At 46.1% G+C, this 69,406-nt stretch overlaps 6 protein-coding genes across 18 annotated transcripts in view; 1 reads left to right on the top strand and 5 right to left on the bottom strand.

The window, feature by feature from the left end:
- RCC1 (regulator of chromosome condensation 1) overlaps positions 1-1,621 on the bottom strand; it is a 3,858-nt gene extending 2,237 nt beyond the window's left edge. Inside the window, exons 1-5 of one of the 2 annotated variants that reach the window (XM_080632399.1) lie at positions 1,597-1,621; positions 1,153-1,236; positions 863-1,050; positions 439-618; positions 256-352 (exon numbers count right to left, since the gene is read on the bottom strand). In XM_080632399.1, the coding sequence (XP_080488525.1) occupies positions 256-352; positions 439-618; positions 863-1,050; positions 1,153-1,225 (538 nt within the window). In that variant the 5' untranslated portion in view covers positions 1,226-1,236; positions 1,597-1,621. Of the gene's footprint in view, positions 1-255; positions 353-438; positions 619-862; positions 1,051-1,152; positions 1,237-1,346; positions 1,418-1,596 lie in introns of those variants that run through there. The other variant, XM_080632398.1, reaches the window with a different exon arrangement.
- An 8,107-nt stretch (positions 1,622-9,728) lies between these two features.
- Positions 9,729-13,192, top strand: PNRC2 (proline rich nuclear receptor coactivator 2). Of its 3 annotated transcripts, XM_080632440.1 has the most exons (4): positions 9,729-9,907; positions 10,786-10,990; positions 11,275-11,568; positions 11,714-13,192. In XM_080632440.1, the coding sequence occupies exon 4, from the start codon at positions 11,732-11,734 to the stop codon at positions 12,152-12,154; it is 423 nt and encodes a 140-aa protein (XP_080488566.1). In that variant the 5' UTR covers positions 9,729-9,907; positions 10,786-10,990; positions 11,275-11,568; positions 11,714-11,731; the 3' UTR covers positions 12,155-13,192. The 3 variants fall into 3 exon arrangements, with proteins under 3 accessions (XP_080488566.1, XP_080488565.1, XP_080488567.1); XM_080632439.1 differs by lacking the exon at positions 11,275-11,568 and having other exon boundaries at positions 9,731-9,907; XM_080632441.1 differs by lacking the exons at positions 9,729-9,907; positions 11,275-11,568 and adding an exon at positions 10,071-10,279.
- SRSF10 (serine and arginine rich splicing factor 10) lies at positions 13,162-24,589 on the bottom strand (the record flags this gene model as incomplete). 10 transcript variants are annotated; one of them, XM_080632433.1, is made up of 7 exons in its annotated part: positions 24,378-24,589; positions 22,331-22,435; positions 20,498-20,601; positions 19,135-19,297; positions 18,789-18,842; positions 18,516-18,617; positions 13,162-16,551 (listed from the first exon to the last, which is right to left on the bottom strand). In XM_080632433.1, exons 1-7 carry the CDS (start codon positions 24,440-24,442, stop codon positions 16,503-16,505), a joined length of 642 nt encoding a protein of 213 aa, XP_080488559.1. In that variant the 5' UTR covers positions 24,443-24,589. The 10 variants fall into 10 exon arrangements, with proteins under 10 accessions (XP_080488559.1, XP_080488560.1, XP_080488555.1 ...); XM_080632434.1 differs by having other exon boundaries at positions 13,162-15,497; XM_080632429.1 differs by having other exon boundaries at positions 13,162-18,617.
- A 2,786-nt stretch (positions 24,590-27,375) lies between these two features.
- Positions 27,376-30,175, bottom strand: LOC308228932 (fatty acid-binding protein, liver-like; the record flags this gene model as incomplete). Its single annotated transcript, XM_080632562.1, is given in 5 exon segments — positions 27,376-27,426; positions 28,489-28,578; positions 28,856-29,028; positions 30,044-30,121; positions 30,124-30,175. Coding segments are annotated over 5 exon segments (444 nt in total).
- A 2,165-nt stretch (positions 30,176-32,340) lies between these two features.
- Positions 32,341-56,594, bottom strand: MYOM3 (myomesin 3; the record flags this gene model as incomplete). The annotated part of the gene is made up of 36 exons (XM_080632340.1): positions 32,341-32,640; positions 33,286-33,341; positions 33,432-33,454; positions 33,569-33,605; positions 34,230-34,393; positions 35,157-35,262; positions 35,775-35,813; positions 36,864-36,951; positions 37,819-37,929; positions 38,188-38,255; positions 39,086-39,145; positions 40,264-40,408; positions 41,983-42,119; positions 42,237-42,281; positions 42,761-42,870; positions 43,244-43,400; positions 43,645-43,759; positions 43,836-44,014; positions 44,328-44,454; positions 44,619-44,806; positions 45,460-45,581; positions 46,196-46,370; positions 47,034-47,217; positions 47,803-47,930; positions 48,262-48,315; positions 48,625-48,824; positions 48,917-49,058; positions 49,339-49,500; positions 49,807-49,947; positions 50,168-50,212; positions 53,118-53,206; positions 53,825-53,920; positions 55,047-55,204; positions 55,432-55,591; positions 56,264-56,338; positions 56,488-56,594. The coding sequence occupies 36 exons, from the start codon at positions 56,592-56,594 to the stop codon at positions 32,341-32,343; spliced, it is 4,293 nt and encodes a 1,430-aa protein (XP_080488466.1).
- Positions 56,595-64,098: 7,504 nt separating this feature from the next.
- Positions 64,099-69,406, bottom strand: part of IL22RA1 (interleukin 22 receptor subunit alpha 1) — a gene marked incomplete at both ends in the record, with an annotated part of 6,539 nt that continues 1,231 nt past the window's right edge. The window contains 6 exons of the mRNA XM_080632339.1: positions 64,099-65,214; positions 65,498-65,619; positions 66,425-66,560; positions 67,014-67,198; positions 67,441-67,622; positions 68,336-68,468. Of these exons, the coding sequence (XP_080488465.1) occupies positions 64,099-65,214; positions 65,498-65,619; positions 66,425-66,560; positions 67,014-67,198; positions 67,441-67,622; positions 68,336-68,468 (1,874 nt within the window). The remainder of the gene's footprint in view (positions 65,215-65,497; positions 65,620-66,424; positions 66,561-67,013; positions 67,199-67,440; positions 67,623-68,335; positions 68,469-69,406) is intronic.

Here is a 69,406-nt window from a genome sequence, read left to right as displayed (position 1 = left end):
GGTGAGCGCTTTGATCCTGGAGGGTCACAAGTCAGGGCACTCTTGTAAGGCAGTCTGCATCAGATTGGGTCAAATATTAACAATACCCTCAGGGGTGGAGGAGACACAATGTCCGTTCTCTCTCAAGAGCCAGAGAAGACAAACAGCCAAGAGGGAGGAAAAGGACATGGAACTTCTGGATCTTCACCTTCTCCTAAGGGTTGGAAAGGCGTCGTGCACCAGCCTGACCCACGCGCACCCCAGGACCTTGCTCACCTGAGACAATTTTAATGACGGGTGCATTGAGCTGCAGCAGCACAGGGATGGAGCTGGTCTTCATGGGCTCCAGCAAGCCGATCACCCCATTGTTATCCTGGGTGGAGACACAGATTGCAGGGACCTGAGCCACGGAAGCAGCGACCATCGGCAGAGCTTCCAGCGTGCGAGGAATCAACGTACCCGGAAAGAGCCCCACACAAAAACCCTGCCGTCCTCTGTCAGCGCAGCCGTGTGACTGTCCCCTGCGGACACCTGCACCACCTTTTCCTGCAGCTCCACCAGCCCCGGCGTGGTCTCAGACCCTTCTGCCGAGGTGTCGCGCCCAAGGGCACCCTCATCATTGCAGCCAAAGGTGTAGATCTGCAGATAGAGAGCGAGCGGGTCAGAACAGCTCGCAGAGGGGCAGGAGGGGATAGAGACCCACCAGGCTGAGTTATCCTTTGGAGTCCCTAAAACACTGTGGTCCACAGCGTGGAAACCACGTTCATCCTGAGAGCTGGAGTGAGCAACGCATCCGGGCAGAGCAGGATGTTCCCTGCTCCAGAACACATCCCAGAGCTCGCAGGGAAGCGCGGCTCAGCCCCCAAGCCCACGCTGCTCTCACCTTCCCTGTCTGGCTGAGGCACACCGTGTGCATCCCTCCAGCTTCCGCCTGCACGATCATCTCCGGCAGGGACACCAGGGCTGGTCTCTTCCTCTCCATCACATCCTCTCCCAGGCCCAGCTGGCCAACATCGCCCTGCCCCAGCGTCAGCACCAGCCCGGGCTGCGTGCGGTGGGACGGGTGGCACACTGAAGGGACAGAAACGCTACAAATAGCACATGGAGGGGGGGAAAACAACCCCAAATCACAGCTGGGCGCGGGCAGGGAGAACGCTCAGGGCTTTTCCTCACCTTTAATCCTCTTCCTCCCAGGAGACTCCTCTTCTGACGCCAGGCCCTTCTTGCTGCTGCGCTTCCCCGGCATAGTGCTGGGATCTGAACACAGAGACGCGCTGCTGGGGGGCACCACGGGGCGGCCACGTGTGTGGGGGCACCCCCGTCATCCACCCCACCCTGGGGCCCGGGGCAGGGTTCTCAGCACCGACCTCTGCTCCCCATTGGGATAAGGGAGAACGGAGCCGTTCCCCGGCCAGCGGGGCCGCCGCAGCCGTTTGAATCGCCCGCGCCACCACACGTGCGGCCGCGCAGGCCTGCGCTGGGCCTCCCGTCTCGCCCGCCCTGCCCGCAGCACCGAGAGCAGCCCCAGGCCTCGGCGGGACCCCCCCGCTCCCACCGCCGCCTCCTCTCCGCCGCTTCCCCCCCTTGCTCCAGCCCCGGGCCCCGCCGCAGTCTCACCTCCGCTCCGCCGCCACCGGGGCCAACCGAGCCCGCACTGCGCATGGGCGGAACGGCCCGGAGCGGGGCACAGCGCGCTCTGCCGGCAGGAGGACTCGGCACCGGGAGCGGCCGCGCCGAGGCGGCGCGGGAAGGGACGGAGCGGGACGGGGCGGGGACAGGCAGTGAGGGATGGGGACAAGCAGTGAGGGATGGGGACAAGCAGTGAGGGATGGGGACAGGCAGTGAGGGATGGGGACAGGCAGTGCGGGATGGGGACAGGCAGTGCGGGATGGGGACAGGCAGTGCGGGATGGGAACATGCAGTGCGGGATGGGAACATGCAGTGCGGGATGGGGACAGGCAGTGAGGGATGGGGACAGGCAGTGAGGGATGGGGACATGCAGTGCGGGATGGGGACATGCAGTGCGGGATGGGGACAGGCAGTGCGGGATGGGGACAGGCAGTGCGGGATGGGGACATGCAGTGAGGGATGGGGACATGCAGTGAGGGATGGGAACATGCAGTGAGGGATGGGGACAAGCAGTGAGGGATGGGGACAGGCAGTGAGGGATGGGGACAGGCAGTGCGGGATGGGGACAGGCAGTGAGGGATGGGGACAGGCAGTGAGGGATGGGGACAGGCAGTGCGGGATGGGGACAGGCAGTGAGGGATGGGGACATGCAGTGAGGGATGGGGACAAGCAGTGAGGGATGGGGACAGGCAGTGAGGGATGGGGACAGGCAGTGCGGGATGGGAACATGCAGTGCGGGATGGGGACAGGCAGTGAGGGATGGGGACATGCAGTGAGGGATGGGGACAAGCAGTGAGGGATGGGGACAAGCAGTGAGGGATGGGGACAGGCAGTGAGGGATGGGGACAGGCAGTGCGGGATGGGGACAGGCAGTGCGGGATGGGGACAGGCAGTGAGGGATGGGGACAGGCAGCGAGGGATGGGGACAAGCAGCGAGGGATGGGGACATGCAGTGAGGGATGGGGACATGCAGTGAGGGATGGGGACAGGCAGTGCGGGATGGGGACAGGCAGCGAGGGATGGGGACAGGCAGCGAGGGATGGGGACAAGCAGCGAGGGATGGGGACATGCAGTGAGGGATGGGGACATGCAGTGAGGGATGGGGACAAGCAGTGAGGGATGGGGACAGGCAGCGAGGGATGGGGACAAGCAGCGAGGGATGGGGACAGGCAGCGAGGGATGGGGACAAGCAGCGAGGGATGGGGACAGGCAGCGAGGGATGGGGACAGGCAGCGAGGGATGGGGACAGGCAGCGAGGGATGGGGACAAGCAGTGAGGGATGGGGACAGGCAGCGAGGGATGGGGACAAGCAGCGAGTGATGGGGACAAGCAGCGAGGGATGGGGGCACCAGCGGGGAAAGGTGAAGGCTTTAATGCACAGATTAACTTCCCGGTGCCCGCTCCCGGCCGTCCCGTCGCACGGCGTGCAGAGCGCGAACGTCCGGCCCCGGCTCCCACAGCCGAAGAGCCAGGAGGGAGAGGTGTTGCCGGGTATATTCTGCAACCTGTGAGCTCCGCAGAGGTGCCACCACCATTGCTGGCGCTCCTCCCTTTCCCACCTAAGCCTGAAACCCCATCTGCGCACTGCCTCTCTGGTGCCCGCTCCCGGGCGTCCTGGAGCACGGCTCACAGAGTGCGAACGTCCGACCCCTGCTCCCACGGCCGAAGAGCCAGGACAGAAAGCTGGTGCTGGGCATCTTCTACACGCAGTGAGCTTCGCAGTGACGCCGCCAGCATTGCTGTCACTCCTCCTTTACCCACCTAAAACTAAACCTCCATCTCTGTGCTGCCTTTCCTCTCTCGTGCCCGCTGTCGGGTGTCGTGGAGCACACCTCACAGAGTTTAATGTCCACCCTCTGCTCCCTCAGCCAAAACCCCAGGACATAAAGCTGGTGCTTAGCGCTACCTACACAGAGTGAGCTCCAGAACAGTGCCACCAACGTGGCAATCCACCCTTGCTTTGCCATCCTTCTGCTGTCTCTATAGTGCCTGCTTTTGAGCTACCTGGAATATGGCTGTAGCTCTGGGGAAAATGCTGCTGGTCTTGCTGTATTGAAGAATCATTTTCTCTCTTTGACCCTTTCTGCATTACAGGCATCAGACCAACAAGAATACCTCGCTCATCCTGCCCCTTTTATCCCAGCTGGTGGTTCCAGCACCCCTGCCTCAGGGCATGGAGGGAGGGGTTGTGGATGTTGACCGAGGTATGTAAGGCACAGTGTTTCCCTGTGAGCTCATTCAGGTCTATGGGGCTCAGCCAGGTCACTTATCTGGTGTGTGCTTTGTAATTTTTTGACTCGTGTGATGTTTTGTGCTTTGTTATTTGCCGCAATGGAATCGGCTGACTGAATAGCTTCGGGACATGTCAAACTTTACCAATGTATGTATTAATAAGTATTTCTCCAAGTTTTTCTTTTCTAAGGTATTATATTTATAGGAGCTCTTTAGGTTTCTTAATATGGTTTATTAGTACGTTCCCTTATATTTATTATCAGGTGCTGAATGTATTTTTTCACTGAAAACAGAGTTTTGAGGTGATTTTCTACTGTTCTGTATTGGAGTATTTATTTACCGTTCTTAGAACCAGAGTAGAGCAGTGACAAAAAGGTGGAACCAGGAGTCAGTTGTCAGGTGTTGGTAGTTTGGTGAAGGGAGAAGCATGCCTGGTGTGCTCATCACCTACACACAGGGATCCCATGAACAGCCCCACCAAGCTGGCAATTGATCTGTGTTTTGTCCCTAAAACTCTCTCTGTACTTCTTCCCCGTAAGCCACAGGCAGGTGTCCTGGAGCACAGCTCACAGAGTGCAAACGCCCAGGCCCTGCTCCTAAGCCCGAGGTGCCAGTACAGGATAGCTGTGGATAGTACAGGGTTAGCCCTTACAACTGAACACCTCCAGAACAGAGCCATCGACAAGGCAGCTCACCCCAGCTTAAACCACGACAGCTCCTAAAGCCCCATTTCTACACTGCACTTGTGTTGAGCGCTCTCAAGTGTCCTGGAGCACACAGCGCAGATTGCTCCCAGAGCCGAGGAGCCAGGGCAGGAAGCTGGTGTTGGGCATCACCTGCACATGGAGACCTCCGCAGCGGTGCCACCAACACGGCAATGAAACCTGTGCAGGTGATGCCCAGCGGCAGGCCCTGCCCTGGCTCCTCGGCTCTGGGAGCAGGGGCCGCACGCCCGCGCTCCGTGCGCCGTGCCCCAGGACGCCCGCGAGGGGGCAGCAGCCAGCAGGCAGTGCGCACAGGGAGCCTCCGGAGGGACAGGGAGGGCGCATTGCCATGCTGCGCGTGACGTCACGCGGCCGCCGCCATGGCTAGCGGAGCAAGGTCGGCGCCGTTGCTCCCGTGGCAATGTCGTGACGTTTTTTCCGTCGCAACGACGGCGCCACTGTTACCGAGGCAACGTCACCGGCACTGCTAACGAGGCGATGCCGCCGCCATTGTTACCGAGGCAACGTCACCGGCACTGCTAACGAGGCGATGCCGCCGCCATTGTTACCGAGGCAACGTCACCGGCACTGCTAACGAGGCGATGCCGCCGCCATTGTTACCGAGGCAACGTCACCGGCACTGCTAACGAGGCGATGCCGCCGCCATTGTTACCGAGGCATGTCACCGCTATTGCTACTGAGGGAACATCCCCGTTCTAATTACAATGGCAACGTCGCCGCCATTGTTATCGAGGCAACGTCACCGCTGTTGTTAAAGAGACAGCGTCGCCAATGTAGTTACCGTGGCAACGTCGACGCCAGTATTCCCGGGGCATGTCGCTGCCATTGCTAACGAAGCAACGTCGCCTGCGTTCCGCCGTTGTTACCGTGGCAATATCGCCGCCACTGTTAGCGAGGCAACGCTGCGGACGTAATCAGCGGGGCACGTCGCCGCCATTGTTATCGAGGCAATGGTGCCGACAGCAGCTGCCGAGGCAGCTTGGCCGCCATAATTAGCGAGGCAACGTCGCCGCCATTGCTACGAGGCAGGGGGTTGCTTTTTCGCAGGTATCGGTGAGGCCGAAATGATCGGGGCAATGTGGAGGCATGGTTAGCAAGCAAAGGTCATGTTCCCATGTCTGAGCTTAATTAAGCACAGATTCTGTGAAAGTGAGAAAAAACACCAGTTGTGTACAGTTGCCAGCAGTGGAAAAACCCTGGAAGTTAACCAATAGAGATAGAAGAGCAGCTGGCCTACCTTGTAGCTAAAAATTGTCTGTGAACTAGGAGCAGAGACCTTGAGAGGAGGATGTGTGTATGAGCAGGGGAAATCACCGAAAATGCACCTGGAATGTACCCAATACTGTGTATATCAACCAATCACTACGGGAGGCTGTGTGTACGTGGCAGTTTGACACTATATATACCCATTATTTGAGCACAATAAACGGATCACTTTTATCAATCATATCGATTGTGCATGTGTTCCCTCCGTGCCCGACGACAGGGCAACGCCGCAAGTCGCCGCCATGGGAACCGAGCAACATCCCCGCCGTGGTTAACGAGGCGGCGGCGGCTCCGCGCGTCCTGTGGAGCTCCGCTCCCTGAGCGCAGCGGCGCTGCTGTGCTTGCCCCTGTCCCGGTGGGGCCGTGCCCTGGGAGCTGTCGTGCGGGAGAAGCGCCTCTGTTCGCCCCTGCGTGGTGAGGGAGAGGGAGGGAGGAAACGTTTCCCTGCTGATCAGGTTTGAACCAGGCGTGTTGGTTTTACACGGGCTGAAGGTTCCTGCAGGCTTTGTGACTCAGCGCTGGTGTGGGTTTCAACAGGGAGCTGTGAGACAGAGAAGGGACAGGGCGTGACTCGGCAGGCATGCCTAGATGTGTTTTATTGACACAAGGTTTGGCCATCAGCTGCTTCAGCACAAGCCCTTTAAACTCCCCTGGGCCATAAGGTTCAGCGCTTTGGTAGCTGCTCCTCAGTCAGCTCTGTGTCCGTCCATGTGTCTTTACTCTTGGTGCTGAGTCTGTTGTGTTCTGTGTGCACACACATACACAAAGGTGCGTGCTGTGGTCATGCACAGCAGATACGTGCTCAGAGACACTCCCGAGCGTGGGACTGGCTGCAGCAGTGCAGAGGAGCAAAATGTCATTCTGGAGATGATCCGGCTCAGATCCTGTTGGGCACTCACCTGTCTACATATACATCCCTACAGCTTATATAGAAAGTATCTTCATGTCCTGACTCTGCTTTGTTTAACAACAAACTTGTAAGGAGCTTTAAGCAGTTACAGTCCATAGTTGTACTGGACTGCTGGGGTGCGTGCTTTGTACCTCTTCTTTAATTACTCAGGAGAGAGTCAACTATCCCCTTGGTAGATCACTGCTGGGGATTTCCTGAGCTTTATTTGATTGAGAAAATGGAGTCCTCTGCCAGACAGAATAAAGGATATTGCAAATGTTACTGTATACTTACTACTTCTGTGCAGAATTGTAACAAAACACAACCTCAACACATTTCCGACATAAGGAAAACCCAGGCAGACTGTTACCCCAGTTAATGTTTGGCTCAGATGGAAACATCTGACTAGTTTTAGGTGTGTCATGGGACTCTTAGTAACCCCAAGGTGTTTACTTTTTATGGCTCAAAGTTATGTACCAGTGGAAGCGTGTCACCTGTGGAATAAAACTGGGGCAATGGTTCACTATTGACATAATGAACAATTCATCTGTGCTGCTCACTTCCTGCAGCACCCACCAGTGGGTAGTTCCACTAAAATGCTCTGGCATGGAGATGTGCATGGATAGAGCTACCTCAATCACAGCTGGAAGCATTTCACTAATGAAGCTCTGGGGACTTTGTCTTTACTGGAATGCCTGTGGAAATTGGTAGTTGCTGCAGTGCCAGCACAGATGGAGCTAATTCCCCAGGTTGGTGCTAACACTTGCTTTAGGAGAGAATGGAGATGTTGTGTGAAAAACAGTAGTGGCTTAGGAAAGCCTGGAGTTGTTGGCACTGTGGCAGCACAAGGTGGGGGGCTGAGAGGAGGATTTCAGCAATGTAGATCCTAGTGATGAAACTGGCTCCCTGAGAATGTGAGGAAACTGCAGTTACTGCAGTCAGCTGCGGATTACCTGGAGGAAGCAGAATAACCCAGCCTGAGCAGACACTTGCACAACAGAAAACACATACACTAGGTTATAGGAGCACGTAGCAAAGGTGTAGGGGAGCTGAGGTCACTAAGGCTGTGTCGCCACGTGGCAGTGCCCAGCACAGTCAGGGTGAAGATGCTCCCCTGTTCAAGCACGTGTTTGAGGGGCACAGCCTCTTGGATCTTGCCTTCAGCAGATGAAGGACTGCACGGCATGAAGGCTGGGATGAGCTGCTCCTTGGAGGCATCTTGCTGCAGCCCAGACAGCGCCCATCAGTGCCTTAGATGGATATAGGGCCATATGCTCTGGGTCAAGAAGTCTTGTGTTGAGGCCATTGAAAAGAAAGAGGGCTTAAAAATCATATTTGAGCGACTGAAGTGGCTTCTATGAAAGGGGTCTCAGATCTTGATGAGAAGGGGTCAAGACTGAACACTGGGACTAAGTCTGTGCTGTGGCTTCAGGACATGGCAGCCACCTGAGTGCTGCTGTGCATGCCAGTTACTGCAGCTCTGGGAAGATCCATCTCCTTTTCCTCCAGAAGAGGAAACCTGCCCAAGGTTTTAGCTGCTGATGCATGGAGCATGGGTAACTTTCTCTTTGCTCCCAAGACAGGCATTGTGGAGCTTGGATTTTGTGAACCGCCTGCCCCTTGGTTTAAAACGCACCCCCTGCGTTCCTGGATTTGAACTCCAAATGACACAATTTATTGTAGCATTCAGCTGTTTTCCTGGTGTCCCATTGGAACAGTCTGCACAGATACAGGATTGGTTTATCACCGACATCTTTGGCTCCCCTCTGGCTAAATGTGTCACCCTGAGCCTAAAACCATCTGTGAAAGGCAAGATGTCTTGTGAAACAGCTAAGATAGGAAAACCCACAAAGCCTTGCGTCATCCTTAATTTGAATTGCCAGTACAGGGCTGTTCCGCTCCCCAGATGTGAGAGCACATTGGCAGCCAGTGAAATGCTGTTTTGAAGCCTCAGTGACATGTCCTGATTTAAAAACATCTGCACACTGAGCTGGTCTTTAAGGTCCCTTCCAACCCAAACCCTTCTATAAGATGATGTTTCAGCAGATATAAATACGCCAAGAAAAGAACCAAAGCAAAACAATCTGGTTTGTGTGGACTAGTGCAATTTCAAGGCTAAAATGCTTACAGCAGATACTGTTGTCTTCTATCTGAATGAAAGCTACCCTAAGGATCTTAGCCATAACACTGTACCGAGAAACACCGAGCAAAGGGAGGAAAACACATTAATCTCAGCGTGCTTTGTACAAACACATAATAAAGAACACGAACAAAGGCCTGGACTCGGTTATGTCAACACACCCTGTGTATTAAAACATACCCGGTCTTTTTGAGTAACACTGCATCACGAAATAAACCTTTTAAAGATGCAGCTTCTCTCGAGAGCCCTTCCCTTTGCCCTGGTGGTGCCTGAAGACCTGGGGATGGGGCAGAGCCATTACGGCCATGTGCTGGTCAGTCGTTAATTTAAGTGAGCACAGGTCTGGGGTAACGAATTAACTTCAATAGCGCAGGGGCGGGGTACGGGCCCGACACGTTCCATCTGGCAATGCGAGAGCTGCGGGGGATCTCCGCGGGGCTGAGTTTGCTTTGTCCGGTGTCTCCCCGCTCCCGGGGACGCTCTTTCAGACCGGAGGGGCTGGGGTTGGTTGTTAATTCTTTCTCCCCTGTGAAGCCGCAAGCAGCAGCTGTCGCGGCCTTCCCCCTACCCCTACCTTTTGTTGTGTTAATTCCCCAGCTGGGTGGGTGGGAGCCGACCGGCGGGGGCGCTGCCCGGGAACCCTCGAGCGGTGACTCCGTCCAGAGCCGGTACCGGGGCTCTTTGTCCGCCACGGCCGCCCTCCGCTGAGGAGATTCAAACGGCGGCCCCGCCCGCCCAGTCTGCCCTGGCCCTTCCCAGCAACAGGCGGGACCCCGCTGGGATTGGCGGAGGGAGCAGGCAGAGCGCTGCTATTGGCTGAGCGAGCCGGTCCGCGACGCGGGGGTGGACCAGGGTGTTATAGGGCGTAGGGGGGCGGCCGCCATTTTGTGTAGGAGAGCGAGGGGTAGCGGTGGGTCCTAGCGGAGCGGTTTGGGCTGTGCTTTTCTGGGGGGTGCCGGAGAGTGACGGTGGAGGAGCTGCGGGGCCGGTTTCTACAGCAACGCCAGTGTGTCTGTGCTTGTGGGCGAACGAAACAGACAGAAGTCGGTAAGGGAGGAGCGGGCTGGGCCGGGCGCTGTCGCCGCCATGTTGTGCTCGCTGGGCGGCCTCATTGTTGGGGAAGCGGGGCCGGGGGTCCGGCTCCCCGGGGGACCGGGCGGGACGAGGGCCCGGGGGCCGAAGGGGGTAGAGGAAGGGAGGGAATCTGGAGACGAACAGATGGGAGCGGTGAGGGCCGCTCCGGTGCGGTAACGACGTTACCGCGGGCCTTGGCTTGAGTCGCAACAAGGCGAAGGGTTTCGGAGAGCCGGGGGTGCGGTGGCTGAAGTGACAGCGGTTGGAGGAGGCGGAAACATCGGAGTGGCTTAAGTTCTCCAAAGAGAAAGCGAGGATGAGCCCTGGGCTGACCAGGAAATCACTGTAAGAGCTGCTGAGGAATTACTGTGCTAAGGAAGGTGAAAAGGCAGCTGGGGGTCAGGAGGGGAGCGCTGCGCAGTGCCTGGAGAGGGCGCGGGGCGCGGTCGGATCGTGGGGGCAGGCGGGAGGGATCTCGGGGTGCTTCGTGCTCGGGGCGGTGCCCTCGAGAGTTCATCCCAAAGCGTTTTCCATTGCGTTTGGTCGTTTCCTCCCCCCAAACAAGTTGAGGTTCTTGCTCGTCCATTAAAATTCTTCAGATGTCTACAGAGAGCATGAAAAAAGGGCTTATTTTTGTGGCATGCTAAGTATGATGGTGAAGTTTATGTAAGTAGAAGAAGATAAATACTGCCGTGTGTCTTTAGCTTGAAGTGTTTTGTCAGCTTTCACAAGTAAGAGACACAGCTGACTGTAAATTCTCTGAATTATTTTAGCTTTCTGTTTCCCCTTTGGATTTGAAAGGGAAAGAGTTTTCGTTAACCTGAACTCGAACGTCATTCTCGTTTATGCAGTGGGACTTCTCCCTTGGAGCGTCTGTGCCGAGAATCCGATGTTGGGCTCGGCTCCCTGGCTGAATACAGCGGATCAGCCCATGAACACTTCTGTCCCGAGCCAAAGGAAGGAGTCCAGCAAAAGGCAGCACCTCCGCTTTCAGGCTTGGAAGCAAGAAAGGGGGCAAGGCTTGGAGAGTGGGGAATCGGAGAAGACAACTGAAAGGTAAAGAGGGGAGAGGAGCGGTGCAGTAGGAGAGTCAGGAGGTGCCAAATACCCTGTGATGGTATCTAGCTGTCTGCTTTGTAAGATCAGTTGCAAAGCTGCTTTCCATTTGAGGTTGTTTTCAGTTCACTTTGGGTTTATCTCAGTAATTCTTGTGCTTACTGGAAAGACTGGGAGTGACTTTATCAGTGCGAACTCTGCCCAGTTCTTTAGGTGTAAAGATCTTTGTTAAATGTCTTCAGAATTTAACACCAACACCTTGAATTTGGCACTCTATTTTGCAGGCACTGCACCTTCCACATTTTTCCAGTAACTCCTTTACCTGAGAACAGAGGTGGTGTGTTCAGGAGTTGGACTGCCTGCAGGAGTAGCACTTTGCCAGCCAGGCAGACAAAGCTCTGGTTGCTGGTGGGGGGACAGGGATGTAGCTCCTGAGGGATGGATGGTCTGGTGTGTGATGTGCTGGCCAGCCCTCTGCACGAGGAGTGTTAAGCCACTGCAGAGTCAGAAATCTCCCACTTGGAAGGTGACACAGCATCGTAATCCTGTTCCCCCGAGTGTGGCCGCTGCGTTCTTAGGTATCCAGTAATGGAGAAAAACCCCACTGCTTCTGACTGACAGAAGTCTTGGTTAGATTGATTTCAACCCCCTTGCTTAGAATCTAAACATTCTCCAACACTTAAAAATATAATGCAAACTCCACTGACTTTCTCCTCTGTACAGGTGACATTTAAGTTGAAGATGGGTGGTGGAGAAAGATTCAACATTCCAGTTCCCCAATCTAGAAATCCCACCAAGAACCATCAACAACTTAAAAACAGGCAAAAGAATAAAGACCAGAATTCACAGATGAAGACCTGTATGAAGAAAGAAAGGGGACACGGATGCAACTCCTCAGCTGGTGCATGGCAGGCCATGCAGAAAGGGGGAAAGAACAATGTTCATTTCCCCAAGAATCAGAATTGGAGCCCGACTTTATCGAATCACAACCTGTTCTTCACACCTCAACCCAATCAGAACTACGCCGGAGCAAAATTCAGCGAGCCGCCCTCGCCCAGTGTCCTTCCCAAGCCACCCAGCCACTGGGTACCTGTTGCTTTTAAACCTTCAGATAAAGAAATGATGACATTTCAGCTTAAAACATTACTTAAGGTCCAGGCTTGAGATGTAATTTTCACATTTGTAAAGTTATTTAAATTTATAGGATTTAAAAGTTGGGAATTGTTAGTCCTCATTCTAGGTGTGCAGGTGTACAGAACCAAATGTTCCTGCTGCATATAGTTAGTCACTTGGACAAAAGGGGTTGAAGTTTACATTCCCCTCACGCTTTACCTCAAGTTGTGTGCTGTGTTCACTGTGAAATGGGAATTTTCTCTATAGTCAATCGAATCAAATCTGCACAGTCACTATTGCTTGTATTTATTGTAAGAGTACCAGGGACTGTCTCCCCCAATTGGCATTGTGACTACTTTTTAGTATGATAGAAAACCAGCTTTTGCCTAACTTAATGCAGCATTAAATGGTAAAAAAAAATTGCACTGAAAGCTTTAGTCAGGTAGTTTGCTGCTTTTCAAACTTGCATAGAACTTGCTAGTGAAATAAAACCTCTGCCAACGCACCAGGACAAACGCAGACCAGGCTCTTGTTTGCACTGGTGAGCCTTGTTTGGCATTCTGGAATTAGCAAAGAAGTGTTTCAAGCCTGTGACTAAAACCGAGGGGGCTCTGGTGTGAGCTGGTGAAGAGACAAGCAGAACACATCAACAACATGGAATTGCCTCCCTTGCTGAGCAGAAGAGGAATGTGCACTGGAACCCCAGCAAATAACCCTGCAGTGCTGGGTGACTGCCTGAAACCTAAACCCTGTTGTGTTCCCACTGCACCGAGGGGTTCCCAAATACCTGTTGGATCAGTTTTTACATCTGAGAAGAGTGGAGTAGTTACTTAGACCGGTCTTAAATGTGTGACCCTGTAACAAGGCAGTTGCAGCAGCTCCTGGCAGCATTGACATGTGCCATAGGGAAGACAGAGCCATGTAAATACATGTAAAACTTTGTAGCATATGTAAATTCCTGCTGGGCTTTCCTGCACAGAATATTTTTAGTACAAAGCTGCTGAATGTAAGATGGCCACGGGGTGTACGTGGCCTGAGGTAAGATATTTTGTTTAAAAAAGAAAAAAAAAAAAAGAAAAAAAAAATAAATCCAAAACCTTTGTGGCTGTGCCCTTGCACTTGACATGCAGTGAAAATGCATGAGCTCATTTTTAAAGTAAATCAGTGCAAAAAAGGCTTATTTAGATTTTTTTAAATAAAAACCAAAACCTGAACCTAAAAATCAAACCTGAACCCCTTAAAGCTGCTGCAGTTGAGGATCCTGGTGTTCTGTAGCACGTGTGTTAAGGGATGGAAAACGCATCCTGTGGGATTGCAACAGTCTGCCATTTTTAAACCACACCACTGCTTGGCACCAGTATTTGATGCTGCCTGTAATAACCAATCCCACTGCAGCAGCAGAACCCAAAGGTGGTTCATAGTCATTAACATGCTTTAACATGGCAGGGAGCGTTGTGGATCATGAAATGTGATTTCTCTGTTCGCTCAGAACAGACTTTACAAATCTATTGCTCCAAATAAGAGGGAATTGGCAGTTGCTAAACTTGTGTTAAACTCTGTGACCTCCACCAGCAGATGAGCTGTGTCCCAGTTACAGTCATGCATACTTGGCCTCAAATTGTCAGTTACTAATGGCGTATGTACAAATTGGAAATAAATTCAAATAAAGTAATATTTTCACCCCCTAAAAGACTCTTATTTTACTTCAAGGCTGTACTGGAAAAGCAGGGTCACATAGGTTTGGTAGCTCAAGAAGTTCTGTAGAGCTCTGACGCTTCAGAATGCAGATTAACATAGTTCAGTGCCCCCTTTTATATCTTCAACTGTCACAGTGTAAGACTGTCTTATCTTTGGTGAGGAACAGCAGCCTGAGGCCCCTGGCAAGTGTTCCACACACACAAAATGGGCTGGATATGGGAAGAGATTTCTTCACCACAGTCTTCTCCTTTGCACCTCGCAGTGCTGGCTGAGCACTGGGCTCAATAATGAACATTGACCTTACCCCCAAGCCCCCATGGAGCCTGCTAGAGCCAGCAGCTCTGCTCAGGAAGGCCAGGCATGGAAGCCCAGAGAAGGACCCAGGGCTGGGGCAGCATCCCTGGGTGATCCGGCCCCAACAGCCCTTGCTGTGTTAATTAAGTCAGAAGTTGCTCTCAAGGTATAGTCAAAACGTGTACATTTTATTCCCAGTTCACAGGGTTGTTTGCACAGATGGAACACAAAACTCAAGAAGAAAAGATGTGTAGGAATAAAAACATCAGCATCTTTTGATCAAACACCACAGGGTACACAGTCTCCCTACTCTCGCCAGTAAGAGCATCTTTAGACACATACTATAGCAATGGACTACAGACTCTTTAAGCAAGTTACAAGATAAATGGAGAAAACCAGCAGTTATTAATGGGTGATTAAGTCCTAAAAATGTGTGAATTCATCCCTTTGTACTTCCAAATGTTACATCCCTGCCAGAACCCCGGTGGCGGTGCTGTAAGGCATCGACCCAACTGCCCTTCTCTGAACATTCTCCAAGCTGTTACCCCAGACAAAACAGCAAGAGAAAAAAGAAGCAGGTGCTCTTTCCCAGAGCTCAAACCAACATTTAAATCGAGTTTCCACTTTGAGTAAAGCCGTTATACTGTACATTGAACATCTTCAAAAGACACAGGAAGGATAACATTGAGCTGTCAGAGACCGGTCTATCGCAGTCCCTAGTTTATAAACACCCAGCTACTCAACCACTACATGTAGGATTTGTGATTAACCACTTGGGCACATGGACTTTAGGTGAAAAAGAAGTTCCAAACGAGCCTTCTATTACTGCCGAAGTAAATCGACAACGCTGCAGACGCTTTGAGCACAGCCATGGCTGGCAGCAGAATTTTTACAGACTACTTCAATTCTACAGTTGTTTTTTTGCAGGAATGACAAAAATAAAATAAAAAAAAAAATCTATAGTTTACCACAGGAAAAAAACCCCATGCCCAGAATCCCCACCATTCTTGAGACTCCAAAAGAAAGATGCCTACACACCATCTTTTGTAGCCTGCGTTTGTTCTTGCATTCCAGCTGTGCATAACCTGCGGGTAGCTTGCACGAGACAGGCTACTGCTTTCTTAGAGCAGGACTAGACCCCTGTGCCAAGGGAGGAGGTGTTTTATCTAGCGGGGCTGTGGCTGGACTGGCGCCAATGCGTGAACATTCCCTGCCCTTTGGCCACATCCTGCTAACTCGTCCCCAACTGAAAGGCCCACAGAACAGCTTCTTCACAATTTTTCCATGGGAGCAAGAACTAGGACAACATCTTTATTCATGCACTCTTGAAACATCGTGGGTTTGTGTTCGGCTTTTCTGGCTTGTTCATATACACAAGTCAAGTCAAAGTTTAGTCCTACCTCTGGGAGAGAAAGAAAGAACCATCAGAACTGGCAGATACTGCAATATACTTGCAATGAACTGGATTTGCAAAACAAAAATAATTCAAACTGTGCTATACATCACTGTTGAGGCACACGACATAAGGACATGCTGACAAAACAGTCACGGTACAGTTAGTGTTACTCTGCAGTCTGGAATCAGCAGCTCAGCCTGGACACCGATGCTGTCCTCCCTCCGCCCCACTGGCCCAGCTCTAGCTCCTGGAGTGTTCATTACAGCAATCCCCTGCAGGGTGCTGACAGAACCAGACCCATGCTTGCCCATCACAGCCAGGTGCATGACTTCTATGTGGGATTTTAGTCTTGAAGACAATATTAATGTAAGAGCACTGAAAAAGGGCAGGCTTTTCTGCTGTTACAAGCAGAAAGCTACACAATAATCACAGCTCGACTTAAGAAGCCCAAGAGTGGGTTTATCAATGCAATTAAGTGCTTTTCAGAGTTGTTTTCCCTAAGAACCACCAGTCGCACAAATGCCAGGAGGCAGCCCGAGTTCCAAGCATCCTCAACAAAGCTTTACCACCTTCTAGAGTGGTGCCAGTTTTAATACAGCAAATATAAATCAGGAAGAGATTTGGTTCTATACGAATCCTAACTGCTGGTAGTTCATCACCTGGCTAATAGTATCTGCATTGTAATCACCGGGCAGTCCAGCCAGCAATAATGAAAGTCAATGGAAAAGAAAGTTCAATACGTTAGACTAGAACATCTGCTTTCTTAGTTTGGCTAGTACCCCTCCAGAAAAAGTGAAGCCATCTTAGTTCAGACACCAAATGATAAATTCCTGACCCTACTGAAATACCATAGTAAGGAATTTACTCCGTAAGGGATGCACAGCTCTGCTCCTAACCATGCTCTGGAGTCAATTCTAAAGCTACAATAATTCCAGTGGATCAGTATTTCCTTCATTTTTTTATTACAGCATGTTTGCTCAATTTACAGCAAGCAGAAAATAAGCTGGGTCTTTAGTTATTTTGATCAAAACATCGATGTTTTAAAGGTAGTACACAGTATCTGTTAAAAAGAACATATAAAAATACCTTTTTAGAAGCCTCTATAAGAAAGGAAATACAAAGTTTAATCCCACAACTTTCCTCTGCTAGAGCTGCACACTACTGCTACAGTTTTAAATAGACTTTTTGCTGTTTTTAAACTATACATCCAGGAAAGTCTACAAAATTAAAGGAACGTGCATATAAATGATTGCATAGCAGAACATGAACATTAACTGCAAACAGTAAAGGAAGAGTTAGAAATACTATCAAATGTACAAAGATTCTAGGATCAGCCCCTATGCACGTTCCGCTGCCAGTATTTCAAAGCTGTCTGCATTTCTGGGAAGGCCCCGCTGAAAACGCTAAACCCAAACCTACAACATTTCTCTACAAAGGAACTTGTTGAAACCAACATCTTTATATGCTACTAGGTAGGACAGCAAGGAACACTGGGTGTCTGGTGCTGGCTTTTGAAGGTGAATAGAAAAAACAATGCCAAAAGCCATTTTCATACCAAAGTATCTTGCCTTCTAGAGAAATACTGGTAAGATTACACATGGGTTTTGTTATTTTTTCACATTCAATTTACTAATATACTGTATTAGTGATAAACTAAATAGCTAGAGATGCAGCTCTTGTTCATATCCAACTGCAAACATTTGTTCTTAAGGAAATATTGGAACCAAACCACTATCCATTCTGAGGAAGAAGTGACCCAGACTCGCTTGACCAAGTACTTTTTGATGTGTACAAGCCTGCCTGTGTTACTCAGGAAGAGATGGCTATGGATTATACCTAGGAATACACCAACTAACCACAGGAGTCATTGGCAGAAAAGTTTAGTTCTTATATACTGTACACACACAACTCGAAACAATCTACTGGTATCTAACAGCAGGAAAACTAAGCAATTTCGTGGTTAACTGCTCACTAAAATTTAGGATACAAAAACTGCATAAAATGTACACACAACCTAATATTTAGTTGCTCTGCTGTTTGCTGAAATCTGAATTGCATTTTCCAATGCAAGGTGGTTTTTTCCCCCCCTCACACATTTTGTACTAGCTGCCAGGCCAAAGCAGCGATGCCTCTATCCTGACAAGTCACAGCACTGCGCAAACTCTGAAGGAGCTTCCGAGACCCACTCTCTCCCCACATAGTCCACGCAATGTTAGTACCATCTCCCCAGACAGCAGGGTTAAGGAGGAATCTCAAACCGCTCCATTCACTGACTCGCTCAAGCCAGCGGGCATGGAGAACACAGAAACCTGCCTCTGAGCAATGGAAACATGAACCTGCCAGTCTGCGTGTCACAGCGGTCAGTGTTGTGCTACAGCTGTCCAGTTTTCCGTGTTATCACAAGGTTTAGCATTAAAGAACAAGTTAAACAGTTAGTTTAACTGTTCAGCACAAGCTGGTACCAAATTTCTCTATGGGTATGACATTTTTAATAGGACAGTGTTGCAAGTTACGATCAATCAAGTCATCACCAATATCTAAGCACTAAAAATGCAAATCTTTACAAAAATATACATAGAGACACCACAACCAAATCAGTAGCTGCCCGTGACATTTAACCAAGTGGATACTCTCTCTCCCTCTCTCTTTTTCTCGCTCTCTCAGTGGCTTCTCAACATTGTCTTAATTTTAACCATTTTCGGCTACAGGGAAAACTGACAAAGAAAATACTTTTTAGCACTGTTGCAACATCATATTCCTGATAATTTAAGTAAACTGAACTGTGTGTAAATGAATCTTACATGCCTAAACCCAACATGGATACACTGTTAGTGGCCACTGGACTTGGGACTAGTCCATGACCTTGATCTGGATTTTGACCTAGATCTAGAATGTGATCTTGACTGTGATTTGGATCTAGCGGGTTCTTTTTTTCTCGATTCCTTTTCATATCTTGAGCTGGACTTATAGTGTGTTTTAGAATCTGTTTTAGAAGTGCCTCTAGATTTGGTGTGAGATGCAGACCTAGACCGTGATTTAGCCTTCATTTCTTTCTTGGGCTGTGACTTGGATCGTGATCTTGAATTGGACTTAGATCTTGAAAAAGATCGATTGCGGTGTTTGAACCTATCAGAATAAAGGGGAGAGAGGAGATTTGAATGTAAAAACACTATTCTTAGACATCTAGTACATTAAAAATTGTTTACCATTTTGCAGGAGAAACTTTTTTTTTAACCCTATAGTTAAAGGAATACAGTGATCTAGTCTGCAATTTAAAGGATGTAAAAAGTACTTTACCTATCATTGTCCGAATGGCTTCTGCTACGACGAGGTCTTCCAGTAGGTCTACTGCTAAAAAGGTACATCAGAAAAAGTAAATGCTGACAAATACCTATGTATATGTACAAATGCTTAATAAATTCTATCTCAAGCCGTGCATTTGCTGTTACTTATTCTGCACTGAAGCACAGAATCGTTTCATTCACTATTTCTGACTTATGTAGCATGCAAAATATGCAACTCCCACAAGTTACTCCCACAATAGAAAACGATTATTCAAGACTTTAACAATTAACTAGGCAACGTGGTGTCTCTCTTCCAGCAGACTGCTCTGCAGCTGAAGCTGAACACACACTACACTTACTTTCTGGGACTATAGGATCTTCTATAGCTGTAATCAAAAGAACGACTTCTAGACCGTCTCCTTTCGTAACTCCGACTTCTAGATCGCCTGTATCTGTCATAGTCATCGTAACGAGAAGAGCTGTACAGGTTTCTCCCTTCCTTGGCTTTCATTTGATTTGGTGCTGTAAAAAATATCAACATTTAGCATTTTAAGTTCAAAAGTTCCCTTTAGTGACATTACTAATCCATATATTGGGTATTTAGACTGCTGTATGGCACTTGCCATACCAGACTAAAATTAATGCAGTTGTGTGGGCATTACAGATCTATGGGGGAAAAAAAACCCCAACCAAACCAAACCCCCAAAACCAGTAAGGACGGACAAATGCTCCATTACTGAAATTCTCATTCAAACCAGAAGACCATGCTCAAAGTGTTTTAAACACATCATGCTCTAGATAGTGAGCACTACCTACAGACAGTGAACACTATCTGTACTCAATGGCTACAATTTTCACTTTTTAAGTGCTTCAGTTTACAATGCTAAGGTAAATATGTTAATTTTTGTTCAAAACCTGATCAGAAATACCAGTGTTTATGTTACAAGACAGAGACTCGTCCTTCAGAGTGTGTAAACCCCATGGATTTCAATACAAATTAGTTGTGTGCATTTGAGGGAAATCTGGACAGTTGGGATGTTTCTCTGACAGCTTGAACTGAAAGACCTTTAAAATGCTTTTATTACCAGGCTGCACTAAGTAGTATAGTCCTAGTTTAGACCAACAGGTATGTGTCTGGTTTACCAACAGCATGAGGTTTTTTTACATCCTATCTGTATCTATCTCTATGTTAAGAATACGTATATGAATAACAAATTTAAAAGACAATCTCTCTTTAGAATAATCTGTTCAGAAAATACAAACTCTGTTCCACGTTGAACTGAGATATCTTGACATTTACTTTTATCCTGAAGCCAAATGAAATGAAGCTATTGCCTCAGCCCTGGAAATCAGACTGCACTGGGAAGCGTCAACACAGCATCACTAACATGCTTCAACACAATATAAACATCACAACACCCTCAAACTGGGCTGCTGCTAATTTTGACAGTTCCCAGCAGTCAGACTTCCCTGCAGGAACACACAGAGCTGCACAAAAAGTGCTTCAGGATTAGCAGCTCACAGACTGTGTTCAGTGACCGCTGTATTTAATTATCTGGTTTTAATTAAAATGAGTCATGAAGAGTTACTGGATAAAATGCAAAACATCCACATCCTATTCATACACAAGCAAGAACATACCACAACAATTAATAACACACGTAATGGTGCCTGGCACTAAACTTTCAGGCTAAAATGCTGAAATACAAGCAAGGCACTTACTCTTCCGATCCCCCTGTGCAAACTGGATTTCTATTTGCCGACCACAAATCCACTTTCGGTCCAAATTATGGAGAGCATCTTCGGCATCACGGACATCTTCAAATGTGGCGAGTGTTAAGGTACTTGGGAATTTGAGCAGTTTACAGATTTGGTATTTAAAATAAAATACAAAAATGGGTTATTTTCTAATTTTACAAGGGGGTTTGTTTGTTTGTTTTAAAGTTCTTTTGGTCATACTACAGTACACACAAGGAATTATTTTTATTTAGTAACCACCAGCTGAGAACTCCTTTAATAAAATTGAAGTCTTATAATATGACCATGAACTTAGCCACCAGCAGGCAGTTGCTATGCGATACTCTAATGTTTTTCTTCTCCCACTTGTACTTATGCAAGGAAAAAAAACCCTGGCATCCTTTTCAAAACACACTGTTAATGGTCATTTAGTTCTCTCCACTACATTGACTTTAATAAAATTAAACCCTAGTTCTTAAATTACATTAGGCAACCAACAGTAGTAATTAACACATGCCTATTAGTTTTAGAACTGGGATAAAGCTTTCCCTTTTTTTCCCCAGCTAACTTCAGCTTGAATTATGTAGCACCACGGACACATATGCAGACCTCCTGCAGTCTGGGACACATGAAACCCTGCACTGTTGGTTAGGTCAGACAGTCAGCAACAGACATTACCGATTTTAATCCATGGGTCTGACCACTACAGTAACTTACACACCTTCTTCTAGCTATGTGACCTGAAAGAACAAATTGCCTTTCTCCTCGTAGCAACTCAGTTCACCATCAGCACTATCTACGCAGAACATGAACGCTCATGCTGTTGGCATGTATCTTTATAAACCAGGAGGAATGCACTTTCATTCAAGACCACAGTTACAGCAGCACTCACAAGAGATATATTACAGGTTTTGTCAATGGACTAAACCAGAATTATTCATCAAATTACTGCTTACGTGACAAACAGAAGAACAACTGTTACTCTGTAGGATACATCAGGTATGACTCCTTTAATCTTGGCCACCATTCAACTTCATCTTGACCTTTAACTCTTTAAGTGCTTGTCAGAAGGACTTGTCATGAGATGCTTGGCCAAAAATGACAGAAGGCTTTATCTTTTACTTTGAAAAACAACCTTTTCCCCCTTTTGTGGATAAAGCGAAGCTTTGTCTCCCATTATGGCTTGTCCTTCTTCCAGCTTTTCTTTACTTTTTCTTTTCCCAAACTCTCCCTTCTCTTCAAGCCTGATCCTTAAGAGGTCTTTGGCTTGTCTACTTGCCTTAATTGTTGAACTCTACTCTAACGGTTCTTTCATGCTTTCTCTTTGGGGTCGCCATTACTGTACAGCTTTACATTCTGAGGCAACAACAGAGGACAGTAAATTAGGGGACAATATTAAAGAAAGAAGTTCACCTCATTTTTTATACAATCTGATTTTGATCAACTGATTCCAGTTCCCATTTGTTAAATTAACAATGAATACCAGCCACAGTTGCTAAGCACATGTTTACTTAACACCAGTGATAATAAAAATGTGCTAAACAATTCTGAGTCAGTGATAAATTTTCATTTAAATCATATAGTATTAATTTCAGTGACATAAGCAAGCTTTTATATTACTGGACTTAAGCTTTGCAAAAAGGCAAAGAGCAACTGAGAGAAGTTAATCTTCAAAAATAACAGAACACCACAACATAAGTAAGACACTTATTAGATACAACACAAAAGTAAACTGCTTTTTCATTTGTTACCTCTTACACAAACTTGAATTTCAAACTCCAACACCCCTCACTACTCAGCCATCTGAAGAAAGGATATTGAACATAAGCAAATCCTCTGGGACGACGAGTGTAGAAGTCAAGTGGAACGTACACATCAACTATAGGCCCGTAACGACCAAATTCACGGCGCAAATCTTCAGACCTAGAACATCACAAATATTTTATATGGTTTTTTTCCCCCCTATTTAAGGTGTTAAAAACCATCCATCAAATTAAAATAAAATAAATATAATAAAATAAAAACATCCATCAAATTAAAAACCAGGCATTTTATTTTATTTCCATCTACACTCAAATGACCACCATCTTTTTGGAAGCAGTTGATAGAGATGAATGTAGCAAACCATTCTGGGAGGAAAGTGTTTGAGCAGCTCAGTTACACACCAGGCTTTTCTGAACCACTTAGTATGCTGAGGATACACCTCAGCATTTTGAAACCACTTCAGTACAGCTAACTGAAGCATAAACTAAGCGACACACACTAGTTGATTCAATGCAGGATGGACTAGGAAAGGATGGCAGAAAGTGAAAAGCAGGACCCAAGAATTACTGTTATTCAAGTACCTCATGTAACTCTTGAGAATGGTTTTGGAACATTAAAACACCAACTGCAAGATCCACATAAACAGTATGATAATAAACCAGTCACACAAACTCATTTCCGTAGAATAATCAATACTTAAAACCACATCAAATAGAACAAAACTTGAGTGAGCAACTCCTCATGCCCTTAGGACAGCTTTTCCAAATAACCGAGCACAAAACTGTTCAGTAGATCTGCCAACTACATGGGGAACAACTTCCATCTCCTCAGAGAGGTTTCTAAATCACATCAGCTTCTTTAGATGGATTTTTATGTCATTTGATGACAATAACCTGTATGAGAAAGACTGATATAATATGATATTTATGTGGGACGAAAGAGCGACTACTATCATTTCTCTTTCTCATCATCTGGGCAAGAACCTACAGCACATATAGCCAATGATAGCATAGGGGAACTACAACCAACACTGAGATCTCACAATGAAACCATCTCCAAGGATGTACCATCTTAGCACAAGCTTATGGGGAAAGCCCTAACAGGACTTTCTACTACAAGCTTTTAATTTTAAAAAGTCTGGAAACAATAACCTTCCTTGCCTGTTCTTACAGTGAAATAAATACTGGAAAGAGGAGAGAAAATCACACATACGAAAAAAATGAAGCTGCTTACACTTTTTATCACAATAATGTTCTCAATTCATCCCATTCCATCGTGCCCATGCTACCGTTATCTGCTGAACAACTTCAGTGCAAGCTGCACAGGCAGAAAGTTTAGGAACTCCCATTTGTGTTCTAGGCTGCTCAACCTCACAGGGACTCCCAGACACGTTCTACAGCGATTATCAACCTGAGAGTGATCCCACTCACACGTGCATTTGATATTAATGTGCTCTACAAACGTTTCATAGCTGACAACAGACACAAAAGGCACAAGATAAACTGCCAAAGAGAAACAGAGGAATCAGTATTTTACTAAAAATAAGCAGTAAATAAGAACCTAGGCAATGCAGCTTTAATTCCCTATGAAGAGTTACTGCACTAAGCTGCTGCATATATTTACCCCTTATGGACTCTTCCTACAATGCAGTTATGTCCCCCCCGCTCCTGAGCGCCGTATAGAACAATTAACGCAGTAACGTTCCCTCTGCACTGGCAGCGAGCCCCACACTAACGGGACCGGCTACGCCGTGAATCCCGGGGACACCCTGGGCAAAGGCGCCGTGCTCTCCCCTCCCGTCCCAACCGCCGCGTTCCCAACTCCGGCGGCCGCCGAAGCCGCGCTTCCCTCCGGCCCAGCTTTGTTCTCTCTGGATGTTGTTTTGGAACCGGCCCTCGTGGGGAAGAGTCAGCTGGAGCAGCATCGCGGGGAGGGAAATGGCGAGTGGCGCGGAAGGCGCGGCGGGAGATCGGCAGCGCATCGGCGGCGGACGGGGACCTCTCCCTCCCCGCGCCCCTCCGGCGGCGGCCGCCCGCGCGGCCTAGCGAGCCCGCCAAAGCCTGCGCAGCCCCCGCGCCTCGCTGGCGCCGCCTGCACTCACCGGGTGTCATCGGCCACGTTCCGCACGAAGAGCGAGGTGTTGGGGGGGCGCAGGTAACGGGACATGGCTGCGGGGAGCGCGGGGGGGCACAGCGAGCGCGCGGCGGGGCCCAGGCGCTGCGGAGCCGAGCGCTGAGGCGACCCTGCGAGCTGCGCGCAGCGCCACCGCCGCCCGCGCGCCGCCTCTCGCGAGACTTCTCGCGGGGCTTCCGGCGGGAGGGAAGAGAACTAGAAGGCCGAGAGGCGCCAAAACAGGGCCCTCCCCACACTGCGCATGCGCAGAGCGCTCCCGTCCGCTGTCAGTCACCGCCCGAGCGAGAGGGCTCCCCCCGTCCGCTCGTGCAGCTCGCGCATGCGGACTGCCCCGCCCCGGCGGCTCCTGGCTTTTCCCGCCGAAAGAGGGAGGGGCGCGCGGGCGAAATGGTGGGCGGGTCGTGGCGTGGGGGGCTGCTGGCGCCTCCAGTGTCGGGCTGCGGAGTGCCTGTGCGAGGCCCTTCTCTGTGGCTGGAGGCATCGCTGTTCTGCAGCCCCGTCACTGACAGCGTTGTTGTGCTCCTGGGTTTGTCACCGTACAGTTGTAGAGCGGGGCTTTCACTAAAGCCGTTTGTGTGGTGAGAGCAATGAAGTGGGTGGGTAGAGAGATTGTTTTTTAACACCTTAGCATCTGATACCGTAGGTGTTACATGGTAGATGGACAGTCCCAGGTTGGTGTGATGAAGGGTTCGGTAAAGCAAAGTGTTTCCACCTTTGTTGGGGTGAGGAATATTTCCCAAACTGCAAAGTAGAGAGAAAAGAGACTTCAGAGTTCATGCAGTTGTGGTGTGTTTGTCACCAGTGTACTTCAACTTTATTATGTGTAATGACTGAACATGAAGGAAAACTCCGGTGGGTGGGCGCTGCTGCTCGCTTCCTGGCAATCTCACACTAAGAATTGCTTGATATTCCTATAGGTTTTGACTGATGGCTGAAGTGTGATCACTGATGCATTTATGCCAACTATTTATGCTGCTTTTTAAAGAAAAGGAAGAAAATGCTGGTGCTCGTATGCTCAGTGCTCACTGTTCAGGACTGCAGAAGAGAGAAGGGGGTCTCAGTGTCTTCTGCATTTAGTGTTTACAGTTTAACGTTACTCTGCTCTAAGTATGCTGGGAGCATGCTGAGTCTGCTGCCTTGTGTGATACATGCACAGATTTGCTTGCACGAGTCATCAAAAGAATGTGAAAAATCAAGCCAAGGAAGCGCCTTGGAGACTGGAGTTCTGGTGGGGACGGGTGACACAAAGCAGAAAGAATTTATTGTGTAGAGACATTCTGAGAAACAATGGAACCACCAAGGAGTGGAGTTTGGGGATGGGGAGAAACGCTTCCTGCCAGGATTGCCCTTCCAGAGCTTTCCAAATTGGAAGCGAGCAGTTTGGAACAGCATCCAAGTAACATTATAAATACTCCCATGAGGTGCTTTGCAGAAAAATTCCCTTGGTTTTGTGGAAGAGTGGATCCGTTTCTATTGTCCAGATTCATACGAGATTGTCATCCAGAAATGATGGATGACTTTGGGCAGTGGGGCAAAGGTCCCAATCTGATCAAAATCCTTTAAGGAGCTGCACTGAATAGTTCACCTAAATGTGGGATGTCCCGTGACAGTATATTGCCATTGGCTTGAGAAGATTGGCACGCTTCTTGGACATGCTAAATCACCACAATCGAGAAGTGAGGGAGGTAAAGTATGCTTTCAAGAACTTGTACTGCTTTCAAATTGAAGTGGTTTAGCATCTGTTTAAGTTCTGTATAAGTTAATGTGGTTTTAGTATGCATTATCTACAATCTATAACTTAAACTGCCTTTGTATGCCCATTGTGTATTGAGGTTGAACATTGATAAGGGGTTGAACAGGGAGGAAGTGAGTTTGCAAGGCAGATTAGGCCAAGTGAGCTGGGAATATTTGAGTAGCTATGGAACCAAAACAAGACTTTAGCACTTCTTTTAAAAGCAGACACGTTTTGCTTTAACATCATTCCTGTTTTATTCCTGTTATAATGCATCAAAGCAAATACTTGTAACAGGCTTTACTAGTGTGGTGTTCAGGGTAATGCATTGTCTCTGTATTGGTTTAGAAATGAACCTGAGCATCTCGTACTTTGTAGCCTACACTTAATGATTTAGGATTTGATCATTGAAGACTTGCAGTGTTCTCTGGGTTTACTGTTGAACAACAGTGCTCTGTTTTGTCATGTTTCGGTGTGTAGTTAGCAGCAGTTACCAAGCAACTGTCAAACAGGTGTTTCAAGCTCTTATGTGGCTTTCTGTAGTACCAATGCTTTAAAGCAGCCTTCTCCTGAGTTTTACCAGTGGCTTGGCTTCTGTTCTGTTGATCTTGTTATGTGTAACTCCATTGAATTTAATTTATTCTGCAAATTGGAAGAGTGTTTAATTTCCTTTGCTCTTGTAGCGCCTCATTTTTGTTTAATTGTACTCTGGTGTACTTCAGTTTAAGAGCAGTCGTTCCTATTATAACTTTTATGACTGTTAAATACTTCATAGCTTTTAAAATACTACTGTTTCTATTTCTGTTACAGATCAGCTAAACCAAGGTCTAATTGTTCTTTGCTGGCTAGATACAGAGAAAGGGTTTTAGTAGAAGATGAAACTTTATTAGACAAAGGAACTAAAGCTAAATGTGTTAATTGAGCATGTAAAAAACGAAGCATTTCTGTCAGCTTTTGTACACTCCCAAGGATCATTCTGATAAATCACAATGTTCCAGTTAATGTCCAGGTTTGGTTATCTGGGAGGCAGACTTCTGTCACTTGGAGTGCAGAAGTGTACTCAGGGGGAAAATACAGTCTTACAATTATGGGAATTATGGGAATTGGTGTGTGTGTGAAAGGAGAGTAGAAGTCACAGTTATTTTCTGTTCTATTTTGTCACATAATGAAGATCACACCTTTTGGAAATGGAACTTTTGGTATGTAAAGATGTCACAAAGAAGGTGATCTGGCTTTAAACCCTCTTGCTTCTTCTGACAAGTGTTACTCCACCGTAACTCATAGTCTGTAGAAGACAAATACGCATAACTTGGTTGTAATTTAGACTTTAGGAAGTCTATTTTTAGCTAAGTGGTTGGAAGTTTCTGTAATTTATGTTTAAATCCATCTTATTCCACAAGCAAATACATTTACAGCACCTGCCTATAGATATGTGTATAACATTCATACCAAGAAAAGTATTTTTACAAAACCAGCTCTGGAGACTGAAAACCTAAATATAAATGTCACCCTCAACTACATTTTTTCACTCTGTTTTAAAGGGTATCGTAGATGATGCTTCCTGTAAGAGAAGTCATTGTCCCAAATAGCAGTTGGTTCTTTTGTCTGGGTTTGTGCTTCCTTAATGTTAGAAAAGTAGTTGGAGATACTCAAAATGATCTTAGGGTATTGTATGTCCAAACCATAGGACTTTAGTGCACTTAGCTGTAGAAGTTCTTGTAGCAGTCTTTACCCAAGAGGGTGCTTCTGAGAAGCCAAATGAGCTTAACTATAGAGAAAAGCTCTTTGTCATTACCGAACAGTTCAGAACTAACCAAAGAACTTTGAAGAATTAGAGGTGGAATGAGTGTATTCTACATTTTCAGGTTTGATTCAGCTTTTACTTTCTTTCCAGCAGGAATGCTGTAGATAAAGGTAAGGGTGGAAACGCTGCTGTAGTAATTGAGAGGAATTTATGAGGAGTCTTTCTGCTCCTTGCTCAAGCAGCTACAGCCCTTCGCACTAGAATTGGCCCCAGGGTGGTGATTAATAAAAAGATTTGTTGAGCACCTTCCATTAAATATATGAGCAGTGTTGAAAGAGGAGGCAGTTAAGGCAGTTGATTTTAATAAGAAACAGGAATAATAAAGGTACTACTAATATTTTCCACTAACTGTGGTTAGTCTGAAATACTCCATCTGAATTCTGCATCTGCAGATTTAAGCACCTGTAAGGAATTCTGCAAGTAATGTGGTAGTTCTGGGGCCAGGATTTGATTAAGGTATTGAGCTTACACTGAAAACCCAATCAGCACACAACACTTCCCTTTGACATTTTTTTTAACACACTGTTATTTTCTAACACTTACCTCCACCATTTCGCTTCCTTTAATTTCTTGCTCATGATGGAATTTGTCTGATTTGCACACGAGCTTCCCATTTACCATGTTCACAGTGCACTGTTGAAGCAGATTGAAACATTGTAAAACATTTAGAGTTTGGAGCTTGATTAGAATAAGCAGATGACTCTAGGAAATAAATGTCAGCGTTTCATAATCACATCTGTGAAGTTCAGCTGCAGACCAGAGCATTCGAACAGGAGTTTTAGAAGAAACACTTTTGTTGAAATGATAGAACTGTGCACTAACAGAAATGGTACAAGCAAGTTTCACTTAGACACAGAAACTGAAGTATAAGGATGAACAAATTGATGCAGCCGTTCCTGAAATGCAGTACCTTTAGCTTTCTGCCATCCATGGTAGTAATATCAGCCTCTTTTCCAAGTGTAAATGAGTTAGTTACAGATTGCTTGGGTGTCTTTGATGTCACAACAAAATCCTCTCCTTTTTGTTGTATTTCAACAACAGGTTTAATGTCTCTGGCGAGTTTGATAAGGTCATCTGGCAGTGCTGTAAAAAAGGCAAAAAAGGACTTTTTCTATTACGAAGAAGTGTGTTGATGTGAAAGAGCAAATTCGTTTTTCTGAAGAGAAAAATAGGAAGTGTTGTTCAGGTTAAAAGGCAAATCCTGGTTTGAATTCCTCACTTCTCTGTGGGCATGCTGTTCCATTCCATCCAGCCTGTGTAGATTTTGGTGTTATATTTGCTACTCTTGTGTCAGAATGTGCATTGTTCCGTTCAGTAGTGGTTTACCATGTGATAGTGTTTCTCCATGACAAAACCCATGTGTGTATTATTATTTCCCTCACCTCTTCCCAGGAGGATTGGAGGTGCTAGTGTCTGGCTAGTCAGAGCTGCAGCGGTGCATGTAGCCTCAGACTACTGTATCAGAGTGTCTCTGGCATGTTATGAGAGTATCACCCTTAGCAACAGAGGGACTGGGTCAGGTGATATACTGTCGGAGTAGGCTTGGCAACTGTAACTGCATCTTATTCTACTGAGTAGCTCTTACATACTCTTAAAACCCCTTAAACTCTTAATACTCTTAAAAACATATAAAATGTGAGTGTTTTGTCAAGATTGTCAAGAGGATAAGTTCATTTTTATTAACGTAGGCACCTACTAAATCATAACCACCAAGTCTGTTCCTTACAGATCACTAAGCACCAGTCACATGCATTAATCACTCATACATCTGCATGTCATTGACAGTTTGTTTCTAGTTAAATGTATTTCTAAAGTTACGTGTTAATCAAAACAAGTTGATTTTTGTTATGCCTCTTCTTTCATGAGGGACTCATGTAATGTTGAGAAAGGGATTTGGGGGTTATCTGTAACCTTTCTATGCTGATTTGTATGATAGTTTCTTTTCAGTTACAAATTAGGCCCGACAGCCTCACCTGGCAGGGAGTAGTTTGTCATCCAAACAAAAGAAGGAAAACATAGAAATACAGTGATGTTAGATGCCATGCAAAGTGTGTGCTGCAGTCTGAGGAAGGGATTTCAGAAGCAACCAGACACTTACCAAGAGCTTTCAGAAACTCTTCGTAGTTTTCTTGAGCATAGACCTGCCAGGTTCCATTGAATGCCATTATGGATGTATGACACAGCTTGGAGTGGTGGTGCTGGCAGGAAAGTGAGGGCTCTCCCTGGTCATCCAGATGCTATTTATGGAAAAGGATCACAAGCCCAAATTGTGAGATGACTGGTGAATTATTAACCATGGAGGAACAATTATTAATCATTTATTTGTTCCTAATGATCATAACCTCTAGTTCATGACCAGCTGGCTTGGTATGGTTTGTTTATTGTGGGTTACTGAACCCGAGTATTCAGAATTGTTGTAAAGTGTTGCATAGATTAATTTGTTTTCGTTCTGTTCACAACTTCAATGGTTAATACATTTTCTGTGGTGTGGATAGAATTCCTCAGATAAAATGGCATCGTTTGCAATGGTTGTAAGGTAATTATTGTCTTGTGGCAGGAACTTCCTAATTATCACACTGTTCTCTACTACGGGCACTTGAACCTTAAATGGTGGGAGTAAAATCCACAGCTATTTATTCCAGAATTGTGAGCCTGCAGTTCCGTGAGGATCAGGAAAATGGTGTTGGAGTGGAACAGTCAGTTATGAGTTTAGCCAGCAGGTGTCAGTGATGCACATCTAAATCTGATTTAATTCAGTTTATTATTACTTGTTCTAATAATCACGGCATGCATAGAGGATTAAAGGTAAAGTAAAACATGGACCATTGCTTGGAGGCTGAGCTGAGAGAAGTAAATAGGATGTATTATTTTTCTTCTCACCAATCGCACCACAAATTCCTCACTCATTGTAGCTGTTGAGTGATATTCCTCGCTGTCTGGGCAAGCGTGACTGTTGATTTTGGAAGACATTCATTAGATTCTGTGCCTTGCAGTTATATTGCTTAATTCAAATAGAGTCTGTATCCTAGGGGTAGGTGACCTTTCGAAGTTAACTTTTATTACTCCATACCGGTCAGCAATTCTTCTATTTAAATAGAAAACCAATGCTGAACTTACAAATTCACAACTTCTTCTTTTCTTTTTTTTTTTTTTTCACTATGTAATCTTGAAGAAAATTCACAACAAAGAGCCAGTTCCATAATTACATTACCATATGGTAATCCCTGAGTAGCAAGAATGAAGTGATGATAATGGACAAAGCTGTATTTTTGGGGGGGAAGGGAAGGTGTTTAACACACGTGGGTTTTAGAAGTGCATGTTTATGCTGGAGTACTCCAGGACACAGTTCACCTGGTTTACCACTGAGTGATGTTACTGACAGAAGGGCCTGCTTTTCTTACTCACTCTTAAGGTAAATCTGTGCAATTAGCTAAGCTCTCACTTTTTAGTACTATTACATTTAATAATTAAATGATATACATTTAATCTAAAGTAATGTCTGAAATGTAGCTGCCTTTGTTCAAATGATTGGTAGCCCTGTAGAGGACTCCTGGGCTCATTTGCATTGATACTGGGACAGCAGCATCCCTCAAGTAACCAGGAAAAATACTGCTATTGTGAGGACAATTTATACTAGTTTGTGGAGTAAGGTAAGGTGCTGTTTTGCTGAATCAATGTGCTTAGCCTGATGGCTGTATCAGGACTGCAATCACTTTTTTATTACTCACTGACAGGGTTTTACTGGTGGGGCTGGGAGTGTAGCTGTGGCTTCAGAGCAGTCGAGAGGCCGCACTTTATTCCACATCCAGAATAATCTAATGTAAGAGTGTATATATGGAAGCTGAATGTATTCCTCTGTAAAGAACCAAGCGTGTCCCTGCCTTGTGTTCTTCCCGTGGGGCTTAAGTTTGTAAAGGGGCGTGCTTTCAGGCCCGGATTCAGCAGTGCACTTGAGAAAACTCCTTTCTTCCCATACACACACGGACCAACTGATTTCAGGATGGATGTACTGGACAACAGTGCTGAGGTGTCACCAAGGGTATAGGTTTAATAACACACACAAGCATTTGTCAGCTACAAGGTAATCAGTAACACATAGTGATTTAATACAAAAAGCATCCACTGAACACCTGGTTCTCCTATATGAACCCTCTGGTACTGCCCAAACAGGTTTACTAGGGAAGAATTTCTCTGTAAGTTGAGCATCCATGTGTACACAGAGACGTGTGTGCACACTCACACAAACCCATGAGAATTGTTCTCTAACAACTACCAAAATACTACATTATTACTAAAATAAATGAGCCTGAATTTCAGGGCAGAGATACTGAAAGGAATCTGAAGGATTTAAATTTAAATTAATTTAAATTCCTTTTAAATTCACAATTGACTAATTCATTTAGGCTTTTTTGTGACAGCCCCACCTGTGATTTCCTTTTCTTCCATCCCTATTGGTATCTCTCCATGCTTATAGACACTGATAGTAACCTGCCCTGTTTCAGAACCGTACTTATTCTTGACATAGATGCTGTATTTTCCTGTGTCTTCATTGCAGACTTTCTCGATGGTAATTGTGACAACTGTCCCCTTCACGTCCATTTTGTAGCGATCTTTGAAGACAATCACCTTCTCATTTTTGAACCAAGTGATTTCTGGGTAAGGATCTCCAGATACACAGCAAGTTAAACACAGGGTCTGTTGTAAAAACAGAGAGCAGAAATAGATTATGAAGATAGAAACGAGCAAGGAAATTCAGTTAAAGAGAAATTAAGAAAAATAAAGATCAAGTCTGTTGGATTTTCAGTAGGTGAGATTCCGGGACTGCCCACTCCTTTTCCTGATATCCTCCAGTACAATCAGGATTAACCTGTTTGAATTCCCTGGGCCTGACTCATATTTGTGCTACTGTCCTTATATAGCTTTCTTATGCTGTGCAGTGACACTTAGGCACATGGTGGCTCAGAATTGCCAGCAGCAAGTTGCTATGTGATGGATGGGAAAACCAGGTCCAGCATTTAAAAGGCCTTGGTCTAATTCTATAGAATGGGAAGACAACAGAAGAGATCTGGCAGTGAGACAGACTTAGTAAGCAGTGACACCCAGAATCTGTGAGAGGGAGGTTCTGTGCCACAAAGAGCACCTGTATGTGCAGAAGCATGTGCATGTTTGGAAGTACCATTGGCAACACAGGGGCTGACCCAAGTATTGTGGAGGTACCACTCCCCACTGCCAGCAGCTGCTGGGAGCCCATGGGAGGGGAAAACAAGTAGTTCTCTCCCTGTCAGTTATTCTTCTGTGCCTGTGCAGGGGCCAGTTATATGAACAGTTACCCAATATTACCTTATCCTCCATGATAGTGGCAACATCTGGCAGACCTTGAACAACCCTGGCACGACCTGGGAGTGAACAAATACGACCTTTTAGTTTTACTTGTCAGCATACCCCTTGGCTTTGCTTCACAGGGGAAAGGAAATTAATTTACTTACGCTTTTCTGCTATTGCAGCTTCCCTGAAAGTGAGAGACAAAATTGTAGGGGTTTTATTTATTAGACGTTGTATTCTCAATACAAAATATGACACTCAAAATACATTTAGATGTGAAAATATTTAGGCAGGAACTTACTTCAGCCTTTTGTGCTCAGCCAGGGCGTCTTCAAAGGCTGCAAGGAATGAAAGATTTTAGGGAAGGTTTCCATTTGTTTCATTTGACTTAATGGATTTAATATAATGCATCAGTGTTGGAATTACAGGTATTTGTGCACACAGATACGTGTAATTATCATCTAGACAGTATCTGTATCTACCCTAAGGAAATATGACTGTATATACTACTGAAATAAGGGGGATTGGGTACTCCCTTTCCAAAGGGAAGTTCAGAGGAGGAAAAACCTCAACTTTGAGCAGTCTGGCGAAACCTTTATCAGCCTGAAGCCACACACTCTGTTCCAAGATGCCACCCATGTGCTGTGTTGGCCTGTGGAGGAACTGGACACATCCAGGAGCAGCTGCTCCCCCACTCATCCTATACCTGGGAATGCCTAATGCTATGGCAGCAAGGCTCCCAAAAGGCTGCGCTTCTGCTCATTCGTGCTGCACGCTTCTCTGCTCCCCGTGCTTGCTCTGACTTCTGCGGGCCCTTCATTGTCCTTAACCCAGTTTCAGAGTGTGCTGGTGTGGAGCTGTGGCTCCAGCTCTCATATGGAGCTGCCCATGATGTGAAGGGATCTTGGCAGGCAGCTCAGGTGAACCTCATTCCTGTGGCAGTGTTCTTTGACTCCCCTTACCTTGTCCAGACAAGTCAGTTGACAGTTTGTGAGAGTTGTTCCCATCAAATAACTCCAGGGTGTATTTTCCCTTATCTGCATCTGTAGGGTCCAGTATGTGAAGCCAGACCTGGTTCATTGTGCTCCCAGCTTTCAGCCTGTCACGGCTTTCCAGTTTTTTCTCCCTAGGTAAACAAGTGATATAATTTCAGTAGTATCGAGCAGAGCTGTATGAATTAGAGCACTAGCTGGGTTTAGAGCTATTCTGGTTACAGTGGGAGTCAGGATCTCAGGGTTAATTTCATGGAGAGTTACATACTCAGTCACTTTCGAAAACCTCCTGGGGCACCTAGCTTTGCTTTTAGGCACTTTGCCAAAGCTCTGCAAACTCTACAAAAGACCTCTTAGTTCTGATTTAAGAGATTAAATAGGATTAAATGTTGAGTGTTTGTAAGCGTTTAGCCATTAAACATTACTAAAAATTGGCCTCCTTATATACATGTGTAGGTGGTATTTAATAAAAGACCACTCCTCTATGAAGACATCATGAGGCTAAATTAGGGAGTGTTTGAAAAGTGTTTTATAATGTTTGGGAATATTTGTTATACAAACTAGTTTTGGGAAGTGCAAAGTAGTAGAAATAACGAAGTTGAAACAAACCAACTCCTTTTCCTGTCTGTACCTAAGGTGGCTGTAAGTGAGCAGTATTGCATTGTAATGCGTCATTATTATTCTAGGAAAGCTGATCACTTCTGCAATGCTAAGATAAAAATAACATGACTGCTTAGTTTGGAATTCTCAGATGTGTTTCAGGATACAGAGCGAATTGTGATTTTCAGCGCTTGCTCAGACATATCTGCCATTGCCTTCAGCTACTGGCTCAGGCCCAGCGTGTTTAATTTTGATGATAACCAGTTACAAGCAGCAGCATGGCATTTGGGAACTTACTTGTGATACCAGGTTGTTTTCATGTAGTCTGTGTAGTACTTCACATCTGTGTAGATTTTGATGCCTTCTGCAGTAGGCTGAATTTTGAGAGGTGTAGCAGAAAGAGCTAGGAGTGTAATTGCAAGACTGCAGTTGAGGAGGATGCTGAAGAATGCACAATTTTACATGCTAGGCAAACAAAATCCCAAGCAACCTGTTAACATTTCTCTCTGGAGAATGTGAATAGATGAAAGTAGGATGGTAGTCTACCTCTTGGAGACCCTGGATCTTTTAGCAGCATCCCTTCTAGAGATTTGGGTCTGGAACATGCATCTTGTAGATGGAAATAGTACAACTTGGCCAAATTCACATCACAAGTGATGTGATGAGGAGCAGGTGGTAGCACATAAAGCTCACAGAATTAATTTGTAAGTGCAGAGGGGCTTATGTCCCTGGGTTTATTTACTGACCACTCTCCTTGACAGTTCAAAGGTACTTCTAACACTACAGCCATGGGAAGTGGGTGGTGGTGTACCCGATCCAAGCCCAGGACAGCTCCTGAGCAGTTGGCTCTGATAGTGACACCCCATCATTTCCCTTTCCACTATTACTGTGTCAGCTGGTGAGTAAGTGACATACCACTGATCCTGCACAGCTCCTTGAGAAGGTCTTCAAATGCTGCAAAGACATAAAGATTTAAGTGTCTACAAGTTTAGTATTTAGCAGATCACATCTGATCTACCAACTTAGTTATGTTTAGGATGTATTATATCTAGTAGCTACTTGTTGTCTTTTTCTGTGACAAAACTTACTAAGTTTTTTTGCCACAGTCTCATTTTTAGATGCTGGGCATTTCGTACTAAATTTAGATGCTTCTCTTTTCCTTACCACTCAACAGACTGCCTTGCAAAAAGCAGATTTATGTATCGGATTCAAGTGAGAGATTCAAGGGTAAGAATCAGGGTAAGATTTAGTCTTGGAAAGCAGAATCTTGTGATTGATGCTGAGTTGAAGTGACTGCAACATTACTGACTGGTGCTTGGCAGAATGTATAACGCGTTTAATAGCTTGGTAAATTCCAACGTGTGTAAATGGCATTGGGGTATCAGAACTGTGTAGTTATGCTTCAATTTCCAGAGCAGATTCTGCGCACTGAGAAGTGCAGCAGGAATCTGCGGTAACATGTGGTTGTTTCTCCACTGGATGTTGTCTCTAGCTACGGTTCTGCTGTCAGAATTCAGACCAGAATTTCTTTCACTTGTGGGGGATGTTGAGTGGAAGTTTGTGCTCCTGGTGCTTTGGAGGAGTGGCTGAACTTCCAGGAGGGAAAAGCTCTCTGTGGAATATCAAATGAAGTACAGTATGGGCGGATATGCAAAAAACCCCTGAGGTCACATACAAAGGAAACTGTTGTTCTGTTCACTGGACTCTGTGTAACTTCCAGAATAAGAGGCTGGTTTACACAGTGCATTTTATGACTCCAATCACAAGTGAAATACTGGTGATTTCGAAACTGTTCAGCACACACACACACATACAGTGTAGTAAATCAGGAAACTCTTTAAATTTCACCAGTAACTTTTAAGGCAGTTTTAGCCCCTATAACAGCATGTAGGTACTATGGTAAGTAACAGTGTGGTAGAAAGCTATGAAATTAGATTTTAAATTCCAGCTGAATCCCAGGCAGGGTGTGAATGTGTATGATTGTCTTGTACAAGCTTCTTTTACCTCCTTTTGTGAGATCAAGTTGGGTGTAGTCCTCTCCTCGGTCATCTGAAACAACTGCTTTGTATTGGCCCTCATCTGCTTTGGTTATCTAGCAAATACATATGTACATATGGCATAATTACTAAAACAAAACCCAACCCCTGCCTCCTCCCCCCAGAAAACCCCAAAACACCCCCCTTCCAAATTACCCCCCCCAAACCCGAAACCAAACCCACACCCAAAACCCCACCAGAAATTTCACGTATCATTGAAATAGGGCAGGATTTGGAAAAGGGGAAGAAACTGAGATTTTCTTTTTCCCTCCCAATGAATTTGGCTGGACTGGTCAGAAATGAGTGCAAAAAAAGGCATTTTGCCCCAGAACCTCCTTTGAAGGGTGGGAGGGGGCTCTGGTTCATTATGAGCCAAGATGGTGTCAGTTAAGGGGAGTCTGTCTCAGTTTTTGCCCTCAGTTGTGGCTGCCCGCGGTGGCGTGAGGTACATCTGGAACTGGTGATGCTGAATTTGCCTCGTGTGGCTTTGCCAATGCACTTGACTTCCAGCCTGTGGTGTCCTGCTGGCTGTCAGACTCACGTGAGCAGATTCTCCGTTCACATACATTAAGCTACTTGTTTGCTATAGGTGATGTGGCTGTTTGAAATCAAGATGAAAAATCAACCCCAAACAAGATTCACATTGAGCCACACAGAGATTGCACTAAAACTGACTGTACCATCCAGCTCCTTTCCTCAGCTGTGTCTTCTCTGGAGCAGAGTTAAGATTAGAACCTGTTAAAACCATCTTATTTCCAATTCAGATCTATCTGACTATAATTTAAAATGGTTTATTCTTCTGTGCTTTTCTCAGCATTTGCTCAGTTTCTTTCATGTAGCACTGCCCAAACGACACATGGAATATGTATTTTTCACATTTTCATGTGATCACCAAAGCCTTTGAGTTGTTTTGTGGTTTTTACCTTTTTAATGCAAAGTGTTCCTATCCCAGTCTGGGGATCAAACGTGCCACCTGCTCGTGCTTTCTTATTGAAGAACCACTGGAAGCTGGTGTCCTTGCTCAGGTTTGCTGCCTGTTTGAAGTCAACATTTACAAGTCAGTGTCCCGAACACATTTTATTTGTGACTGTCTGGATCTCCTGACGTGAAGCATCACTTGCATTAGAGGATTGCTCCAGAATCTTAGAAACTTCCTTCTCTATTAACATAGGTTTTCTCTCTCTTAACTTTCATTTGTCTGCAGATTAGCATTTGGATGGGCACTCTTCATAACCTTCCCTTAAAATTCACATCTAAAATTTAACGTTAAAGCAGTTCAGCGTCTGCAGTACCTTGCACGTCAGGAGTACTTCGCAGTTCTCGGTGACCTTCCATTTCAAGTTCTCAATGAAATGTGGGCCTGTAAAAGAAAGCCGATGTCTTTCCAGTGGTTTTCCACTGCTCCTCAGGGTTACCTGCGGAGATGCTCCCATCTAGCGGTGGGTCCCCGCGGTGCCGCGTGTCGGGAATGCTTCACACAGCAGCGTTGGATGCAGTGGCCACCGCAGTTAGAGCATGCAAGCCTTGCTGGGGTTTAATGTCCGCAGGTAACGCGTCTTTGAGGAATCCTGGCTCACAGTGTAGTTAACGATGCTGCCTAAGCAGTCCTTTTGACTTTGCATCAAGTCAGTATAGGAGTTGACAGGCGTTTCCCAGGGGAATCCCAATAGAATAGAAAAGCTGCTTACACTAAACATCTCTGAAGACAGGAAACTGGACCTGTAGTCTGGTACCACAGTTGTTATTAAGTGACTGTTTTTATCCCTGCTGGAAGGGGATCACCTTTCCAGCTGTAGGATTTTTTTTCTGAAATAGTTTTATAAACTTCCTTATTCCTGGATATAAGATGGGGGATAAAATGGAAGTGGAATGCATTCTACAGAATCCTGTTTTCTACAAGGCAAATGAGTGGATCTGAATTCCATGGTATATATTCACAGAGGACAGTTTCCAGAGTTCAAAAATGATCAGCCTTCCAGCACTGCTGGGGAAGCTGTATACTGAGGATCGTGGCCCACATGGTTTGTATACATCATTTTGGTTTTTAAGATCTGGGCAGACTATCTTAAAATGAGCAATCTTATCCTAATGTGTTAATCAGCTTCAATAATACACTTTAAAAAAGATGTCAAAGTATTTAGAGCACTCAGTGGAGTTGTTCAGGTTCTGCCAACCTTCAGTTCATCTTACCCTGCTTCTTCTTCCATTGTCTTCGTTTTGCATCAACCTCCTCTGCAACTTTATCAAAACCTGTGAGAACAGCAGTGGTCAGAGTTAACAACTCCCACTATTTCTCAGTGTAACACTTTAGAAACTTGTAATCGTGAAACGTATTATCCTGAGAGCTGTGGTATTTGGCCATAGGACATCTCCAGTGCATGAGCTGCCCCTGATCCCCACTGAGAGCCCCTGCATTTAGCAAGCGAAACAGGAGTTTTGGCCATACAGAAAGTAGGCTAGAAACCCTGAAATTAAAATGTTTAAAAAGTAAGAAACACAAAAGGCACAGAGAGCACAGAATTTACCTCTGCTTTAGACCATCTCTCCTTCCTTCATTGTCAGGAAAGGAAAATTGGCACTTTTAGAGCACAATTCATCAAACTTATTTTATATCCTGAACTTAGCATGTGCTGAATCCCTCTAAAACTGTTGCTTGCTCTCCACCAGCTGTAAAGCGACTCAAGTAGATTTGACATTTTATAGATACTTTCCATTCAAAAAGTTTGGAAGCTTTAGAAGGTCACTTGAAAGCAAACTGTTTGCAAGAACTGAAAAGAAACACTTTATGGGGAAGTATTTGAATGAGAATCTTGTTACTTTCTGGTTTTAATGAATTTAAAAAGGGCTCTTTGTACCAGCATATACAAGGACCCTGCCTGCTTTGTGTTCAGCTTGCTTTGGTGCTTGGACTCCTTGAGTACAGTGGACACTGGTTTCTTCATTGCATTCAGTTCAATGCAATTAACCAGCTGTTAAATACACGGAATATTCAACCTGTGTCCTGTGATAAATGAGTACAGGTAATAACATGTCATAGAGTTTATTACCAAGGTACAGTTTGCCCTAGCAAGATAAGATGTAAAACATTTGGAAAAATAACTGAGCATTCCTCTGGATGTTTTCTTTAACAGACCATTTTTATCATAACGACCCTATTTATAAGACCAAAAACTTCAATTTATGTTAAAGAGAAATTCAGGTAATTTCTCACATGATTCCTGGACGTCAAATGCATGCTAAAATAAACACTTGTTCTCCCCATTCTCAGTGTGCCATTATAAGAGTCAGAAATACTTCAGGGCCTTAAGTGCCTAGAAAAGTTTCCACTGAGCATGGCAGGCTATATTTGATCCTGAATTTCCACTTACTTTCATCCACAAGAACGAGGGTGAATTGATTTTTAGCTTTTCCGTCTTGCAGCTGGGCTGTGTACAACCCTTTATCATCATCACAGAAGTTCTGGATTATCAGTTCCACGAGACCTTTCCCTTTGACAAAGTTTATTTTATGTGTCTGTGTAAAACAAAGGAAATAGGAGAAACTGAATAGTGTTTCCACAGCAGAGCTGTTCTGAGGTCAGATCCTGGCCTAGCAGCTTCTTCAACACTCAGGCATTACAGTCCCTTTGTATACATATCCTTATGTATACATATCCTCATCTTAGAGAAGTGGTGAAGCACTCTGATGTTCTCTGTTCTGAGGTTCATCTCCTATTTGGTCATGTATAGGGGTAGAGTGCAATTGCTCACAGCAGAACTTTTCTCTGGGAGAAAGTTTCTGTTAAAACCACATTGCACAATATGTTCTTCCTTGTTGGATACTACAGGCTTCTCAGCTTACCAGAATCTGTATGATTTTTGGTATAATGGAAGCGTTGCACTTAGTTACATGTCTGTGGCATTTAACTGCATATTTGGGCAATGATGAGTAATATTGCCACCCTTTTGACATCGTGTAAGCACTGTTGAACCCTTTATACATACACCCTGAAACCTGCCAGATGCTTGAGCACAAATATCAAGGCCTTGCCCTGCCATAAAGGCTCACTGCCTTGTTTTCTCTGAGCAAATATTATTGTTACAAAGAGCTCAACAAATACCTTGTGATTGTGCATAGCCGTGTCAGTCCTCCAGTATAGAAAAGACAGTTCTTAGAATAGATAAAGCCTTCAATAAACTTGCTCCCCATTGCTCTAAAAAACCAAAGTGGCACTAACAGCTCTGAAATCCCTTGGCCTTGTCCCATCCCTTTGTTGCATCTGCTCTGTTTGTTGTCTTGGCAGTGCTCCACTGTGTTTAACCACAGGAGAATGATTTATACTGCTCTTCATTCTCAACTGTTCTCCCCTCTGGTTCTGTCATTCCAAATGCTTTTTAAATCTTACAATATTAACTTGATATGGGAAAACAAGGGAGAGGCTCGGACAATTTTTAAAATGTATTGGAAGGTTGGGTGCGCTGTGACACATGAGGAGTGCTATTTCCAGGGCCTCAGACTGACAAATCACTTTTGTCTGCTTTTGGAACTCAGGAGATTTATCCGTGTTCAGTTCAAGCAGAGAGGGTGGAAGCTGCAGCTTTGCTTGGTAAAGCAGATACTCTGCTTCATTGTGAGAGATGGTGTTTCTTTAGCACCCACTGAAATGAGTTTGTTCATCCAAGACAAGGCTCTGACCAGCACGGGTGCATTTGTGGTGTCAGATGAATTACACATGGCTGAGGTTTGTGGTCAGAAAATGAAAAGGGCAGGATTGCCAGAGGCAGCCTCTAGGGAGGGGGTGGATACCAGGGAAGCAGGGTAGGGAGGGGATGTTCTCTGAGTGCTATTGACAAAGGTTTTGCTGGCCTTAGCATTGAGGAACACTGCACTAACAGTGTCAGTGCTGCAGCCTTGCTTGATGCTAGGACTAGGCAGCTAGAATCACACACTTGGCTTTCTGTTTATGCACAGTGGCAAACCAAGCTCTTCCAAAACCACCCATCAAAGTATCTGATGGGAATTAAGGGAACTGGGGATGTACCCATTTGCTCTACCTCCCTGTTCAGCATGGCGGGAGTCAGTCAGAATTACAGACAATCAGAACATACCGGAGTACTTGTGAGCTCCTTGTCGTTGAAGATTAAACGCAGCTCTGCATTTGGTGACAGCTTTTCAACCTCCAGCCACAGCCGCACTTCTCCTTTCTCCAGGACATCGATGTTCCATCCAGATATCAGTTTGATCACTGGAAAACAGAGAGAACCATGGAAGGGAATTCACAGGCAAAGCCCAGGATTTGGCTCAGCCATTTGGTCACACCAGTCTGTCCTTATGGGAGTGGCTTCTTCCTGGTTCAGCTTACGTGGGTTCCTGATTTCATGGCTGCGTTTCAATAGCTTGTCCAGATCTGAAATGCAAAGAATAACAAGATTAGTACAACCAGGCCAAGCCAAATGCATTGTATCGATTTATGTAATTTGCTCATTAGCTTTATTTATGTCAAGAAGAAGGTAAGTACAAAACATTCAGTAGCAGGGAAGACTAGAAAAAGTTCTGAAAGATTCTTAGTTATGTCTGAATAAAAGGTTGGTTGGATCAGTTCAGAAAGCACAGAAGTTTTAAATCACTGTGATAGTGTATCTGTGTGTGAAATCTGAACTGTGATGGAAAAACAACCGTCCAGCAGCATGGAATCTTTCTCAAGGGACTGTAAAAGAAACTGCCCTTGAGCCTTCAAGGAATGGGAAACATCTTTCCAATGATGCCACTATCACTAAGTGATGTCAGTCACTTACTATTCCTCTACAAGAAACCTTCCTCTCGACATCTAATATTAGAAAATTATGGCCCATCAGATCTTTGCTCTTTTCATTTGTTAGTTTTTACCTTCTTTTGTTAAAGTTCGGCTGGCCGAGATATCATCATCCACATCCGTGACCTCCACGGAATATATGCCCAGGTCCTTTTCTGATGGCTCTTTCAGTATAAGCTTGGATCTTAGGAATAAAAATAATAACAATAAAAATTACAATTTCCTCAGCAATCATCCTGGAACAGAATGCAACACATTTAGTACACCCGGAACACTGAATATAGTGCTTGTTGTCATTTGTATATGACACTGAGGAGCAAGACAAACACATCAGCAATGTGATGGCTGATGCTTCCCTTCTGTGACCTGGAGGTTGTGCTGAATGTCCTGTTTCATGGACACCAGAGTTGAGATCAGGGTCAGAGATATGCAGTTCAATAGTGTTTATGTATTTTGGCTGAATGCTGGGAGGAGAGAGAAACATTTGGCTTCTCCTTTTTCTCAGTGTTAGTATGTTCTTGGCAGTTAGTTTTCTTAAGGGTATGTTATATACTCACTTATTGCCTTTCTCTTCCATCTGAACCCTGTCAGCATCTGGTGGTCCTTCATAGTCCTTTGTCCAGATAAATTCAGAGGAGTCATTCTTTTCAGGAGCTTCAAAAGCCATATAAATGAAACCCTCTTCATCGACCCCAAGTTCAATTTCATTTGTGCCTGTATAAGCAAAAAACCCACAAGATATTCCTTACCAAAACGGATCAGGGCTTAGCTTCTGGTCATCTAGCTAGAGTGTACAGCTCGAGTGAATTAATATGGGCAGTTTGATTTGTAATGTTCATTTTGTCTGAGGTTCATTCTTGCTATGAAACATGAAGCCGATGTTTCATAAAGCAGGTTTTTACTGGAATCATCATAGTATTTACAAACTCGCACAATCTCACCACTTTTAGTTTTATACCAGGTTTGGTTTTAGCCACCACAGGGTCTGAGGGGAGCGAAGGGGGTCCAATTCCAGCTTTGTTCTGTGCTCTTACTCGGAAAATGTAGCATTTCCCTGTCTCCAGATCTGAAACCTGCAGGAAACAATGATGGGAATTATCATAAGACTAAACAAGAAGTGACACGTAGATACTAAGCAAATGTACATACCTTCATATGGGTGGTGGCTATGGGTTGCTTATTCAGTTGTTTCCAATCCTCTGACCCTGCTTCACACATGTCCACATAGTAGCCCGTGACTGGAGAGGCTCCTGTGTACAGTGGAGCTTCCCAGCGGAGCTGCAAGAATGAATCTCTTACTTCAAAGCACTGCACATCATAAGGGGGCCCTGTTCAAAGAAAGGCAGGCTGTCAAGCGGTGACATTAAAAATGCAACCGCCTGCATTTTGTTTGAGTTTGAGATCAGAAAGCAGAGGTTTATGATAACAAGAGAGTAGCGGTTCCACGGGAGATGCTTTCTGTGCATAAATAATACCCTGCTTCTGAATCGGAACTTCCCCTGTAAGTGTGTGTGCTTTCTGTGCTGGGAGCGCTCTTGTACAGACCTATAGTTTTCAGAAGTCCCTTGCATTCAGGGGAGAGTGAGGACATAACTGGTACACCCCATAATATTTTCATGTCTGTTTTTGCAGGAGAGGTACCTGGTTCTCGCATTGTCCATTCCTCACATTTGAATGAGTCGCTGGGTTCAGATACTTCCCCTACACCAGCCATGTTCACAGCAGAGGCACGGAATTGGTACAGATGACCTTCCTCAAGGTTGCTCACCTTTGGGTTCAGAAGTGCAAACACATTATTAGCACAGCCCTGCGTGGTTGTCATCTCATGAGGGGAGGAGGAGAGCTCTAGACTAGAGGAAAACCCCCTCAACCCTTGTTACAGCTGCATTTCCCACTGTGCTTAAAGGCCACTGTTATATCTTAAGTGAATACCGTGTAAACTCGTTGAGGAGTGGGCTGAATGTTGACTTCATGCCAGTCCAGTTCAGCTGTATCGTGCTGATCTAGGAAATAACCCAGGATCTTTGCTCCTCCCTTGCGCTTCGGGGGCTTCCAGGCAATGGTCATGTTGGTCTTCCCGCAGTGCAGGAGAACAAACCCGTGTGGTGCTGATGGACAAGCTGCACAGCAAAGGGAGAGAGATGACAGGCTATTCAGTGCAGGTTTGGGATCTAGGGATTGGGAGAAGAGGTGTAGGTTTGGGATGAACTGGGCTGAGGACATCTCTGCTCATTCCAGATGTGATTCTGTTTGTGTTAAGGCCCCCTAAAACCACTTTTGCAGTGTAAAGGTATCTGAAAATGACCAGATTCTTATTTGGAAGTCACAGCAGAAGTCACAGATGTGTCTCAGGATGTTTCTTGCATGTTGCTTTATGGTTTGTCTGCCAGAAAACAGGAAGCAGAGGGTTGATAAAGTGGAGAAGATGGAGGGTTAGATGCTGGCTCATGTGTTTGGCAGGGTTTGGCAACTGCTCCAAAGGAATTCACCGTGCTGGTTTCAGATACCAGCACAACTGAGCACTTACTGTGGTCACTTGTACTAGTGCCAAATCCTGAGGATGTAACACACTGCTAAGCCAAATGGTGATGAACTGCCCTTCTTTGGTGAGTGCAATCCATGGCAGAAGCTGCAGGTTGCAAGAAACTCAGTTCCCTGATGCTTCACTTACCTGCTCAACATTACCATTCTGTGTAATAATAGCTCTGCTTGTAGATCCATGTTTGAGGGATTGCATTTCGGTGTGTAGGCACACATGGATGTTAGTACTTACCAATAGCTGGCCGTACAACGATGGGATCTGTTTCTGGTGAGCTTTCACTGAGTCCTGCCTCACTGACAGACTTCACACAGAAGACGTACTCTTTTCCAGGCTGCAGCCCAGGAACGGTGAATCTGGGAGAGGAAATGAATCTGTTAGTGTTTGACTGTTCAGAGCACAGGTAAACAGTCTTGAATAAACAGCAAGGCATTTCAGTGAGGCATTGTTACTGACAAAACCGTTACTTGCCATTCCACATTAAAGTGCACTGTGTCACATAAAATGGCATCAGTAAATCAGACTGAGAGGTATCCCTCTGCCTGAGTTGGCTGATGCTGTCAGTAGAATAAATAGGAATTTTTAATGGACTTTTTCTGCTTGCTCTGTCCACCCCTCAGCTAGAGAGGAATTCTCCATCCTAAGTGTGAGTGATAGCAACTCACTCTATGGGAAAGCAAGCAGAAAACTGGGATGTGGTTCTGCTGGTGCCACAAGGTCCATCCACCCTCTGCAGAGTCCAAGTCTCTGAAGATGGACACAGACTTTGCTGTCAGTCTGGCTTTGGATGTAGAAGTGAGACTGTGAGCATGAGTTCACGCTAACAGAGGCCATGGTGGCTGGGGGCGTGCAAGCCTCTGTGTGTGCAGAGAAAGTTCTTTTTTTAGCTGAAATATGACTCCAGCCATAAGGAGAAGAAGCCAGGCTGGCACCCTGTCTGCTCCCAATGGGGTGTAATAGGTGAACTCACTCGTTGCATGTCACAGGCTTATTATTGACAGTTTGCCATTCTTCTGTCCCCGTCTCCCGACAGTATATGTAGTAGCCAAGGGGCTCCAGACCATCCTTTAGCTTATCCCACTGCAGAAGAACAGATGTCTTGGTGTCTCTGAAAGCTAAAACCTGGGATGGTGGAGGCAGAGGAGCTAAAAAGGAAAAAAAAAGCACAGAGAAAGATAGGGGGGTTAAAATTTATAAATGAAACCAAAAAACCATGAGTGAGTTGGCCTGTTTGATTTATTGACCTTTTCCAGAGCACCATTTTCAAATCAGAGCAAATACCACAGGCATCATCCCAGTCTACAGCCTGTATTTTTGTGTTTGGGTTTGCTGTATCTCATATTCCTCTCCTGTACAGCCCACTGATTCCTGCATTACACCTGCTCAGCCTGCTCTGAGGTGGAGGAGAAACGACACTCATATAGTAACTCTGGTTAACTCTGCTGTGAAACAGGAACAGGCCAAGCTGCCTCCACAGCTGCATCATTCCCTCCCACCCCGGTCCCTGACACCTCTTACACAGAGCTGGAAGCAGACACGGATTAAACACAGGCTTGCACTGTTTCTTATTTTATTAAATGTAATTCCCCATCATTGCTTGCTTAGATTTACACTGCACTGACCAACTGCAAAGCAATTAAACAAGGATTTAAGGCTTTGAGAGATTTCCTGGTATCAAAGCCACTGCTGTGTAATCATATAGCATGAGGTTTAGTGGAAAGGGGGGGGAGCGGGAACCCACGCGTTACTTTCAGAGTACCTCTCCTTTTCTGTATCAGCAGTGTAGAGCACACTAATGACACAATTACCCAGTTTTGCTCCAGCAGTGACAGGCTCGCTGGGCAGGGATGGCTCACTGAGTCCATACTTGTTCACAGATCGCACACGGAAGCAGTATGATTTTCCTTTAACAAGATCAAAGAGTGCAAATCTTGGGGCATTAGCTGGCATGTCCAGATTAACCATTTGCCAGGAGTTGCTGCCTACAAGCGACTGTAACGAGAAAGGTGATGATTTACAACTCCAGCTTAAAACCCTCCTAACAGAGCTGATCTTTACAGGAAAGTAGTTTAAGAAAACTACTGAATGATGTATTTGTTGTTGATAAACCCAAACTTTCCTTCCTTGGCAACAGAGATCCCCTCTGCAACAAAAATGGTACAGTAGGTGGGAAATGAGTATGTATGAAAGGAGATGGGTAGGAGATACAAACTAGCTGGCAAAAGGATGAGTGGGGAACAGGAAAATGAGCCAGTTTGCTATTCTGCACAGCTCTTCCACACTTAGGAGCCATATGGGCAACATAGGAAGACTTAACGGTAGTCTTCCTGGTAAAACTCTACCACTGTTCTGTGGTGTAAAACTTTATTCTTTGTTAATCATTGCTACTTGAATTGGTGTTAGGAGTGTGGATCATAGCCCAAGTGCACTTGTGGAGCTGCAGAGGGGCTGAGCAAGCCATTTGTGAGGCTGTAGTTCTCTGATTACAACCCAGGAACAGCCTTGCCTGTGCTACAGACCTCAGAAAAAAGTGATTCTGTTCTGCAGGTTCCCTCCTATGTGATGTTATTTTCTTACCTTTTCCACATAATATTGCAGTGGCTCTTTGCCTCTTGGATCTGGTTCGTCCCAGGCCAAAGCCACATAATCTTCTCTGACCTCACTTGCATGAACATTGGTGGGTGGCAAGGGAACTTTAATATGTCCTGTGGGAAGACAGAATAGGCTTTACTTTAGTTAGAGCCTTGTAGGAACAAAGAGTTCTTTTACAATGGGTTATGTTTTCCCACTATAAAATAAGATTCTTCAATATAAAGGAGGAGTCTTCAACCCTTTGGGGACATAGGGGCAAACCAAGATTATTATAAAAGGCTGCGCTGTTTAGGACAGGTTCTGATCCTTGCACCCCTTACAATGATGTTTCATGTATCTGTTTTCCTAAGTGCGTTTTCTCCAGGGTCAGGTTATTATGGACCTCATGACTGTAGAACAATCATTCCTCTCTGAGAGAATGTCTCAGGAGAGATCTGAACTTACCTTCCAGGTCATCCTTCAGGATTTCTATCGTCCGGCCTTCGTCATACTGAATAACTGTAACATCAAACACGTTAATGTCAATGTTAGCTCCCAAGAGGAGATGCTTGGGGTTTGTCAGAAGAGGCAGAGCCCAGGACTGTGTCACTTCACTACACATGGTTATATCCATTTCATTACACATGCAGTGAAATGTCATAATGGGTATTTATATATCCTGTTCCCAGGCGCACTGAGGTGGGTTCAGTGTGGCAGCACCGCAGTGATGTTTGTGAGCATGGGGCGAACCTGGGCAATCCCCGTTCAGTTATACCTGCAGCCTCACACTGTACTTAAGGAGCGCATTTCCCTGGTTTCAGTACAAACCTGTCACTCTCTTGTCCTTGCTGGGGTCATATGTTGTAACTGGATCACTGGGTTTTGAAGGATGACTTACGCCCTGTTTATTGACAGCCTTTATGCGGAACTGGTATGTCTGTCCTTCAGCAAGGCCCAAGACAGGGTGTCTGCAGGTCTTCACAGGCTTCTCATTGCATGGGACCCAATCCTCTGACCCAGCAACACACCTGAGGTGAAACACAGCCCATGGGCTTCCTGCATGGGTTTTCCACAACACCATCATGAGCTTTTCTTGCTCAAAGGTGATGACCATACCGACCTTTCAATATAGTATCCCAGGACTGGACTTCCTCCATGATCACTGGGTGCCACCCAGGAGAGGGTCAAGCAGTCTTTATGGACATCATGGCATTTCACATTGAGTGGGGACCCGGGTGCCCCAGCTGTTTCTGCTGCAGCATCTGTGGAAACACGAAGGGACAGCGCTTAGGGTTATTTTCTTCTCTGCACCCAAATTTTCATTCAGTAGCTGAATTTTAAGTGCCTAAGGGCTTACATCCCATAAAACAAGTCATATTTTCTGATGCCTCAGTCACTACTGAAAATAAGATTTGGACATTTTAATAACTGTATCCATGCACAAAACTGGGAGATACCTTCTTGTGTGTGAGGTTGTGAATTCCTTTGTGCCAAGCTAGTAGGAAAGGAGCTTTTGTTCTAAGTAAGATAGAATCCTTGTACCTCTAACAAACACATAAGTGGTCTGCTCTTTATATCCATCCAGCGAGGGCACGTGGATAGTGTAGAATCCTTCATCTTCTTTGTGAGCACATGCCACGGTCAGAGAAGCCTCCCGATCTTGGTACTTTAGTTCCCGGCATTCAGAGTTCTGCAGCAACTCTCCTGTGAAGCACGAGAAGGGGTGAAGGACTCCCCCAGCACCGGGTGGTTCGAGGGCACAAAAAACCACCCAGCAAGACGAGGGAGCTGTAAAACACTCCTGATATTATTATTGTGCCTCTGAGTTATAGCCGTGGACTCTGACCCTACTTTGTTGCTATGCCTCTCTGCTCCCTTTGTGCACAAATACAGAGCAAAAAGCATGGTTCTTGCCCTGAAGAGCTTGCAGTCCAGTGAAGGCTTCCGATGAATTAGTGAGTAAAAGCTATTCATATAGGGCAATGGATATAAACGTTGTTGCATACAAACCATCTCTGAACCAGGTAATGTTTCGCTGGTGTTCAGGTAAATCAGAGGAGAAGTAACAGGAGAGGGTGAAAGGCTCCTTTTCCCTTGCAAATAAGGGTTTCAGTGGAAAAGCAAAATCTGCCTCTCTGGCCATAAGGGATCCTGTGAAATAAGAACAGAAGTCAGGATGATAAAGAGACTTCTGAGAACCTTCCTCCTTGTAGTGTTTTTATTACCATGTATTTAGAGTGGCACCTAAGCCTTGCACCTCTCATGTGCAGTCAGGCCAATAGAAAAAGCTATAGCTCAGCTTCAAAAAGAATCAAATTGCTTCAGGCTATAAAAAGCAAAGAAATACTAACAACAGCAATAATTTACTCACTTCTGTATATTTCTGAATCAAATCCTGACTCCTTTCCGTAATACTCTGTAAGACAAGGGAAAACACATTCAGCAAATCTCCTGCCAGTGTTTATCTTCCCCTCAAAACCATACAATGATACTCAGCAAACTGGGCTTTTCCCTCAAACCAGCTCCTACTGTGAACCTTCAGAGTGTCGTCATGGGGTAACACATGCGTTCATTTGACAGCTGATGACTGTCACAAACAACTGAGGATGCAGCTCCCCAGGAAATGGTCCGTATGATGCGAGTGTAAGCAGTACTGCTGTTAATGCTCATGAGTTACTGAGAGCTGAGGGAGGGTTTTCAGTTGGGCTTCTGCCTTGGTAAGCTGCTCTGGGGATATTTTGCTGGATCAAAGCCTGCGTACAGGGAGCTGCAGCTTCTGGCATGAGTGTACTGGTATGGTAGTGTCCCATAGGATCACCCATAACTGCAGTGCCTCGATGATGTCCCTGTTTGGAGGCTGAGCAGGACAGGGACTCATTGACACAGCACAGAAAAGGGGTCATAAACATTACTGGAAGTGGGATTTGGCCAAACCCCTGGGCTTAAGCAGCGTTCCCAGGGGATGATGTGGGAGTCTTGAAGACTACAAGTGACTGGGACTTGAAGCTTTAACTGAAATAAAGGCTATCTGTCCTGAGGCATTGAGGTAACTCCTGGAGCTGAGGGAAGTGTGCTTCCTACCAAATCACTTGCTTCAACAGCCGTGGGTTCTTTGGAGGCAGCATACCTGAGTGCTGCACTGATCTAGCTTGTGAGCACTGCTCACGACAGCACTAAATGAATTGTTTGGAGCTGAAATCTAAGAAGTGATGCACTTAACACAGGGTGCAATTGAGATACTTCCCTTTCTTATCTAAATTAAGGCTTATAAGCCTCAAGAAACATACATAAAATAATGTCTCTTTTTTTCAGTGAGCGGAGCTTGGCAGTAGCAGAGCTCACTCATAAGCAAAGGTGAGGACTGAGTGTTAACAGCTGAAGAGGAAAGAAATAGAAGCATGAGAAGTGGAGTGCAGCCTCATTCCGGGTCCTGTGAGACCCTCGGCAATGCCTTTAGGGCAGGTGAGCTGCTGCTGCAGGAATCACAGATCCCAGAGACCCTCCCCTGGCATCAAGGGTATTCCAGACAGCATGGGGCTGGGAAGAGAGATGCCATCAGCCTGCCTAGGGGAATAAGGAATGTTTCCAGTGGAGGCAGGATTAAGGCCTTGGTGTAGTCTCTATTTTCAGAATGTTAAATGCAAATAGCAAAAGGAAGACTCATGTTACTGGGGTGGCATCAGGCAGGGTCAAGGCAGAAGGAGCAGTGCAGGCCTCTCACCTGCAGGCGCAAGGAGCAGTGTTTGCAAGGGGTTTGAAATGTGGGTCAGGCTGATGCAGGGCAGTTCAGTCAGGCATGAGAGGTGAAGAGAACAGCCCCCTCCAAGGTTCTGTGGGACACATCACAGCCCTTACTCTTATCATCAGCCTGCTCTGACCCTAAAGATTCTGACTGGAATTGGGAGGACTCTCTCATGATTGCTATGGATTTTATTGTTGAAACAGCCGCCTGTGATTTATGGCAAAGGCTCCATTCCTGAGGCCTGGATATACCATAAGAACCTTTACAGCAGTGAAGTGTTGCACGGCTGGTGGCTTTTGCTGCGTTTCTGCCTTAGGGTAAGGGGAAGAGGAACCTGGGCAGACTTGCAGCTGAAGGTTTTCTGGGCCATTCACGTCTGTTTGCAATTGGTAAATGCGTGCAGCATATTTCCAGATATGCTGAATCTGACACTGTTTAATTAAAGGATCTGGAAGCTGCCATAAACAACACACTTTGGATCAATTCTGGAGCCACATTCTTCTGTACACGTGTGTATCCCCAAATGGCATTCATGCAAAGAATAAGTGTCAGAATAACATAACCCATGACAGAGCCAAGAATATATTAAAGCACTAACAATAAAAATACTGTCTAAACCAAAGAAGACCCCTTCTGTCTGAAGAGATAGTTCAAGCTGGCTTTGCAGTTCAGTCAGTCAAAGAAACCCATCTCTTCATGACCAGTAAGATCTGAAGCAAACCTGTTCCCTTCCTTGTCATTTGTTACCACTTGAATTACTCCCTGGACTCGGTCAGTCCCATGGAAGCATTTAGTTCTCTGCAGTTCTGTCAGTCTATTCTGTTCAGGCTTTTTATGACAATACTGTTATTTTTTATATATATGCATATAGATATATATATATGAAATGTGAACACCAAAACTATTATCCTATGAGACTGCACTGCATATTTCTTAACACTAGATATAACTTCCCTTTTGAAGTACTGGTAGTTTACTTCCTTCACCATATGTCTGGATTTGGCTTGTGCAGAATGTGCATCTATCAGTCTACACCAGTTATTTTAAGAACAGCAGAGATCAAAGAAGAAGATCTTGTATTTGCTCTTGGTAGTTATTGATTTGAGAGAGAAATACAGTATTCTGTGCACCATCTCACTGCAATGTCCCTCTGAAGCCACATGCCTGTCATTAGAAATGCAGCAGACTCTGAGCCTGTTACATGTTTAACTTACGGCTGATTCGTACCGGTTCAGAGGAAGTAAGTACCTAACTTTAGTACAGTTTCAGCACATAAGGACAGCTGTGTCCTCATGGAATCTGAAAGATTTTGCCTCAGTCCAGAAGCGACTGAGAAAGAGGAGCCGTTGTGTCAGCCACATACATGCCAGTTAGTGGTAGCTAAGGATTATATTGGCTGGTTGTGCTTTCTCCTCACCAGCAGCTGAGAGTTCTCTCCTATTAACAGAGTGCTCACTTCTGTCTCTGTTTTTTTCCAGGGTTCTTGTATGTTCCTATGATACAATGTATAGCATTGAAAATAGTTCTAAGAATCTAAAGAATCTGAAAGTTTAAAACCAAAGGGACATCTTCTACTTACTCCTGACGAGCACCGTAGCAAAGGAATAAGCCTCGCCATACTGATTCTTAACTTCAACGCTGTATTCAGCAGAATCTTCCATGGAGCATCTGAAAAAACCCCAACATTTCCCCTCCTTTTTAGCTTTCAGTTATTGTTCAGCCTTGTGACCTTGAATTTGTCACAGCACCCCTTTAATCCCAGAAGTCAGAAGGAGAAACTGGCTTTTTAGCAAGAAGCTGCTGTTTTCTTTGATTACAATGATTTCTTATACTTGTGGCCAATTTTTCCTCTTGGTACCCAGAATAAAAGCATCTCAAGTGAAGAACAGGCAAAAGACCTGTTAAAGACATGAATGTGTCTTTAGCACATGTATAATTTGCAGATCTGAACTATCATTTACATAGATGCTAAATCGCAGTGGTACGTGTGCTCATGAAATGCTCTCAATGGGCATGGCCTTACCCTGAATGAGGACATTTTGGCCATGCCTAGAAAGAGGAGCAAAGGCAAAGAGGCTTTGCATGTTTTGTCAGATATTTTAAGCCTCATGAACTGCTGCTGAGATTGCTTCCTGATGGCAGAGGTTTGGCTCCAGCACACTGCAGTCAAGCAGGTCAAGCTCCAGAGAAGGATGTTTTTCTATTTAGCATACACAAAGTGGGGCTTTAGGGAGAGAAGGTCTTATTAAACTGAAAAACCAACTCAGACAGGAGCACACACGTTACCTGCTGATGTGCAGGGTCAGCATCCCAAACTTGTTTTTTATCTTGTATTTTCCTGCTGGGGCCAGGCGAGGATCAATGCGCACTCCATTCTTGTACCTGTGTGAGCACAAAGGAGCCCTGCTGAGAGGCAGGGAAATGCACTGGGAACCCCCACGCTTTATTCTGAAATTAACCATGTCAAGCACAACAGAGGCACAACAGGGAAGAGGAGCAGACACCATTCCCTCTCACGGGGTCTCCCATGTCAGTTGAGCAGAGCCTTGCAAGTAACCAGAACCCCCCCGCCTGCCCGTGCCCCTTCCCCAGGGCTGCTGCAGGCTGTGGTGGCAGCTTCGCGTTGGTGCTTCCTCCCCAGTGTACGCTCCCTGCACTGCAGCATGTGCGAGGGAGTTGGAGCAGATGGCTCTTGCTTTTCTGTCCCCACTGGGGATCTGTGGGAGGTTCATACTCTCTTTGCTTTTTGAATAAACCAAAGAGGTTGCTCTGGAAGGACAGAGGACGTCAGGAGCTCTGACTATAGCAGAGTTAGCTGCCTACGAAGTCATTAGTAATCCAAATGTTTGCATACTTCAAACCTTCCATGGGAGGAATGGTTAATTGCTCCAACAAACGGATCCGAAAACACTTTGCAAATTGTTTTGGAGCTGATCTTTCATTTGTTTCCGTCCCTCTTTTATTAATGGTAAATGCTGCAGTCAGGCGCAGTACATCTCACTTCCTCTCCTGTGGTCTGGGAAATACGCAGAGCTGAGTAAACGAAAGAATTGCTTTGTATTTTACAAATTGTAGAGGCAGTAGCAGTTTAGTGCCACAACTTGCATGGTATCCACGGTAGCCAAAGAATACACACACACCCCTTGGTGGTGTGTATGTGTGCAGTGGTTTAGTGCTGGCAATAAGTTCTGGTTTCTCAGACTTAAATCCCAAGTTTGCACTCAGGCTGGAGGTCAGCACCCAGACAAGCAGGAAAATCTACATGAATATCAGCCCCATCCCAGAAGGAGCCCCGTGGGACTTTTCACTGCCTCTGCAGCTCACTGAATGCTTCATGCCTTTATTGGTCCTAACAGTGGGACTGGAGAACTGAAGTGTTTTCTGTGGTTTCTGAAGCTCTCCCTTCCTCCTCCTAGCAGGACACACAGAGCTGTTAGTCCCCTGCCTGCTTCCCCAGACACACACAGACACTGAGTAGCAGCAGGAGTTACGGCTGGGGCTGACGTACCACGTAACCTGCGGCGGGGGGGAAGCCAGGACCGTGCATGCCAGCGTCACCTCCATCCTCTCCCAGACAGTGTGGACTCTGAGCGGGATCCAGAACATCGGTGCTCGCCCCGAGCGCAGCTCAATGTATTCCTTCTCCATACGAGCCTTTTCTACAGCCTGTGACAAGGCAATAGTGACACGGACTCATTTACAAATAAAGGCAATAATGACAGAGTCTCTTACAAAAGGGACATGTGTGATAGTGCTTCAGTACAGGAGTGTCAGGCCTTGTCCCTATTGCTAATGGTTTTGAGGTTGTCCCAACACCTGATCAGGTTTAGGATCCTCTCCAGAATTCTACTTTGTCTTGGTATTTCTGCTAGAATGGAGATGACTGATCTGACCTTCCTCCGAAGGGCCTTCCGGTCAGCTCTCACACGCAGCAGTCTGCAGTTCCAAATAACCTCCTTTTCCAGCTTCTCCATGTCATTCCCAAACCGAATTCTCTTTTGTCCCCTCTGTTCTAGCTCTAGGATGTCAGCTTCTCTTCTTATCTTGTAATCCCTGGAACACAGGATGGTAAAAGCCAACAGAAGTTAGGGTAATGCTTTTTATCTTGCTTTGCTCTTTTTGCTTCTTGTTTCGCAGCACATATTTTTGGTTACATCAGAATAAGTGTTAAGGACAGAAACAGCAGCTTGCACGTGGTGTGAGTAAGAACACCCGGCCAGTGTGCCTCATAGCAAGCAGCAGTTTTGCCTTGAGAAACAGTGCTTTAGTGGCAGAAGAAGGGGTCCCACTATTTGACCCCTTTCAATCCCAGGCAGGGCACTGGGAGAAGGATTAAAGGGAGGAAGGATGTTGCTAACTACTGGGGTTGTTCAGCCATGACAGAAGGATGGGCAACAGGGTCATTGCCAAGGCCCTGCTTTTCTGGGAAAGAAAGGGAGTTCCATCTGTTACCATTAAGTTAGTAATCTGACTCTATTTTCCATTTATGCCTATAAAATCTGCTTTCTCTTACACCCTCACTTGTGAGCAGGGCAGTAGTGCTCATTGTCACAGGTACCAGGGTGCTGCAATTTCATTTCCTGCATTGTAGTTGAAGTTGGGTGGTTTTCTTTTTAAAGGAAGAGCCCCTTGGTTGAACCTGAACAAAACGAGTTGGAAATATATATACATATGTATGTGATGGTGTGTATAACGGCTATATGGGAGTGCTGATTTCGGACTTACGGTGGGATTTCGGAGGTCAAGGCAAGGGCAGCTGCTATCGATAACTCTGAAGGGCTGAAAGTCTCCTCTTCCTCACTTCCAGAAGCAGACACATGTAAAAGAATCCAGACAAGGTTCCACAATCTCATAAACTCACAGTTCAACAGGTCGGAATGCTCAGTGTGGGGGACAGAGCATCCTGCTGGACCCGGCTCTCTCGGCCTGTCCCCAGCTCTGGGGCTCACCTGGTTTTGAACTTTTTCTTCCTAGTGGTGGAGGTCATCTGCAGGCTGTGTTGCCTCTCCTCCTTGTGCTCCTCCTCTCTCTGGTGGAAGAAGGTTCGGGTTCCCATGCTGGGAAGTCAGAAATGAATATTCTTGCTGGAATAGAATAAGACATATTCTTATCCTATTGGTTTTTAAAGAAGTGGGTTTTTTAAAAAATAAGTGTTTTTTTTTTTAAAAAAGTGGTTTTCAAATAAGACACCTTAACAGAATCTCTTCAGGTTATCCAAAGTCCTTGCTTTGCTCTGATGTTCAAGGGCTGTGAACAAAAGTTCATGAGATAATGTCTTGTGGCATTCAGACTGTGAAAGGGGTTTGTTTCGAGATCCTACTGGGAAAAATGGAATCAGATGGAGAAAGAAGAAGTCAGTAAGTCTCCAAAGGCAGCTAAAGCTGTACCACAGCAGTGAGCAGTCAGCATTCTGTAGGTAGGTTTGTTTTCCCGGGACTGATGTTATGCTCTAAATCTGGTGGATATTCTCCCAGGGAGTTCCATTAGATCAGAGCCCCAATATAGCTTGCAGACGGATGAGGAGGGATTGGAGGGACACAGGTTAGGGACAAAATAAGGAACACCAGATGGTGAGGTATGGAGGAGGAGTTTAGAAAATAAGCAGATCTTCAGTCTGCAAACACTATTGCAGGGGTAGGTGTGATGCCGAACAGCCCATGACCAGGTGGTGATGGCCCCGTGTGCTGAGCCAGCCTGGGGGTGTGGGCTTAGGTGGGCGATGCTGCTGGGCAGAAACCACTGGGAGTCTGTGGGGGCTGGAAAATCCAAGTGGGTTTTCTGGAATTAACCAGTTCCAGTTGCCGAGGTAAAGCACTTCTTCAGCCTGTATTCCTACCTGCCTGGCTAGGCTGCTGACAAGTTACAGTTCAGTACAGTTCAGGATAATGCTTTATGCGGTCCCTTGGCTGGACCCGGAGAGATCAGGTGTGTCTTCCTAGGTCTTACAGAAGGTTGATAAATCCTGGAGAAAGCTTAGCATCCTTCAGAAAGTTTGCTTCAAAGGAGTTGCTCAGTGAGCAGAGCAGCATTCCCAGAGCAATCCCTCTCCTGCAGGTGAACCACAGGGAGCAGCATCGGTGTTCCTGGCTCCCATCATAGAATCATAGAATCATAGAATAGTTTGGGTTGGAAAGGACCTTAAGATCATCCAGTTCCAACCCCCTGCCATGGGCAGGGACACCTCACACTAAACCATGCCACCCAAGGCCTCATCCAACCTGGCCTTGAACACCGCCAGGGATGGAGCATTCACAACTTCCCTGGGCAACCCATTCCAGTGCCTCACCACCCTCTCAGTAAAGAATTTCTTCCTTAGATCCAGCCTGAACTTCTCTTTCAGTTTGAACCCGTTACCCCTTGTCCTGTCACTACAGTCCCTAATGAAGAGTCCATCCCCAGCATCCTTGTAGCCCCCTTCAGACACTGGAAGCTGCTCTGAGGTCTCCACACAGCCTTCTCTTCTCCAGGCTGAACAGCCCCAACTTTCTCAGCCTATCTTCATACAGGAGGTGCTCCAGTCCCTGATCATCCTCGTGGCCTTCTCTGGACTTGTTCCAACAGTTCCATGTCCTCTCCTGCAGTTGCTGCTGAAGAGCTGGGCTATTGCTGCAGCCTTTGCTCAGGGAATAAGGAGTGCTGCTCTCAGACACTGAGTAGGAGGGGGCATTACACAAAATAAAGGTGTCCTTCCTTACCTCATTCTGTCCTGCAGCGGGCTCACAGATGTACAGCACAGCCCTTTACCTGTACACATCTGCAAGTTCGGAGAGCTCAGGTTGCTTTGTAAAAGCAGCTTTGGAAATGTAATTGTTGCTGACTAATATTTGTTCAGTCACACTTGCGAAGATTTCCCTTGCTCATGTTCCAGTATTGAATTTTTCCCTCGGCAAATTCCGCACCCGAATTTTACCTTTCTAATCCTAACAGGATATACAGCACAAACCCCTCAGCTTTTACAGCACGACAGCTTGCTGTTAATGGAAACACATTCCTTAAAAGCAGTTCATGGAAAAGCACAGTTGTATGCAAAAGTGGAGTTGTGGTAAATGCAAAATATGCCCAAATGCAAATGAAGCTACAGAATTACCATAGTAATATACCCTCAGCAGACATTAACTTTGAAGAAACAAAGAAATGTTGGCAAATGTAAGAAAGAGAAAATAAAACAGGCCGTTATGGAAAAAGTATCTGTGTAATGTCATAGGATACTCCTCTCCTCAGGACTGTTTCAGCTGCAGAATGGCCACTGGGCATCAGATCTTTGTTTCCATGTCAGGAATAGTTACTGACCCGGGTTAATATTTTCAACATAATCTTTTTTATGTTTCCTTGGAAAATTGTCCGTGCTTTGTAATGTGGTGGCTGATGTAAAGATGCAGTGTTTGGGTCTGCTAATGAGCTGACCTGTAGTTTTCAATCTAAGTAAGTATTCGTTTTCCTAAACAGACCAGTAGACCAGAACAGATTCTTGTGAGAAAACGTGAATTAAATCAGTATTTTCAGAAGAACAACACTGGGAAAGCACAGTTACACTTTAAAGCAGATGCAGTCACAAAGCAATCTATTTCTGAAGTGCTATTCAAATAACAGTGATCATAAAAATAACTGATGCTGATATGAAGATCTTATAAAATCTTACTATAAACAGTAGTTTATTTACAGATAAACCAAACTCACCCTGTGAAGACAACAGTGCAAGTGCCTGTCCTCGGGGAGGAGAAGGGACAACGGAGCGGTTTCTTCTCCCTCTTGATGACACTAAGAATGACTCTCCCCAAAAGAATGTTCCCCATGTTTGAGTGCCCATCCTGGAGTCTTAAATATAGCGTCCGGCCGTGCCACCGCGGGGACAATGGGGAGACCCGACGGGGCTGCTGCCGTGGCAACTAACCCCAAGCTCCTGTTCAGATGAGGCAAAGCATCTTTGCCAAAAGGTGTAAGGAAAGACAGGTGTCTCCAAAATTCAGGCATGAGGGTATTGGATTATCCTCTGCTCATCGAGGACAGAAGCTCACAAAGCACTGAAAATGAATGATGAATATTTTAGTCTCCTCTAGGAATTTCCCTGATGTTAACATTACTATTGCTGCTATTGAGTGAAATCCTTTGCTTTGACATCTCTAGTGAATGCCAACTCCAGCCAAATCATGTCAGTGTATAATTAGATGGGGAGCTCACAGCAGCTCTCATGTCTTGGTTGGCTGCAGCTGCTGCACTTCCCTTACTGCAGGCAAAGGAAGCCTTGCTGCTGCCAGAGCACTGAGCACCCAGGTCCAGCTGCCCATGATGGTATCTGAGCCTCTGCGGTGGGGTAAAACACCAGTGGCTGCTGGTTTTCCATTCATTTGAGGCAGGTCTGTGGTTTTGGCATTCAGTATAAACATAAACCCTTCCCAGCAACGTGAGAAGCAGGGACTGGTGTTTGTGGTGTTAGAAGGAGAAATGAAGGTTTGAAAGCAGTGAAGCTCTGGGGCTGCAATACCAGCTTGTGGGCCAGGTTATTTTGCAGCTACATGTTATTAGGGGATCAGCACATCAGTTGTGGGCTTCTCAGGGCTGCTGGAAGTCTGAAAGAGGATGTCTGCAAACTGAAGATTGGCACGCTGGATGAAGATGAAGGTCTGTTCAGCCCAGTGTCCTGTCTCGAGAGTGGCCTGTAGCTTGTCCTGAGCTGGAATCAGTGCTTTATTGTTTCTAATACTCTTACCCCTTTCTGAGCACTCTTTGGTTCTGGCCTCCACAGGGCCCTGTGGAAGTGAATTCCACCACCAGATCTGGCACAGTTTGAGGCACCCTGTCTGTATCAGTAGGATTCATTCCTAAGAGCTTGTTTGCTTCAGCATCAAAATAAAACCAAGATGAAATCCAACGGGATCATTCCCCCCTCAAGCCCTGTGTGTATGTGAAGCCCTGCTGCTTCACACACAAGGGCTTCTGTGTGAAGTTGATTTAGTGGCTCTGTGTCCGATACTCCTAAGAAAGCAATGAACAGGAGCGGCTGGGCAGGCATGGCTGAGTACGATCTGGTGTAAGCTGAGCTGTCGAGGTGAATGTGCCCTTTTATTGCTTTTGAACATTTGCACAACCACTTGAGTGCTTTCCTGCATTTGTATTGTGAGAAGTAATGAGTAATTATCATCTGTTCTGCTTAATATTAACAAATTCCTTAATCTCTTGTCAAATCAACCCTCTGTTGAGTGTTTCAAGGAGAAGAACCTTAACTTCTCTCTCCATCTGAATGGTGACCACTTTTGTCACCTTTTTCTTACAATAATATCCTCTAATCATGTCTCACCGCTCTCATTATGAATGAGCCTGAGAAGGAAGGAGATGTACATGGACAGTTTAAACCCTCTGAACCAGCAAGTGTGAGGCCACCGCTCAGCAGCTGCAGTTCTGCTGCACTGAACCTCCTGTCACTAACAGCAGTGCTGGTAGGCCAGCGTGGTGCCAGAGCTGAGGTATAAACTCTGCTGTATCAGGGTGCCCAGGACGTTCAGAGCTGCCCCATAGCTCTGCTCCGTTCTGCCTTCAGAGTTCGGCACTTTTAGTTTGTTCCCGAGTGAGATTTTCCTCCAAGGACGTGTTAAAAAGTCACCAGTGATTTTTTTATAGTCTTTAAACAGGGCACCCGTCAATGCCACAACAAAGGAGGGGCAGTGAGAGCCTCAGCACCGCGAGCAGCCCTGTGCCGGGACAGACACAGCTCCTGCATTTGGCCGCGAGGACAAAAGGTTAATGGTGGCGATCTGGTGACAGCTGCCACATGTGTGCTGATATCCCTGTGACAACTGGGACTGCAATGCTCACCTGTCATCAGCCTGGGAATTAGCATGGCCTTTGTGCGGGGCACTTGGAGTTTTTATTATCTAGAGCTATCGAAACTGTTATCTGGAAAAGTCAGGATAAGTAGGAGCAGGCTGTTGTAAGGTACAGATGCCTGACACAGGGAGACCTTTGAACAGGTGTTAAATCCTGAATGTCCTCACACAAATGGGACAGTCAAGTCCTGTACCTGTTTGCTGTGATGCCTTTTGACACAAACAAGGCTGTCAGTTTGATTCTGAAAAGCCATGAAATGAAGGCAGTAAAGTCAGGGCATGGTGATGGGGGTGGACGAGCGCTTTCCTCACACAGCCGCAATAAAGTTCAGTGATGGCACATCTCTTTCCAAGTTTGTCCAAGGAGGAATAGTTTTAGAAGGGATGATCTTCCTGTTAAATTTAAGAGGCGACTCATGAGACACAAATCAAACTCCTCCTGCTTAATATATCAAGGCCTAAAAGATAAATAATAACTCATCCATGATTAGAGCAGGAAGTTGGGAATATAGCTGTCAATCACCTCACATGCGTTCTAAAAACCTGGTCCCAGGCTTTCTGTGCCTCGGTTCCCATCTCCCCTCCTGGGCCATCAAGATAATATATTTATTATGGGCTGGATGTGATCAGACTGTGTGACAGGGCTCTGCTGAGGGACTTGAAAAGGCTTTTAAACAGAAAATGTGTTTTCTGGCTGTATCTTCAAATGCTCTCCTAAGGCCCCTTTCCCTTTCACACTATGCTGCCCATACTAATCCGGTGCTGAGGGTCCTGTTTCACAACAGGAGCCAAAATGTTGTCATTGTGGCATTTGATTATTCCCTGGGTAGCGGCCCTGGGAATGCTGTTGACGCAAGATATGCAGCTCACAGGCAACTCTGACTAAGGTAATTGGCATCACTGGCTTGTCATGCAGCCGCTGCGGGGGGAGCTGGAGGGTGGAATGTTACCCGGGGTCTCGCACCCCTGGGGAACAACACAGCTGGGCTCTGTGCCCACGTTGCTGGGTGCTGAGGGTTTGGTGCCATAGTTTGGATGCAGTACATGAAAGAGCTCAAACGACATTCCTCAAAACCTTTGATACTGAATGGCATGAGGTAAAGCTGACACAATGGAAATGTCCTTCCAGTTGCTGCCCAGACCGTGCACATCCTCAGACCAGTCATACCCAGTGCCATGACAGCTCTTCACCACATCTGGCATTTTGACTGTCTGGCCTCATCAGCTTTGTTTGTTACCAGTGCTGGAGTCAGGAACTGAACCTTTTGCCTGTAAGGTTTCTGACACTAATCCTGTAATGCTCGGTTGAGTCATCAAACCCCTTTCCTTCATAAGGCTATGGTTTATTTGCAAAATCACTCCGAAGCAAGTGGGATTTGGGCTTTAGCCTCAGCTCCCCTGGGCTGCGAGAACACCTGAGTGGCTCGTGGTGAGAGCAGGCGAGCTCTGCTCTGTCAGCCTTTCCCTGGCCATGCCCTCCAAGCGAGTGCTTCCCATGCCACTCGCAGCCATGATCATTCCTACAGTTTCAGTTCTCTGCCATGGCTGTCATCAGAGACACTTTTTCACCACACCAGTGGAGATCAGCAGGCTGAACTGTGCTTTCCTCTTAATGAAACAATTGCCTGCTCTGTCCCCCAGTGAATACCATTTCACTTGCTTTTGGTAAAGGTGCAGTGCTAAAGGAATTTGTCTCTCAGTTTACACTGGGTTTGGTTTGTTCCAGCCCTGGAGGTGGGTGCACTGGTAACAGTGGCAGAGGAGGGTTCAGCAATCCTTTGCCATGCAGCAAAGGGAGCACGCTCCTCATCTGCAGTGTCAGTGAAGGGTGGGAGGAAGCAGCTCAGGACCTCCCTAGTTTCCCTCACAGATTACTGAGTGCATGAATTGAGATTGGTGTGAATTACGATTGAGGGTTGAACTGAGAGTCATGTCAATCCCCACATTCCTGCCTCTGTGGGATGTGCTCCTGGCTGCTTTGTCCCTGGGGATTTTAAGGGAAGACAAGAACGTGTGTCTGTTTCAGAGAAAGAAATGAGCAGCAGCTGAGAAATACATCCAGGCAGGGCCCAGACTGCACTAATCTGTGGCAGAGAGGAGAACGGCTTTATCTGCCCACAGGTGTTAATGGGCACAGCACGTGGGACACAGAACTGCTGCACCAGGAGCTATTTGTACGGGTTCAGTGACAGCTTTAAAGGCAAAGTCCACTTCATGGAAATAGCCTGTTGTTTTGTACAAATCATATATCCAAGGGTAGAACACCAACAGATATTTAATTCTTTTACTGTACCGTGATGCATTTAATGCTTTTTGGTTTGCATATGTCTGCACCTGAATTCAAAGGATGGGTATGTCTTGGACCTGGGTCCTTGGTGTTGGTAAAGAGCAAATACAGTTTCTGTTGTGAATTTTGCTAATTCAGTAAACTGAACCTGGAATTTGAACTTGAATCTTAACTCAGCTTTTAAAGTAGTCCAATTCAGAATAAACTTGAACAGTATGCAAGAAATAAAGGCCTGTTATTTAAGTGCAAAGATGCAGTATTGCAGCATGCCAAGAAGGATTTAAATCAACAAAGGTACCCATCTCCACAACAGAACGGGGGGAACAGTCTGACAGCTCTGAGCCAGTAACACAGCCAGGGTGAGCTGTGTCTATGTGCATTGCATGGCTTGCAGGGTAGGCTGCCATTCCATACAAGCAAAGTAATCTGGAGTTCAGTATCATTAAGGCAGCCTAATAAACCCCTGTGTTTTCATCCTGATCCCACAGTACTTTTAAGTCCAGGTCTTTGAACAGCATAGTGAGAGGAGTGCCGCTGTCCCAGCCTGCTGCGGTGTCTTGGCACACAGCATTACTCAGTTTTGTGCAGCTGAGCTCCTTTATTGCTGTTAATGCTTCCATTTCTTGAGTCTCTGGGAACGGCAGCCTATTTGCAGGATGTGAGAATGAACCTGGCAACACCCACTGCTCCGGGGTGCTCTCTACAGGGAAGCTGTTGCCAGCACTGACCGAGAAAAGGAGAGCTGCTGACAGCAGTTTGTCCTCCGGAGCACAGTCTGTGTCAGCTGTCACTGCAGGCAGTTCTGCTGTCTGTTTTCTGTAGCATCCTCTTCGTTCCAGCAAAGGCAGTGGCAGCCGGGATACAAGGACTTTCCTTCCCATCCCATCAGTCTGCAGCAGCTGCTGCTGTGTTTGCTCAGGGCTCCCCTCTAGCAGAACTGTCTCCCCTGTGTCATTTCTGTCGCACAGTGCCAGGTTTGGTCCCTGTTCTTTGTAATTCCAATGGTCATGGCTCTTGCCCAGCACCTGTGTTATGAGCTTCCCAACAGCAGAACAATCTGGAGGGACTTCCTTCAGCATTTGGTTTGGCTGCACATTCTCCTTGTCCACATGGTCTGTGCTGTCGACACACACCCCATAGGTGAGGGGCAGGACTTTGCTGGATGTGGCAGTGGGAATGCTCTGCAGGACTTTGCTGGATGTGGCAGTGGGAATGCTCTGCAGGACTTTGCTGGATGTGGCAGTGGGAATGCTCTGCAGGACTTTGCTGGATGTGGCAGTGGGAATGCTCTGCTGGTCTCCACGAGGAGTGTAACCCATGGGAGCTGCAGTGGCCATACAGGGCAGCCATGCGGGCTGCCGGAACGTGGGCACATCCGACTGCTGCCGATACGGAGTCTCTGGTGGATGGGAAGACCATGGTGGCTCTGGTGCTGTGTCCAAATGTTGGCTGATCTGTGGTAGCTGCACTTCAGAGATCAGAAGTGAAGGTTTGGATAAATTAATGGGCTTTATAATATGCTCCACTGTCAGTGTAAGAGGCTGGAACGATGAAATCCCTCTGAAGTCCTGTTGACATAAATAGAAAGACATGAGTTATTAACAAGAAGCTGTGATTTTTAGAAGTTTGCTTTAGCTTCTGTAAGATTTTCTTTGGGGAAATATCAGTAAAAGCCAGGAACAGCCCCTAAGGATCTGCTCTGCTGACAGAAGGATTCTGGTTTTTTTTCCTGGGGAATGACCCTTCAGAGGAATACAGACCATGCACCCTCCTCAGGCAGCAATGCTGTGTAAGTGCCTGCACAGCATCCCGGCGTTTCAGAGCTCCGCTGCAGTGCTTCAGAGCACTTACCAGAGACATGGGCTGTGCACTCTGCTGCTTGACGTACTTGTAGATCCCAAGGCTAACGGCAGCAAACATTAGTCCAGCGCAGAGTGCGAGAGCCACGGAGCAGTACAGGAGCCACGTGTGGTCTGGTCAGTGGGGCAGAGAACAAGTGGGAAAGGTAGCTTCAGAGGGTTGGGTTAGAAAAACCATGAGATGAGATGAGTGGTGTTCTAGGTCTAGGCTCATAGGACTAGATTTTAAATTAGAGAAGTCAGTGTTGCTTCAGTATCTTTAGTAAGGCCATGTTATCTTAAACCAGCTGAAAATCAGTCCCTTTTGTGTATCCAGTATCCCAGTGGATTTTTAAGTTAGAAGAGTGTCCTGGGTTCAGCAGTATCAATCATTTTTCTCCTTAGTAGCTGGTGCAGTGCTGTGGTTTTGACTTTCGGCCTGGGAACAGCACTGATAACACCGATGGTTTTAGTTGCTGCTCAGTAATGTTTAGTCTGACCAAGGACTTTCTGGGTCTCATGCTCTGCCAGGGAGGAGGAGAAGCCAGGAGGAAGCAGAGGCAGGACACCTGACCCAAACTAACCAAAGAGGTATTCCATACCACAGCACGTCATGCCCGGGAGGTAACTGAGAGTCACCTGGAAGGGCTAGTTGACTGTGGGGCAAGGTATTGGTTGGTGGGTGGTGAGCGGTTGTATTCTCTTCCCTTGTTATTTGCCTTATCATTATTATTATTGGTGGTAGCAGCAGTGATTTGTGTTATACGTTAGTTACTGAACTGTTCTTATCTCAACCTGTGGGAGTTACATTCTTTTGATTCTCCTCCCCATCTCTCCGGGAACAGGGGGAGGGAAAGAAAGGGGGGGAGTGAGAGAGAGACTGCGTGGCTGATTTATGGCTGACTGGGTTTAAACCACGACAAAGAGTCAACAGCCTCACCTGCTAGTGTTTTAACCCAAAATACTTGAGATTTGCTGCTTCTCTGGAGGAGAGATAAATATACTGTTCCGTTATAGTCAGTGTCTGGGTCCAAGTTGGAAACTTCAAATTCGTTGTTGTGCTCATTCTTTGTCCACTGTTTAAAATAAAAGCAAATTCTGTATTTTAGAGAGATTAAATACATACATTTTCTTCAAATCAGATTGCAAAATTCAGCATCACATTTTGTTACTAACAAGATGCTACAGGGCTAAAATTCTGTATATACAGAATCCTAAATATATTACTTGCTTTCACCTGTTACTGTATTGAACTTTTACATTTGAGTTCCTTAAGACTTGAACTGCTTCAGTGATTCTTTGGTTTAGTCCCATATCTTGGGAATCTCCAGTTTCTTTTCCAGAATTTTAGAGGAATTCTGGAATCTTTTCCAGAATTTTAGACAAGTTCCTTTGTCTACTGCGAGTCAAAGACTCCGACGCTTTCCCTCGCACATGAGAAACCCATTCATCACGTGAAAGCTCTGAGAGTCTTACGTGAAATGTGACATAGAAAAGTCAGTGGCTCATGGCCAGAGGTTGTGCTTTACCTTTTGGTGTGTCCTTTGGTTGAATATTGTTAAGTGATATTCCACAGCACCAAATTTGCTACAGACATCCTCTACGGTTAGCTGGCGCTCATCCTCGTCTCTCAGCGGAGTGTAGGGGGGCCGGATAAGGAACTTTATGGAGCGTACATAAGGAATGTACTCCACTGCTGGTGCTCCAATAACAGCTAGAAAAGATAGAACAGGCAGTTGGAGTTAAAGCTGATATGTTACCAGATCATCTTGTGTGCATCTTAGATACCTCCTCTGGCTCACTGCCCATACCAGCCTCCCTCAGGCCTTCCCTCCCTTCCTATCCAGCACGGAGTCCTGCCCTACTGGAAGGAGAGGAGATGCTGTTCTGGCCATCAGCAAGACTTGGAATGAGCCCCTCACAAGCAGGATAACAGCTGTCGGCAGTGGTACGTACTCTCTTTCCTGGGTTCAAATCTTTCTGAGCGTACCCAGTTGGAGGAGCAGTGGTTCTGGGCAGTGGCCCTCACCCTGGCGTAGTAGTGCTCCGTGAAGTTTTCTGTTTCACGAGTGAGGTTGCAGAAGGGCTGTGTGATGCTCTGGCACTCGGGCTTGGTCAGCCAGGATTTTTCTCCATACCTTTGGACAAAAAAAGCTGTTAGTCAGTTTTGTACAACAGAAGCAATTCAGCCCTCCTCTAGAATGACCCAAACAGGCTGTTTTGCCAACTCTTAGTGGTTCTTAAATTCATTATTGCAATCAGCAAGTGGCAGGGGATGGACAGGCAAAGGAACAGGGGAACCTCCCCTGGACTACAGCCTGTTCTGACTGCTGGCTTGTGTGTGGCAATCACCTCGAGGAAGTGTAGCTTGTTGCAAGGTATGCACGGGAGTGTCCTGCGAGTCAGTGGCTCTGGGGCTCTCTGCCCAGCTCTGACACTGGATGACTACGTGTGGGTTTGCTGCAGACTGCCCTGAAGGACAAGGCTATTGTGTAGCACTGGTCTGGTTTCTCTTAATTTTAGGGACTGAACCAGAGGAAGACATTTGCTGTGACTGTATTTACAGGAAACTGCAGGAGAGAGAGAAGGAAGCTGCTGAAGACAAAGGGTAGCTCAGAAATGGAGTAGAGTTGGCAACCCGAGATGTGAAACTATTTGCTTAACTGGGCACAATCTACCAGTTTAAATAACCCTGTCCTGTACTGAGTTCTTGTCTGAGCAGAACCGTTTCCGTAACAGTAAAACACATGGCAGGAACAGCAAAATCTGCTTGTCTTTCTTGGCCCTTCTCTCTCTGAGAACAGTGTCCCCAGGAACAACAGCACTTCAGAGAGAAGCAAACTTCACATACTGCTTATATTGGACATCAAATGTGGTGCCAGGGGGAATATCTGCTTCCGTTTCCCATGTCAGGATGTTCTCAAAGTTTGTAGAAGAAAATGCTGCACGTTTCAGACATGATGACCTCTCTGTAGTCACAATGCCTACGGAGCAAAGAAACTAGTGTTAAAATGCATATTCAGCCCCCAGCTGAATGTGGGCCTGGTGCTGCTCAGCCTCTTAGCCAACAGAAGTACCAGGCACAGCACCTCCAGTTTGGTAAAGGTGGGCTGCAGAGCAGAAGCTTGAACGGGACAGGACTTGAGACCCCGCACACAGCACTGTAGGTACCTTCCAGATTGTTGATTCGTCACAAAGAAATGTAAGTCAGGAATTCTTACAGAACCTCAAAACCTCAGGAGTCAGAAAGAGAATCCTTGAGTTCCTTATCCGCTTTCTTCTAAAGCAATTAGATGGCTGGAAACCCAAGAACAGTAACCTGTTTTCAGGGCTAGATTCATGTCTGTGAATATCTCTGCTTTCTGCCCATACTCAGGGAAGTAACATGTTGCGATGAGTCTCACATCACTGAAGATGTGACTGCCGCTAACCTCCAGTGCTCCGTGGTTGCTTGGATGGAGCCTGCCTGCACAGAGCGATGCGCTAAGACCCGACGCTTGGACTCTGATCTGGGTGTGCCGGCATGAAGGCAAACAACTCGCTCAGCTCCCTGCACGCGGGTGCCTCTTCCCTGCGGAGGATGGGTCCTGGCTCTGGTAAGCAGAGATGTGACTTGCCCCTGACAAACACACCCCTGGTCTGAGCTGCCTCTGTAGAGCAGAATACCCCACCATCCACCTGCAGCAAACTGGCTCTGAGCAGGCACCGCAGAAAAGTGTCCTGGAGACTTGCGGCTCTCTCCTGTCAGGAGAATGCACAGTGCAGAAGTTTCTCAAGGCTCATTCTCAAGACCATCTAACTCGCAGAGTAACCTTCAGAATCTGTAAGCTCTTTAAACTCGAGTTGCAGATGCGTCCTCAAAGGGAAATACTTTGGACATTACTCAGCTCCTGGTTTGCAGTATCGATAAACACTGTGAACA

Source organism: Psittacula echo (genome assembly GCF_963264785.1).
Source record: "Psittacula echo genome assembly, chromosome: 21".
Taxonomy (NCBI): Eukaryota; Metazoa; Chordata; class Aves; order Psittaciformes; family Psittacidae; genus Psittacula; species Psittacula echo.
The sequence above is the reverse complement of the archived record's forward strand: the minus strand, read 5'-3'. Positions and strand labels throughout refer to the sequence as shown.

Excerpts from the sequence above, each read along its gene's own strand:
- PNRC2 (XM_080632440.1), top strand. The coding sequence starts at position 11,732 with ATGGGTGGTGGAGAAAGATTCAACATTCCAGTTCCCCAATCTAGAAAT.